The sequence below is a fragment of the Prionailurus viverrinus genome, chromosome D3, assembly GCF_022837055.1.
Source record: "Prionailurus viverrinus isolate Anna chromosome D3, UM_Priviv_1.0, whole genome shotgun sequence".
NCBI classification, from domain to species: domain Eukaryota; kingdom Metazoa; phylum Chordata; class Mammalia; order Carnivora; family Felidae; genus Prionailurus; species Prionailurus viverrinus.
Window position 1 is genome coordinate 76,764,697 of NC_062572.1, and position 72,089 is coordinate 76,836,785.

General features: G+C 38.0%; 2 protein-coding genes across 6 annotated transcripts in view; one reads left to right on the forward strand and one right to left on the reverse strand.

Annotated features, from left to right (window-relative positions):
• Positions 1 to 6,199: 6,199 nt before the first annotated feature.
• Positions 6,200 to 40,152, reverse strand: TXNL1 (thioredoxin like 1). The gene is made up of 8 exons (XM_047828069.1): positions 39,856 to 40,152; positions 28,405 to 28,501; positions 26,097 to 26,270; positions 20,118 to 20,240; positions 17,397 to 17,466; positions 15,836 to 16,008; positions 12,565 to 12,669; positions 6,200 to 6,434 (listed from the first exon to the last, which is right to left on the reverse strand). The coding sequence occupies exons 1-8, from the start codon at positions 39,951 to 39,953 to the stop codon at positions 6,405 to 6,407; spliced, it is 870 nt and encodes a 289-aa protein (XP_047684025.1). The 5' UTR covers positions 39,954 to 40,152; the 3' UTR covers positions 6,200 to 6,404.
• A 12,206-nt stretch (positions 40,153 to 52,358) lies between these two features.
• Positions 52,359 to 72,089, forward strand: part of WDR7 (WD repeat domain 7) — a 363,164-nt gene continuing 343,433 nt past the window's right edge. Inside the window, exons 1-2 of one of the 5 annotated variants that reach the window (XM_047827884.1) lie at positions 52,361 to 52,758; positions 67,488 to 67,567. The gene's annotated coding sequence lies outside the window, so the exon portion shown is untranslated. Of the gene's footprint in view, positions 52,759 to 59,771; positions 59,777 to 67,487; positions 67,568 to 72,089 lie in introns of those variants that run through there. The other 4 variants (XM_047827886.1, XM_047827887.1, XM_047827883.1 and 1 more) reach the window with 4 other exon arrangements.

Consider the following 72,089-nt stretch of genomic DNA (forward strand, 5'->3'; position numbering starts at 1 on the left):
GTCCGTAGAAACAGCTAATTCCTGAAATGCCATACATATATTAGAGTCCCAGTAACAACTGCAGTAGGGTACTCTGAAAAGCAAGTTGTTGGACCAGAATTTTTAGCATTTCCCAAATTCAATGGATTCCATATTTGGTAAGCAACAAAGCAAAAGCTTCCTCTTACATTGTGGATTAAGAATTCTTAAGTTCCAGGAAAAAAAAAAAAAAAACTCTTTTAAGAAAACCAAAATGTGAACATCCAAATACCCTCCCCTTGCAGTTGCTAGCCTCAGTCAAAACTCAGATGAAGTGACACCAATTCACCTTACCTTTTAATGGACACCAATTTAACTTCTGCACAAGCCTATCCCAGTGGTTTGAACTGGCCTATCCACTTACGCCCAGGCTCCCTGCCATTGTCCTTTTTGAGTTAGATACTCACTCATCTTTATTATTTTTTTTAACATTTTTTAATGTTTATTTATTTTTGAAGGAGAGAGACACAGAGCATGAGGGGGGAGAGGTGGAGGGAGAAGGAGACACAGAATCCGAAGCAAGCTCCAAGCTCTGAGCTGTCAGCACAGAGCCCGACAAGGGGCTCGAACCCACAAACTGTGAGATCATGACCTGAGCCAAAATCAGACACTGAACTGCCTGAGCTACCCAGGTGCCCCTAAATACTCGTCTTTAAACTGAAAAAGTTACCTGCAGTTAAAGCTGAACTCATGCAGAAGCATTCTTAATACTGTCAGTGTGCTGACTCCTTTGAGAGAATTATGTGGCCAGGGAAATAAATGAAACAGCAACACTATTTTTACTATCCTTGGTCTATAAGGTCAGTCAGGGAGACTACAAGGATCTAGTGAAGAAATTCTATATTACTCAAAAACTCAGAACAGTCATTTTAACAACGTATGCATTCAATACTACCGTATAAAATTACAAGCCTTAATTACTAAGAAACCTAAATGACCCATCCAGGATTCTGACAGAGGAATTATCTCTGTGAAATAAGGAACTTTTAAGAGAATGAAAGTAGTCATGAAATAACATTCTAGAATGACAGCTGGGACAAAATTTACAATTACAAACAAAACAGGAAAAAAGGCACCTGATTATAAGAACTAAAGCCTTTAATGACAACTTCAAAGCAGTGTTTCATATTCTCTTATGGAATGTTGCCATCAATCACTACGCCTTGCTAATTGTCATGTAAAACTGTGTTCAATGGTAGACTATGAAAGCTTCTAAATTTCTTTGCCAGAAGGCTTTCAGAATCGTCCTGTCTGCTGACTCCCCCTTCAACCATAAGATTATTAATATAATCAACAGTTCTAATAATTAAGCGCTACAAAGATTGTTTCCACAACTTAATCGGTTGACAATTGGATAGGTCTACCAATTTCAATATTTCTACATATAACGATGACTTACTCCCTCTTGAATTCATTTCACACCGTTTTACTGACTCCTCCTGTGATCCCTTCTACATTCCTGATGAATACTTTGCTTTTCAGGCTCCTCTTCTAATTCCTTAAGATTTATTCATATTCCCTAGTATTTGCCACTTTTCTTCTTCCCCTTTACATTCTCTCTAGATACTCCCATTCATATACCTATTTTCATTTTCATCACCTAAATGACTCCTAGTTCCCGATCTCTAGCCCTAGGCTCTAAAACCACATTCCCGCCTGTGAACCTACGAGCCATCTCCACCGGAAAGCCGAAAAAGCATTTCAGATATATTGCTACGGCAAAAGCCATATTCATTTCCCCTCCAAACTTGCTGCTTTTCCTCAGAACCAGTACTTCTGCATCCAGTTGTAAACGTGACCCACCTGTCAGTGTGGGCTCCTCTCTCTACTACCTTCCTCCTCCCATAAACTAAGAACAGTCTGATCTCTTTGACAGGACAATAGGAGCTTCCGGTCATGGTCTCTACTTGGCTCTTCCAGCAAGATGGCACATAAATCGTGTGCATTCTACCAAATATGCATTTTTCCTTTACTCCTGTGAGATTCTCTTCCTTACCTTACTCTGAAGATTCCTAGTCTCTCAGACCTCAAGCATCTCTCTTCTTGGATCCTGAGAATTTGTTCACTGTTGTTTACTGGTGACAGAGATCAAAGTGACTGGTCTGGTAATAGGGAAAAATCCTTGCATGACTGCTTCTAAGTTAGTAGAGCAAATGAGACTACAAATAACTACAATGTTGCTTGCTAAGTACCAGGACGAAATAACCACAGGATGGTATGGCAGCAAAGGAGGCATACAATCATTGTGTTACCACTATCAGTTTTGCTTCGACTGAGCCTCCTAGATAAGCAGAAGTTCATCAGGTGGGCCAGTTAGGTCAGAGAAAGGCATTAGATATCGAGGTACAGTCTCATAACTGCCAGTGCCGTGCAGCAGATGGAAATGAAGGGGTGAGGTAGAAGGCTGAGAGATCACATTATGAAGATCTCAAAAAGGAAAGGTAACTAGCAGCCATATGGAGGACACCTTACAGAAGCCAGCTCAGAGGCCAGGAAACAATTAGGAGGCCTCTGCATTATGCCTCCCAAGAAATGACAGCCTTTACAAAGTAGTGGCAGTGAGACAGGACAGTTGGGTACAGAAGGAACACTCACCCTCGCTGGAGATACAAAGTAACACGCATCTCATCTTCATAACCCGCCTAAGAAGTAATGTTCCCACTTTTACACAGGAGGACCTGAAACTCCTAGTATGTTACATGTTCAAGGTGACACAGCTCACAAGTAGGGGAGGCAGAGATTCAAACTCCAAGGATCCTGTTCCAAAGTAGCATAACGGGCCAGTAGCTCAAATGCATGTCCAAGCATAAATCAACAAATCACATTTTCACAACTAGTTCTCTATTCAACCTACCAGATTTAATTCCTAAATAAACTTCCTCTTCCCACAGAGAAGCATAGCAAGTGTAGAGGAAGGAAATACACTCTAGCAAGCCTAGGGTTACGTATCATAAGATTTTAGTATTATGTATGGTATCTATAATTTTAGTAGTATATCCAAATTCTAAAGTTATTTTATGGATACAATTTAGTTACACATTCTCCCAACTAGTAATTTTGCATGGGTCACAAGGTTTAAAAATAACTTATTCACCTGTAAAATCTCCACTCGGCCCACTTACAGTGCTGAGCATATAGAAAACAAAGTATTGATCTAAAAATAAAGCAAAGCGAAAATATTTAAAATGACATCAATACTCTTCCTTAAGCAATATAGGCTTAAATGGGGAATAAAAGATTCAGTATTTTAAAATTCATTTGCCTAACAAACATGCTATATGTATGTTATAGAACATACATGTAGGAAAACTTTGAGAACTGCAGAAGACCTCTAGTAACGGTATTAAAAGCCAAGTGAAAGGAATGTTCCTTCAAGGTTTCCCTTTACTGTTCAGTGAGTGGATTTCTTATTCTGTTACTTTTCATTCAAAAAAAAATTATCTAAGGTTAGAAAAGACCCAATTCCATATATATAATACACACAAAACCCAATATACCAATTTGAAGCCTATAAATGTTAATACAAGCAACAGGGAAGCCCTAAAGTTCTTTCATTTTCTTAACGCTTACAAAGGAGATGGTTCAAACTGCCTAACTTACTCCAGTGCTTTCTTATTTCAGAATTAAAGATTTATTTTAGACATTAAGAGGAACATGAGAAGATCTGCTGAACCATTTTAGGTAAAAAAGCCTCCTACCCTCCATCTCAGGTGTATTAACAGCAGCCATAGGGGCGCCTGGGTGGCTCAGTCGGTTGAGCGGCCGACTTTGGCTCAGGTCATGATCTCACAGTTCGTGAGTTCAAGCCCCTTGTCAGGCTTTGTGCTGACAGCTCGGAGCCTGAAGCTGCTTCAGATTCTGTGTCTCCCTCTCTCTCTAGTGCCCCCTCCCGTTTGCGTGCTCTTTCAAAAATGAATAAATGTTAAAAAAAAAATTCTTTTTAAATAGCAGCCATAAATAAAGTGCTGAGGCCAAATGTGCAATACTAGCACCCCTGTGAACACTGCCAAAACTATAGTATAGATCGAGTCTTGAGACAAAGATGGAAGACAGGTTTCAATTCACCTGTCAACTCCTACAGATTAAGAAGCTACCTCCAGTACAATGAGACTGGGGGATGCTTTGGCCAAAATAGATCATAAAAGTCCGCCATGGGCACAAGAGTAGGTTACCCTTGATCTCAGCCTTATGCTGCAAGACTCTGTACTCAAAATATTTTTGTTTCTATTATGGATTATTTCATTATTGTTTCAAATCAGATGATGCATCCTGAAGTGCAATATAATATGCAAAATCAAGGGAAAAGTTTTTTGGGGTGTTTTTGTTTTTTCTGCTATGTCTGACAAAACAAATAATAGACCCAATATTAAGGGCGCCTGAGTGGCTCATTTGGTTAAGTGTCTGACTTCAGCTCAGGTCATGATCTCATAGTTCGTGGTTCAAGCCCTGCATCGGACTCTGCTGACAGCGCAGAGTCTCCTTGGGATTCTCTCTCTCTCTGCCCCTCCCCCACTCAGGCATTCTCTCTGAAAACAGGTAAATCTTTAAAAATAATAATAATAATAAACCTAATATTAGTTTTCTAGAAAACACTATCTCAGAGATGGTTTTGGTTAAAATAACTAGCGTTACATTTTTCAAATGCTCCTTTTATTCATCTGCAAAATTCAGTGTATATATATGTAATATATATGTATATACGTGTGTGTATACACACACACACACATACTGTTTTAGGAGAAAATAGCATTTCAGCTTGGTGATTTAAGTAATGTCAACTACGTATGTTTATTTGTAAAACTTCCCATAGTGAAATGTTATAGTCACCTACAAACATTCATTTTTCACGATTTACAATTTGAATAATCATGGAATGTTTGTATAATGCAACCAGTTGTTATAGAAGAATCACACAAACAATGTAAATCTGATCCCAATCCTTTACAAATATGAAATTATTTTCACTGGTTTTCAAACTGTCAAGTATAAACAGGATGATGAGGTCAGCAATACTTAAGATGAGGCACTTTAACAATTACCCAAAAAAGTATACAAAATGTCAAACAAAACTTGTTCTTAATCGTATCTCTAATTTCAGACGTGATTAATCTGAGATGCTCTATATTAAGGAATGTTATAAACTTTTATTTCTTGCACTTTCCCTACTCAGCTCAAGGCAATGTAATAACTATGAATACATAAGATATATAGACATTACCACAGACCAGTTAATGTGCTTACATACAAAGGAACTAAACACTATCTAATGACACTGGGGTTTTAGAAAGTGACTGTTTTAACACAAAACTTCTGCATAATTTTTTCATAAACATGTATACATTGGTCTCCCAAAGGCAAAATGCTATCTCAACCATATTTCTAGACAAAAATGCCCTCAAAGGTATTAACTGAATCAAAATTAATAGTCTATGTACTCTTTTCAAACATTTGAATTTTTAATATTCAGAAGTTAAAATTTTCATTTTAAAAACAGAGAAATTAAAATATTAAATGTACCATACTTTCTAGATTAGTTTTAATACATAAAAAAAGTAGTAACATGTTTTGTTTTGCTAGCCTTTTGTGAAACACCTTTCAAACGTATTATTTGACCAATTCACTTACAACCTTCAATCCCATTCTCTGTATATTAACACACTATCTTTTTTGTAGTTAATAAATACTTAATTAAAAACATTAATTCCTGTTGCTGCATGAACTCACAGTACTGTATTTTCCCCCATGGTCAGATTTCAACATACCTCTACTAGTAAAGAAAATGGCTGACTCAAATTTTTAAAGGTCATCCAGAAGGGATTAAAATCTGTGGTCCCATTAACAGTTTTAGGTGAGAACAGTTAAATCTCTTTAAACTTATTTCTAGTAGGTTACAACTTGAGCAATTTCTATGGCTCAGACACCCAAATGTTTAATAAACATGAGTTAGTACTCATTTTACCATACTTAGCTGTTCTAAGTCCATTTATCAAAATCACTTGCTGTGTGTGTACATGAGCACACATGTACTCCTTAATTCCCTAATAAAACAGTCTTGCTCCCCTTTAGAAAGAAACTAGCTTTGAATCAATATACTAGCAGACACGTAAGTCCTTCTAAAATCAGAAGTGTGCCAATTTTCAAATAAATGAAAAGAGAAAATACTTATTTAAAATGACAAAAATTAAGCTTGGCAAAAGTAGTGACTTTTATTTACAACTCCATGTATCAAGATTACAATAAAAACACTAGTGATACCATCCGAACAAAAGCAATGATTTATTGGTAATGGCAATGAAGGGAATATTGACAGTCTCTGGCGAGAATCAAGCAATTATCCAGGAGCTGTAGATCTGATTGCAATATGCTCTTCCAGTGTCTTTTGTACCTTAGTGGCTTTCTCCTTTTTTGCCAACTACCTAGAAAAACAAAAATAACTTTACATGTACATCTTATTCATTTAGAAGTATGTGTTATTTTCAAAATATTACTAACAGGTAATCATCTTTAAAACCTGGTATTAATTTTTGTCCCCCCATTTTATTTTGGCATGCAGTGTATTTTCATTGTTTGAAGCACACTGTGACCATCCCTTTCCTCCCAGCCTCAAGGAATTAAAAATAAAACACATGCAGGCTATTTTGGTTTCCCATACTGTTTAAAGGAAAAGTAATGCAATTTTTCAAAACAAGGTTGACAGTTTAGAGAAGTTAATAAAAGGATGATGCTTTATGAGTGAACTATATTTGGCAACCTATTTTTAGGCAATTAGAAATCAAATGTCGATCACAAAATACTCTAGAATTAAGAGTATGCTAAACTTATGTCTAAATGCCCAAGATGACAGGTTTCTAGACTTTCTCTCAATATGTAGATTTGCAATGAAAACAGATTAAAAATGGCTAGTTTTGCCTAGTTTCTATTTTTAAAAAAACCCTGGCTGCCACAAATGTACTATAAAAAACATAAAGAATAAATCTTGTTTCTGTCAATTATTAGGAAAATTCTCTACTGGAGGGCCTACTTGCTACAAATGTGGAAGCATAAAAATGTAAGAATAAACTAGGTTTCTACCAACAGTGCTAGCAAACAAAACCTCTGTGGGAAAGTTCTACAACTAAGTTCTAAGCAAATAATTTACTTAAAACCTGAAATTTATCATTAGATAATGTATTCTCATAGCAGAAACGCCACTGAAGAAATGCAATTGCAAGCTATTGAGTATATATTTGTATACAAGATTTCTATGTACATTTATAAGTGTAATTTTCATATTTTAAATTGATTCTGTTCCAAACGGTAATCTGAATCAAGCAAAATTCATAAAGGTCTTCTGTACATGCCTGGTCTAAAATGGAACATGGCTGGGTCAATGTCATTCATGAGAGAAGATTATAAAAACCCACTTCATTCTCAATCATATGATGTTAAACATGCTCTTTTCCTGACCTTGAGGAAAACCACTTTTATTACTTTAAAAGATCTCCTCTCTGATCTACAAAAACCATGTGTTAGCCTAAAAAGCCATAAAAATGCTAAAGAGACAGTCTCGTAAAAGTATGTGGATAAGAGTAAAAAAAATTCAGTGCCAAGGGGAGCCTTCTTAAGAAAGAAGGGGAGCTGGCACTATCTGTATCACAAATGAATTTAAGCATATAAACACTGAAAGCATTATTGATCATCATTACCACTGGGGAACACACAAAACACAGAGCTATTAGATTAAGCAAAAGAAAACAAAAACAACTAATATTAAAAATTAAAATTTTAGCAGATGTGATACAGTGGAAGACACAAATCTGCATACTGTTTCACAGGTTGATAACTCTCAACTTGCCAATGTGTATTCTCTGTAAAAAAGAAGAAATTCAGCATTCCAATATGGATTTTCTCACCCCAAAACATAAAGAAGCTCTTTTATTCATTTTTAAGTGTTTATATTACACCTCAAACAATAGTCTAGGTACATCAAAATTAGGTGTCGAAAATATTTATTCAGTAAAGAGTCCATTGATCTTCTACGTGAATAGTTTAACCCAGCCTAACATTCAGTCCGTCTTTCAACGCCTTGAGCTCACTTGGGTTGGCAAAGCAGAGAACGTGCCCATAATTACCCAGCAAAAAGCCTTTGGGGCTACAGTTCCATTGGGTAAAGACAAGCAACCTATTATACTAATCAATATATTACACTAGTACTAGTATAAAAGAAACATATGAAACTATTCTTATTTGATTTTCAAAATGATTCTACAGTTCCCAAAAAATAAAATTTAAACCTTAGATTGGATTAAAAAAACCAACTACTAGTTAAGTCTGAAAGCATTACTAACAACATTTTATTGCAATATTATTTCTCAAAATGTAGTACAAAAATGAAATATGAGACAGGAGAAAGTAAAAAAAGTAAAAGTCAGGGGAGCAACATGGTATAATAACGAAATTAAAGCACCTAGTTGCAAGCCCAAAATAAAAACCAAAACAGAAGGCCAACAGAGCATGCCTAGAATAAGACTTGAAGAAAGAGATGGTTGAGGAAATCTAGGTAACAAGAAGGCTGATCCAGATGATGGAAGCTGTAGAAATCTTGCACCAACAATGGCGAGAACATGGGAAGGGTGAGAGCAGACAGGTGCTATATGGATGAGCAGAGAAGCAAGGAGGGGAGTAGGGTGAGATAAGGTCAATCTTTATATTACTTCATTTTTAAAAATCTTCTGTTTTTAGTTCATTTGAGTTGCATTAAAAAAGCTGAAAAATAAACAGACAGAAATGTTACAAAAATAGCTGATACGGTGAATGGCCAGTTTAGAAGTCTATTTTTATTACAGTGATAGAAAACCTTCTCTGCTTTTCACATGCACCTCATTCCCTAAGAAGCAGAAGCCCCTTCAATTTTGCTCATTTTGTCCGCTTATATGTTATTACTTTTGTATTAAAATAAAGCAATCCATGTATAGAGCATAGTTTAGTAAAGAAAATATCTACTTCCAATTAAGATGGCAAGCTTCTCATGCTGCAACACAAAAAATCCATTTACAACAACAAATAGCCCAAGTGTATATTATAATGTGTGTACAATGCCTATAACAGCCAAAAACAGACAAGTGGGAGAGGTGTGCTAGTCTACAATATCCTACAAGTATAACCTTTAAAGTTGTAATAACATGCAAGGTGGTCTAAGATTTCTATCCAACATCCAAGATTCATCAGTATTACCTTAGCTTCTGTCATCTTAGGGACATAAGGAGAAGATCAATGACACTCTGAAAACTAAAATTATCTAGAAACAACTCACACAACATAAAAATGTAAACTGAAAATGCAAAACAATTCTATTTTATCATTCTTTAAACCATTTTATGTAGCTCTTTTCACTACACAAAGTATCAAAACGTTCCTCTCTGTGCTGATAAAAATACATGCCAAATCTATTTTGAAATTTTAAATTCTAATTACTATATGTAATCCCTTTGAAATTCAGACTGCCTAAACAAAGTCCTGCACCTTTCCATTTTCATGCCCAAATTCTTATTTTCCATTCTCCCTGGAGTGCCCACTGCTATCTTTTCCTCTATCCATAACTACTCCCAGTTTAGTTCAAGACCCTCTTCCTCCACAAAACATTCTCATTCCTTTCCTAGACATTTCTTGGGAAAGAGGAAGTATCACTGGGCTAGGAAAGTATGAGAATATTCTGTACAGGAAGAGACTTGAACTTAAGCTTTGATTAATTTTGATTAACTTTTCAGGGACTATGATCACACGTGGAGTAGTACTACATGGACCACAAGTACTATACCATGTATCTACCATTTCCTTTTCTAGAAACAAAAGTCACTTGCAATTTTTAGTAAGTGACTCATCAAGACAAAATCTAAAATGGCCAAATTTTATTGCAATTTTCCTACATTGATATTGTCCTAGCATCATGCCAAAAGCACTGAAATATTAGCTTACTTTTGAGGAACAATTCAATGAATGACACAAGTCTCATTCAGAAACTATTAAAAGGAAATGTAATGTAATATTAACATACACAAATAAGAAAATCGTTCAACCAATTCAAATTTATCAAACATTAAAAGCAAGGGACAAACACCAAGAAAGGAGTCCATGACAGTATTAAATTATTCTCGAAGCAGTTCTCAGTGCAATCTAGGCTGATGGTCCCCGAGACCCTTTCAGGGAGTGTTCAAAGTCAAAACTATTTTCAAAATAATGCTGAATTGTTATTTGCCTTCTTAACTCTCATTGTGTTACAAGTGTACAATGGAGTTTTCCAGAGGCTACATGATCTGTCATGGCAAACCTGACTAAATGGAGAAATAAGAGAATGAGAGGGGTCTATGAAGCCAGATGATAAAAAAATTTGTAAAGCAGAAAACAATGCTCTTCTTGCTAAATTGGTTTTTATTTTGGAAAATATGTAACTTAAAAATATTATATGTGTTAACACATAATGAGTTTATTATTTATAAATAAATAATTTTTAAATTTCTCAGTTTCAGTTTCTTAAAGGGTAAATATTAGATAGATATAGCCTACATTAACAAAAGCTCTTTCTGGTCCTCAATAATACTTAATAGTGTAAAAGGGTCCTGCCACCAAAAAGTTTGAGAACTACTGCTCTACAGTAACGTTAAATAAGGCTATAAGGTATTTAGCTAAATGAACACATAGCCAAATTACGTAACAAACACAAATACTCTCAAGCAAGAAAAATCTAACACCTTTGCTATCCTAAAGACAGTCCAAAACATGTAGTCTGGTAAGTCAAAAGAGAGAGAGAGAGGAACCAGGCTAGAAGGCATAGGAGAGGGAGGATATTAGGAAAGGGAGGATGTTAAAACCAAACAAGTGGAGACAGATTCTTAGATGGACAACTATTAATGCACATTAGAAAACTTGACTGAAGGGCAGGCTGGTAAGATGGTCAAGATGGAGCAGTGGTTACTTACAGAAAAAAACAGAAATCAAATAGCATGAGCTGAGGTGAAAAGCAGGGAACCTGAACTGAATTAATGGTATGAGGAAATAATATGGCTTAGAGTAGATCTTACGAAGGAATTAAGCTAAAAACAAACTATGCAAGGCAGTTAAAGCCAAATCCAATGGCATTTAATCCAAACAGGCAAAGTAACAAAGCAGGCAGCCAAAATGTCTTTGGTGCTCACACATTTTCCCAGTACAGCATATCTCATATCATAAAAATGTAGATGTTTAATCTCTGCTTCTTCTGACCTGTCATTACACATATGTCAAACATCTGACATGACAGGTCTAAGTACATAATTGTCCTACAGCTCCCAAAAGTTAATTATGTTAGGAGACAGGAAGATATAGTAGTCGAAAATGACCAGTTAAAAGATCTATGGTCAAGGTTATCAATTTTGTAAAAACAGCATACAATTTTATAAGCTTATCCACAATTACGCAGTTTCATGAATTTTTCTGTAACTGAATTAAAATTAGATCTGTAGATCCCATCAAAAAGAATAAGAGTTTTCAGGGTGCCCCAAGGCTTCAAGTCCCCAAACAGGAGTTGAAATCGTTCAGCAGAATACCTCTTCCTCCAGGCACTGGCAGCCCTGGGGAAACCTCCTGTCATATAATGACCTCCTTACACTCACTTCCCGTTCTAGACGGCTGCCAAGGATCCATCGCAAACACAGTGATACCTCCATGTCCTGTGCTGCTGCACTTAATCTGTGTACTGCTACTGGGTTCTGTTCTGATCAAGCTCTCGGTGGCACTGCCCTGATCTGTGGTTGTAAGATCTTAGGAGTCACCCTAAGGAAGCAAGTAGCAGCAGTTCCACGTATGTACAAAATGTTCTCATTCCTAAGAGTCCCATACATGTTACAAATTCTTTGCAAACCTTAGGACTGCGTTCACAAAATAAAACAAAAACATACACACATACATACATATACAATCTGCCTGTTCACTGAAAATTTATTTGCTTATGCAACGTGGTCTTCAGCACACAGGTTTAAAAGCATCCCAGTGTAGTAAAACTTTTTGATTAAAATTATTCATGTGATTTTAAATGTTTTCATCAGAAACTATATAATCAAAATCTTAATATCAGCAAAATTCTTAAAAATTCACTTATAATAATGATTTTAACTTACTCCTATTTTGACATTTTTCCTAACTACTTTCTATAACCAAACATTTATTTAGTTTGGTTTAGGTTTAAATTAATTTCCTTTTATTTATCTTTTACTTCATTACAGTTAGGGATCTTAATATGAAGTATGGCTGATACATGATGTTATATTAGATTCAACAGTTCTGTACATTATGCTATGTTCAGGAGATATTTTCACCCTCTTATTTGGATACCATTTACTAATACAAACTGTACCAGTAGGACTTAATTTTATTAGAAATATCCTTTAGTTAGATATCAAAAATGTGATTAGGAGAACCTACTGTTCTAGTTTAACCCCAAATATCATGACATGGTATGATTTTGATCTTAATGAAATTATTTCTTTAAAATTATATTTTTACTTTCCCTAAATACCAATTAAATAAACTTACTCGTTTGAAGTCATTCATATTTGTTGCCTGGACTGGTGTACCAATAAAAGTAAAATATGAAATTCTTGTTGTTTCCTCTTCACCTTGATTGGACTGAACAAATATCTACCCCCAACCAAAAAAAAAAAAAAAAAGATTTTTTATATTAATGATTGTAATCCTTTTTTCATATACATGCTTTAAATTTAACTGGTTTTGTTAGATTATTAATAAAAATACCTCCCACTCTTGGAAGAACTAATCCAAACTACACTTAGACTACTACTCCTATGGGACTATGAATTCCACTGTTTGCCCTGCTAGCCTCACCTTCTCCAGGATGTCACAGCAAGACACCTACATATAGAAGTTCCTGATAAGTTAGTGTCATGGTGTGGAAGAGTCACACTTAAACTCTTTAGAGAATGTTGAAAGAGTATGAAATTCATTTCAGAGGACAGACTGCTGTTGAAATTTTATGAAAATTAGTTTCTGACTGAAGAAAGTCTCTGCAGCTATTTTCTGATACTCATCCATTCATTCTATTTCCTAAAATATTAAAAGAAAAAATATTGGAAATCTGCTCCTAGAATTACACTGTATTATAGCCTGCATATTTTATTAAGCTTGACTCTTTACATTTTTTAATTAATTTATTTGAGAGAGAGAGAGAGAGAGCGCACAAGGGAGGGGCAGAGAGAGAGGGAAATCCCAAGCAGGCTCCGTGCTGTCAGCACAGAGCCCGACATGGGGCTCAAACTCACGAATCGTGAGATCATGACATGGGCCAAAATCCAGAGTTGGCTGCTTAACCAACTGAGCCACCAGGCATCCCGACTCTTTATACTTTCTATTTAAAAACTCCCTTCAGCATGATAGTAGACAGCAGCTTTACTCACAGATCCTTTTTCAACTTTTTCACTATATTGGATTTTCTTTGTGTGTGTGTGTGTGTTTGAATGGCTAAGCTGGAGTTTATTTTGTCTTTTTTTTCTAAATATAACTTATTGTCAAGTTATCTAACATACAGTGTACACCGTGTGCTCTTTGTTTCAGGAATAGATTCCCATGATTCATTGCTTACATACAACACCAGTGCTCATCCCAATAAGTGCCCTCCCTCAATGCCCATCACTGCCACTCATTTTCCCCTCTCTCCTCACCACCCCCATCAACCCTCAGTCTGTTCTCCATATTTAAGAGTTTTTTATCATTTGCCTCCCTCTCTGTTTGAAATTATTTTCTCCCCTTCCTTTCCCCATGGTCTTCTGTTAAGTTTCTCAAATTCCACATGAGTGAAAACATGATAACTTTCTCTGACGTATTTCACTTAGCATAATACCCTCCAGTTCCATCCAGGTTGTTGCAAATGAAGACATTGTTGCAAATTTCATTCTTTCTCATTGCCAAGTAGTATTTTTTTAAAAAACACATTACTCTAGATGCTGTCTACTTAAGAATATTGCCTCTCTAGGTGCACCTAGGTGGCTCAGTCAATTTAGCATCTGACTCTTGATTTCGGCTCATCATGACCTCACGGTTCATGGAGACTGAGCCCCGTGTCGGTCTCTGTGCTAACAGCACAGAGCCTGCTTAGGATTCTCTCCCCACCCCCCTTTCTGCCCTTCCCCTGCTCACACACAGGTGTGGGTTCTCTCTCTAAAATAAATAAATAAAACATTAAAAAAAGGAAAAGAATTTTGCCTCTCTTGATTTAGACAACATATTTCTTTCATTCTCTGATGCAATTAATCAGTTTTTGGTATTTATAGGCAAGCAGAGATTCATCTCAAACCAAGCTTATCAATTAAAAATTCCAAGACTATAGGGACGCCTGGGTGGCTCAGTTGGTTGAGCATCTGACTTTGACTCAGGTCATGAGCTCAAGTTAATGAGTTTGAGCCCCACATCGGGCTCTGTGCTGTCTGTGCAGAGCCTGCTTCGAGTCCTCTGTCGCCCTCTCTCTGCCCTTCCCCCACTTGTGTTCTCTCTCAAAAACAAATAAATGTTTAAAAAAAAAATCCCAAGACTATATATAGGTAAACTATTAAACCAGCTCTCCATTTACTTGTAATGCTCTTTGAATCTTATAAGGCACAACAGTTCATATTCACTGCTTTTAAAACTCATCTTACTTTAGCCTTTCCAATCAAAACTGTCATTTTGATTTCAATTTCATCACCAAAAAACTGATAAGCATGTCTGATTGAGATAGGACACAGTACATAAAGACTTGAGCCTATCACAACATAACTATGTATAGCGATTCTCAATGACAGAGATTAGGTCGGGATGTTTGGGTTGAAAGGGCTTTTCCAATAAACAAATGCCTCCCTTCTATCACTAAATAAAGCAACAGGTACTGTATTAATGGTACAAACATAGGTCAGGAAAATATCTGATAACCAATATTCTAGTTTAATATAATCATTTTCTTCGATTTCATTTGGATAAAATATTCCAAATATTGAAATCTCAATGATAATCCTTCCTTCATCTTACTACTAAGAACATTCTGTGAAACTCCAGTGAAAACCTCCTAAAATGAACACATTATAGCATTCTTCTAATTTACAAAAACCAGAATCATTTCATTAAATCAAGAAAATTACATTAATTTGGCCCAACTTGCTCTCAGTGACTCTGTGCTGGTTCCCACTGTTTTTATAGGTATTCATTCCACTATTCTCCTTTAACCCTCCTACTCCCTGCTCTGAAAGACTGGGCTGGAAGGGAGAAGGAGGTGGTTGGGAGAACATATGCTGGGTTTCATTACAATAATTCACAAAAGCAATTAATAACTGCTAAGAAGCAGTTGACTTAATGTAAATTAAGGTAATGTAAAAGTATCTTTTTAAAAAATCATCTGTATTGAGATCATGACCACTACACTATTAAAAACTGTATGTTCTAGAAAAGTAAATTGGATTTTACAACTGAATCATCACTCATTACCAGGTATGAAAGATTATGTACAAATATCTTCAGTTTAAGTCTAAATGGTCTATAACAAACTTTTAACAAGAACTGCCAAATATACAAAGTAACTGACATATTCACAAATTAAAAAAAAAAAAAAATCAACCTGTCCTTCCTTTTCAGAACACACAGATAAATTAAAAGAAGAAAATTTAATTAGCTCATTATATTACTCATTTCAAATTTTTTCACTCATTTTAAATCAAGAGGACAAAAAACTACCTTAAAGGATCATTTAGAATCACCCAGGATAGTGAAGATAGCATGAACTGTCACCCAAACACCCATTAAATATAGTTAAAATACTACTTACAGTTACACTGTTAACGTTCTGAAATTTAACGTAACGAAGTGGGACAATACCATCTTCTTTAATATCATCCTCTGTTAGTTCCAGAGCTTGAGTTGGTTCACTTCTTTCTGCTTCTTCAAAATCCATAGATCGGGGTAGATTGATAAAAATTTTTACATATTTAGGACCCTGACCTATAAAATGGTAGAATAAAATTAAATGTAAAACCAAACTTGCAATACTTTCTTCGTTTCACCATTACGTTCAGTCTATACAACCAGATACACATTCAAATATAGGCACATACCTACATGCATCTTCAGGAATTCTAAGAAATTCTGAGTATTTTCACAGACATTCTTTTTTTTTTTTTTAAATAGACACTTACTAGTGTATTCTTGGCCTGCTAGCCTTATACTAAGAACTGAGAATATTAGATTAAAACACACATGCACATATGCATATACATATACATTCACAGACTTCTTGACCTCAACTATAAAAGACACTCTGTAATAATGCAACACTACTAATGAGGAGACGCAGGGAAGGCGGTAAGAGTCTGACAATGCACGCAGGTTAACAAAAAGTTTCATAAAAGGAATTAACAATTGAGCTGGGTCTTGCAGTTGCCAACAATTGGTACATTTGTTATTTAGGAGAAGAGCATTACCAGTGACAACATTTAGCTAAAAGGAAATTAATTCTACAAATTGCCAAATTTCATCTTAGGGATTAAGATGTGCTAAGTGGTTAGATCACATTTAAATAGGATGTCTTAGTCCCTTTAACCTCAGGGTATAATCCAAAACTCATTACTTCGTGGCTAGTTAAGGAATCTTAACATATTCATATTGCTTACTCATCTCCATAGCAACTGCTTTCACAAATACTGAGTATTTCCAGAAGATGTAATTTTATTAATGAAAAATACTAATACATAATCATTTAAAATAACAAATGAGAAGGGAATGCTATCTGATAAACAGGGTGCCTACTGTTTCTCCCAATTAAAAAGAAAACAGAAAAAAAGTCCTAGTCCCCAAGACTCCCCTCCCAAAAAAATCAATTAAGAACAGGAAAAAGAGGGAGTATAAATAAGGAAAATTCTTCATTTAATAAAAAGAGAAATGCCAAGTCTGTACAATCATGTTTACAGTATCATAATATATAAAGAAGATGAAACTACTAATAGGTCACAAACAGGAAGATACAGAACCTTAGTGTTATCATCTGTAATAGGAGGAATGTGAAATAAATTTCTCCCAGTTGTGATCCCGAAAAATGGCTACTTCGAAACTGGAGTTTCAGAACAAGAATTGGAAGAGTTCCTTTGTTTTCAGATTAAGAGGGGAACTTAAATTCTAAAATAAAAAATTTTAGAAATAAGGTAAAATTTGTCATTTCATCAGTTCCTAATAATCTTACCTTATTTGCACATTCATTTGTCCCCTTGCTTTGTTCCAGAAACAATTTCACTCTTTCCCAACACAAGGAATATCTACCTCTATTATTTCATTAGTTTTAAAAATGCGCTGACAGATCCACAGAGCAGAAAGTTAAAGGGCTACCCACTACTCACCATTATCTGGCCCTTGAAATTTCATTGAATAAAGCTTAACAGGTTGATTAAATGCCACAGTAATGAGAAGCTGTGAAGAAAATAACAAGTTTTATTTTAAAAGGGCTCTTGAACACCTTGAATATACACAACAGCTAAGTAGAGTTAAAATGATTAATTCAAAGGCAGAAAATATTTAACTCATTTCACAAAACCAATGTAATATTAAAAAATCAGTAAATTGAAAGTAATTTAATTAGACTGACATTTGAGAAATACAATCATCTATTATTCACATAAGGGAATGATGACAAAATTTAAAGGAATAAACTAAACTAAAAACATGCGAGATCCTTGCTGGCTCAGCGGATCATGTGATTCTTGATTTATGGGTTGTGAGTTTGAGCCCCACCTTGGGTGTAGAGCCTATAAAAAAGGAGGGGGTGGGTACTGCCTAAGATCCTAAGGTCTTGTAACCTGTAAACTGGCAAGCATTTTGCCTTCCAAAAAAATTAAACAAAATCCCCAAAGTAAAATAAAATTAAACTATATATTTTAGAATATAAGCTGAACATTTTGTAGGATGGTTTTTCAAGCATGTACCCACATCATCTGATAATATGAAGACACTGCACAGATTATGTGAAGAAACTAGCTCTCAAATGCACTGTACATGATCCAAAACTCAGAAGAATAAGACTTTTAATAGCTCTATGGTAACCTCCAAACCTCCATCCTAAACTTAATCTGGCTAACTGAATCTAGAAGGCCACATAAGGGAACCGGGATAGGAAACATTGTCAGGATGCCGGTCTCTAAGAAACCATGAGTCATTTGCTCAGTCTTCTTTCCAGCTAAAATTGTGTATGATGTACGTATCTCTGCTTCTACCCTAGGAGGACGATTTTCCTGGCAGGAAGATTTCAGGGAAGCTGTGGTCAGTTCTGCTGATATGCATCATCACATTATATTCAGGGCACCATTTACAAGGAACACAATAGTGAACAATATTCTTAAAGCTGTTCAGTAAGGCAGCTGTAGTGGGAGGCAAGATTGAATTTGGATTTATGATTTCAGGATCATTGTGGTCTATGTGCCTAAGAAAACACCCAGACCATTTCCTCTGGTTACATAAATACTTCTTATACTTGACCTGTAATAGTGTGTCAAAAAATAATAAACATGACATATTTAGAGACTTGAACCACAGGTGAGGAGGAGATGAGAATGGAAAGCTAGAAACAGATCAAGAATCTTGAATCTCTTCCTGAAAACTGTGAAGAATCATGTAAATCTTTTGAGAAAGAGTGGCATGATCAGATTTCTATTTTAGAAGAATAACTTTTGGGGATTCCTGCATGGCTCAGCCAGTTAAGAGTCTGACTCTAATAATTTTTTTTTTATGTTTGTTTATTTTTGGGAGACAGAGAGACAGAGTCGGGGAGGGGCACAGAGAGGGGGAGACACAGAATCTGAAGCAGGCTCCAGGCTCTGAGCTGTCAGCACAGAGCCCGAAGCTTGACTCAAACCCACAAAGCATGGGATCAGGACCTGGGCCGAAGTCACTCAACTGACTGAGCCACCCACGTGCCCCAAGAGTCTGACTCTTGATTTTTCAGCTCAAGTATTAATCTCAGGGTTGTGAGTTCAAGCCCTGCATTGGGCTCAACACTGGATGTGAAACCTACTTTAAAAAAAAAGAAGAAGAACTTTTGTGAACATGTAGAAGATGAACTGGAATGGGGGACAAAGCAGAGACAACAGATTAGAAAGTAAATTAAGGGAGTGCCTTCGTGAGTCAGCCAGTTAAGCGTCTGATTCTTGATTTTGGCTGAAGTCATGATTTCATGGTTCATGGGATCGAGCCCCGTGTCGGGCTCTGCACTGACAGCATGGAGCCCGCTTGGGATTCTCCCTCCTTTCTCTCCCTTTCTCTCTCTCTCTCTGCCCCTCCCCCACTCGTGCATGAGTGCTTTCTCAAAACAAATGAACATTAAAAAAGGAAAGAAAATTAAGGAAAATAACAGTCAGGATGAAGGTAATGATGGCTTGATCAAGGCAGGACTACACTACTTCCTCTGTGATGACAATGCAGGGAAGTATAGGGAAGTACGATACAGGTTTACAGCTGGGAATGAGGACCGGACATATAGGGAGTACTTATCTAATTATTCTCTATTTCTCAGATACAGACTCATCTGGGTGGGTAAAAAATAGGGAAGACAGGGGGCGCCTGGGTGGCTCAGTCGGTTGGGTGTCCGACTTTGGCTCAGGTCATGATCTTGCGGTCCGTGAGTTCGAGCCCCACGTCGGGCTCTGTGCTGACAGCTCAGAGCCTGGAGCCTGTTTCAGATTCTGTGTCTCCCTCTTTCTCTGACCCTCCCCCATTCATGCTCTCTCTCTGTCTCAAAAATAAATAAATGAAAAGAAAAAAAAATAGGGAAGACAGGTCTAGAATGAACAAAAGGATTTAAGAACGGTCAAAGCTCAGCTCAACTCAACTCAGCAGTCGGGCCAATCCAAGAATTCTAAGATTCTGTATAATGACCTTGGCAGCTTATACAGAACAGAGTAAGGAGGTGGGTCTATATCGCCAAAGAAACTGAAACTTAAAAAAAGGAAAGGAAGTGGTCATCTGGGAAGGAGAAACATAAAACCATGAGATGGAAACATGATAAAGAACCCAGAGCAGGCATAAACACTGATGATCCCTATAAGCTTTAACTGGGAGGTATCAATTACCTGTTCATCACAATCAGATTCCAAGAAGGTCATATCTTTTCGTAAACAGTTGTCAAATCCATGCTCATCACTTTCATTAAGACATTCACAGCCAGCTTTGTTAATAAAAGGCATTAAATCCATCTGAAAAAATTAAATCAAGACTTTAGGCAAAGGATTTCGATTTGGTTTAACAATCTTCATCAGAAACGTAAATACATGATTTTCTCTAGGTTAGACAACTTTTAAAAAACTTCTCTTTTAAGATAGCTACTAAAACTTTTATAATAAGGCTTTCATTTGAATTTCTGACTGAGACCTATCACTATGAAAGCCAAATCTAGGCTTTGTCCATTTGACAAAGTATCAAAAACCAAGTCTTTAACACTAAGATTATAAAATGTTGACATTTCTTGCTAACAGTATTTTGCAGTGGAAAATATACAAATTAAAATATCTGTTAAGATCCAAAGGAAGCCTACCTCCCTCCTCTAGTGGTCATGTGCTCTTTAAACCTACATCCATAAAGAGTTTACATTTGAGATGAATAACAAATAAGGATTAAAACATTTTTTATTATGGAAAATTTCAAACATGTATAAATAGAATACTACAGTGAACCTCAGGTAGTCAGTCTTTAATAATCCCAGCTACAATAATCAGCTCATGGCCACTCTTGTTTCACCTTTCCCCTGCAAGCAGTCCCTACCCTCCTGTTTTCAAATACATCTTAGACATTTCTTCATTTCATTCATGAACATTTCAGTGTGTTCATGAGCATTTCTCAACGTTTATTTATTTTTGGGACAGAGAGAGACAGAGCATGAACGGGGGAGGGGCAGAGAGAGAGGGAGACACAGAATCGGAAACAGGCTCCAGGCTCTGAGCCATCAGCCCAGAGCCCGACGCGGGGCTCGAACTCACGGACCGCGAGATCGTGACCTGGCTGAAGTCGGATGCTTAACCGACTGCGCCACCCAGGCGCCCCGTTCATGAGCATTTCTGAGAGATAAGGGCTCTTTAAAAAAAATTCTCAATATTATTATCACAACTAAAACAATGAGTAATACTTTAGTTATCAGCAAATATCTGTGTCCAAATTTCTTGGTCTTATAAATGTTTTACAGTTGAACTGTTAGACTCAAAACAGGACTCCAAATAAAGTATGCCATATTTGGTTAATGTCTCCCAACTCCTTTAATCTATGGTCATCTAGTGCCTATGGATTTCTAGTATTTTGGATTTTGCTGATCGCTTCCCTGTGGTATTTAACATCTTTCTGTCTCCCGTGTACGTGTTGGTTAATACTTCCAACACACGGCCAGAGCAGTGACTGTGGGCATCCTTGCATGGTCTCTGACTTTAGCAGGAGTGCCTCTAATGCTCTCTCATTTAGATTTTACGGACGGTTTTAAAAATAAATGGGTACCGAATTCTGTCAAATGCCTTTTCTCCGTATTAGGAGATTATAACTTTTCTCCTTTAGATTGCTGGATTTTTTTTTACTAATATTTTAAGAGTTTTACAATTGGTCCTAATTGGAACTGGTCAGTGGTTTTTTTGTTTTTGTTTTGTTTTGATGCACATTTTGTCAGATTCTGGGATCAAGGTCATATTTACTTCAAAAAGAAATTTAGAAAGTTTTCTCTCTTTTTATATGGTCTTAAGTAGTTTGGAATAACACTAGACTATCTGATCTTAAGATCTGGTAGAATATCCCTGTGAAGTCATCTTGCCCTTTATGGTACAGGTCTTTGACTATTTTCTCTACTTCCTCTATGGTGACTGGTCTATTTAGGAGTTCTGCTTATAGTGGAGTTGATTTTGATAAACTATTTTTCTAGAAAAACATCCATTTAATCTACTAAACAAGGACTAGTTTTAAGTTTACCAAGTATTTTAGATTATCAGTTAATTGCATATTCACCTTTCTATCATAAAGAGTATTATATTTTGTATACAGAGGATACTAATACATGTATGTATCATTCTAAAGAAAACTTTTTTACATGTCAAATAATTAGCAACATAATTATCAATAATTATTAGAATAGATCCTTAATTATTCATGGAGGGGCCTAAATGCTTTTAAAGCCAAAATGCTATTTTGAATTATATTAAATGTTATATTGCATTAGATGTTGAACATATTATTCAGGGTATCATACCATAGCCAATTTAAAAACAGTGGGGGTTGGTGTGCTGGCACTATAAAGCAAAGTTCTATTATTACAGAATCACTTTGAACTTTAAGAACATTTCCCTTGAAAGGACAGTTCTAACAAAATCTTTAAACACTTATGTCTTCCATCCTACCAAGATGCCTCTTCAATGCTGTATCTAGGACTATGATCCCAGGCATGAAGACAACACTGAAATCATGCTTGCAATATCTTAATGATGAAAAATAAATAGGTGATTTACCTGAAGTTGTTTTTGTATTTATTTATCGTGGGACACACAAAACAAGTTATCACACTCAAACAGTTGCATTAAAGTGCTTTGCTACACAACACTGTCTAGGACAAATTGGCATTATATCTGACTTAACTGCAAATTGACACATTCCAGAAATACGCAATTGGAAATAAATATCACTACCTATGTAATCAACTTGCCAATGAGGAAAGAATAATGAGAAAACAATCAGACAAATCCAGATTGTGGGACAGTCTATAAGACAGATGGTCTCAACCTACGGTGTACAATAAGATAGCCATTAGCCACATGTGATAATTTAAAATTAAATTAATTAAAAGCAGATAAAACTCAAAATTCAGTCTTTCAGTTGCACTAGTCATATAACAAATACATAACAGCCACAAGCATCTAGTGGCTACTAGACTGGTGCTGGTTTAAACTTTCAAAAAAGGTAGTCATGAAAGGAAAAAAGAGCAGACAGAAGTTTCTAGAACACCAAAGAAAAACAACTTAACTGCAATGTATGATCCTTGACTTGATCCTAGATGGGGGAAAACAGTTATAAAGGATATTTTGGAGATAATTTTAAAAATGTGAATGTAGGCTGTAAATACTAGAGATACTCTAAACCACTGCTAAATTTCTTAGGAGTGCTAATAGTATCATGGTTATGTAAAAGAATGTTCTTGTTCTTAGAAGCTACCTGCTCAAATATTTAGAGATGAACCATCATGATGTCTATACCTTACTTTTTAAATGACTCTGCCAAGAGATAAAAGTATATAAACACCTATCAAGAAAGCAAAACTAGGGGCGCTTGGGTAGCTCAGTTGGTTAAGCATGGGACTCTTGATTTCAGCTCAGGTCATGATCTCACGGTTCGTGGGATCAAGCGCTACATTGGGCCCTGCGCTGACAGCGTGGAGCCTACTTGAGATTCTCTACTTCTCCTCCCTCTACCCCCCCAGCCCGCCACCGCCAAGAAAGCAAAAGTAGCAAAATATTCACAACTGATGAACATAGGTGAATGGTATATATGTTTGTTATACTATTCCATCAATAGTAGAACATTTTTTATGTTCTGTTTTGTTTTGTTTTGTTTTTTTACAGGGGAGAAAATCTAACACAAGACACACAGAAAGTTAGAAAACCCTTTCCATGCTTCCAATTTTGGTTAAAGAAAGATCTGCCTTACTACACAGATGAGGGTCATTTAAGGTTTCATTTCATTTTGTTGAATGATGACAAAATTTGTACACTGAAATCTATAGTTCAGTGGTCAGAATACTGAAATACACTAATAAGCCTCAAGATTCAGAACATTATGCAAATCCAAGTTCAATCCCAGAGTGCCTAGAATTCAAACTTGTGGAGAGGAAGACTTATTGATAGCCCTATGGCTATGAAGCAATACTAGGTATTCTTAACGAATATGAAAGAAAAAAAGATAGAATGATTTAAATTTTCCTAATTTAAATTTAAATTTAAATATCCCAATGCTTCAATAAACATTTTATAAACTAGAAGTCATTATATTTACAAAAACACTGTCTTATTTCTGAATAAGAACTATTACCATTCTTAACCTACATCTATTGCAATATTTCAAACTCCTCTAAAAGAGATACACGTACCTCTCATACTCTGGCTTCAATCAAATTTGGAGTTCCAAAACTAGGATGTGTAAAATCAGTAACTATATTGTCTCTTTGTGTGAAACGATAACTGAAAGTCTTTAAAACCAAAATTTTATTTAAAAACTGGCAACACAACTATATGCTAACTGAGATACAAATTTTTAAAAATTATTTTAAAAATCCAATTAAAACCTTTTTTAGCTTAAAAAAAACTGGCAATACATTTTTGCAATGCTTATACTTAAATCTGCTTAAGACACAGGCTTTCATTCACTGATTCTTCCTCCTGTTAAGTGGCTATTTGTGCTGTGAGAATGATGACATTCTTAGAAACACATTACCGATCTTACATAATAACTTTGTAGACATAATAGTTCAAAACTTTTAATGTCTTGATTGACACCAGATGGAAAAAATGAAAATGTTTTTAATAGCTTTTCACAGTGCATTCATAACATGTGCATGAAAACGGAGTTTTTTTTTAATTTCTTAAAACTTAAGTTTTTCCTGCTTAATTCCTACCTGAGGCCAAAACACTGATATCACGCTTAGCTGATGTGTAAATAAGTAGCCCTCTAGCTAAGCAGCAGGACTGTTCCGCTCTCATTAAGACTTTTTCATGCAAAAACCCTTCACAAATAACGGGGAAAAAAATACAAAGATGTAAACAAATCAGTTTACGGGTCAAATTAATTTCCAAAATTTTCCCAAAGGTGTCACAACCCTGACTTACACAACATGTTCATACTTTCCAACTGGGTATCGCAATTTCAAATGATTACATAACAGTTCTGTTTTAAACAGATACTAATTGCGCCTCCCTAACTTCAAGTAATTAATGCCAGTACCACACGTTAAAGACACTTTTTGAAGATACAACCCCCACCCCGACACTCAAAGAAAAAATCTCTTGTATTTATCTAACTACAGAGTCTCCTTATTCAGTATAAATTTAAGAGACTTACAGAAAGGACTTGTCCGTGATACACATTCTTTCATATATTAGCTTTAACTTGAGGTAACAATTATTTTTTTTTTTAAATTCATTTTTGATCTGCCAATACAATTAACTTTAAAAAAGAAAAATTAGGAAAGATACATACAAATATATATTTTGGTATGCAGGATTAACCAAGCTGCATTAATAAGTCAGCTACTACAAAGTGAATTTCTGAATTTTGGTTCCTTCCTGAATAGCTCTCAAATGATAGATACTGAATTATAAAATTTTATTATGTATGATTTTCAAACACTTTTGTGTTCCTAAGTCTTCAAGTTATTATTTGAATAATAATTCTTAAAACTCAGAAAAACATACCTAATGGTAAAATCACACATGATCCTAAAATAACTAGATTTTTGTAACAGAAAAAAGAGGTGCCAGAAAAGAGGGGATACATTTAAAAAGACAGAGAAAACTATAGGGAATTTTAGGAAAGGGAGTTCAGCATAAAATGGTCACACATTAAAACTGACATGTCATTTTACACAACTGTTGAAAAATGGAAAATTTTTCCAATGCACATTTCTTCACATTTTGGGGAGGGGGAAATATATAAATATGTAAATTTAAAAGTACGCATAAATAAAACATATACATTATATACAATAATAAAATCGAAATTAAATGTATGTATATAAATATACATTAAAAATGAGTGAATGTTTAAAACTGGCTATTAAGACAATTCAGAAAACAGATTAAAAAAAAAAAACAAGTGGCAAAAAAGATTAGCAGAGCAAATTTAGGAAAAATTGTTTTTGATGAGGGCTTAAGGTGATAATGTATACAACAGAGACAAAAACCCAACAGTCAGCTAATGAAGTTACTTTTAAAGTTCTTATCTGAAAGTATTCTTAACCAGCAAAAGATAACAGTCAACTTCACTTTAAGCCAACAGTGACAAAAATACATCATGATTTCACTTTTAAGTCTACCTACATAGCCTTTTGGAATATCTGTGTCCTCATTGCTTCCAGGGTCATTTTCTAAGTGCTGCTTGATTTTTTCTTCTAATCCAACAGCATCTGCTCCTTGATATTGATCAATTCTCACTTTGTTTCGAAAAAACAGAAATGTAGGTGTTGCTGATATATTGTTGGTGGCAGCTGTTCCCTAGAATTGACAAGTTAGATGACGTTAATGAATTAAAATTAATCATTTTTAAACCACTTAGAATATTCATTCTACATCTCTATAGAAGTTAAATACCACAAGCATAAGCAAAAATCACGTAAAATAACGTATTCCCAATTGTTATTTAAGAAAAAGCAGGCCTGTTACTGAGGGCACAACTACATGACCCTTACATTCCCAATGAAGAACCTCCATTTTAAATCAGTTTTAGTATTAAAGACTTCACCCAACCAGCAGAATAGCTTCCAATACAGAAATTATGCTTTACAACACTAGCTAGCTCTCTCATAAGTACATGCTATTTCTTAAGTGGCAAAACCAAAGAGGGTATTGATCAGTCAACACAAAGCAGGGCTACTAGGAAAAAGTACAGATCTGAAAAACAGCAGCCCATCTCTCCATGAATATGAAGTAACAGCCTCACCCAACTCTACTCATAGAAATGACTTCTGGCCTCCCTCACTGCAACATCTACCTTTTAAAGTTCTGCTCCAACTCCACAATATTATAAAACTAAGTAGCAAGCAAATGGGTATCAGCTAATTAATGATGGATCCATGGTCTAAACTCTTCATAAGTACAAAGGAAATAGTAAAGCAAACATGTCATCTTGCATATTCAAATACTATGAAGAGGTACCACTATGTTGCTTAAAGAAAAAAAGTTTACATAGAGATGTCTTCTCTAAACCTCAAAAATTAAACACAAAAACACGACTGACCTTTTAAAACAGTGTTGTCCAAAATGAGACACAAATATAGGCTATATATGTAATTTTAAGGTTCCAATATCCACAACAGAAAAACTGAAATAATTTTAATAGCATATTTTAGTGAATCACTATCCACATTTTCAACATGGTCACTATAAAAAGTTAATGATGTATTTTACATTTTTTTTCATACTAAGCCTTCAAAATCCTATGTGTATATCTATAGCACTTCTCAACTGGGACTGGCCACGTTTCAAGTGTGCAATAACCACATGTAGCTAGTGGCTATCATACTGCACAAACAGCTCCAGAGGAGAACACTTCTAGATTAGAGACAGAGACTAGTACGGCCCAGTGCTACAGTCCACTAGTATGCAACAGAAGTACAAAGCAATAACACAGGGTTTATACCAAACCTCAAATACTAACTACAAACGAGGTAACATTAAAAAATTTTTTTCACTCAGAAATGTATCAAAGACACAACCTCACCAAAAAGAGCAGCTACACAGTTATTCCTTAGTTAGAACTACATTTTTAGTGTTGGAAACAACCTTCAAAACATTTTTCCTTAACTCCTCCTCCATATTCTCATATATGCAAATGTCGAACTGTCACATGGTCATTCCAACTAAGTAATCGGAATCCCCACAACACTGTGTCTCAATCAACAGTAATCAACACTCTAAAGTTTCTGCTGAGTACGCAGCTTTGAGGCTAAGATTACACAATGATCAATTCAAATCAAACTATAAGCAAGAATTCTCTGCCAAGGCTTGTTAATCAACCAATGCCTCAGTAGAAGATAATGTCGATTTGCGAAAGATAAACAAAAAATGTAAAACAAAAAACTTCCAGGTGTCCTATTAAGTTGAACAACTTCTTAGTTTTACATCAGAAAGATATTAATATAAACAAACCCAGAAGCAATTAATATGGGACTACCGTTTTTAACTAATGTAGCCACAATAACATTTGTAATAATTCATGTCAACGTAACATTTCCCTATCTTCAAAGGAGTAAGTACTATGTGCATAAAGAGATAAACGAATGAAGGATGACATCAATGTTGAATTTCAAACCAGTGTAATTTTTTCTGTTAAAAAGGACTCCTTTCCAGGGTGCCTGGGTGGCTCAGTCGTTCAAGCATCCAACTCTTGATTTTGGCTCAGGTCATGATCCCACAGTTGTTAAGTTTAAGCTCCCCATTAGGCTCTGTGCTGACAGAGGAGCCTGCTTGGGATTCTCTCTCTCTCTCTCTCTCTCTCTCTCTCTCTCTCTCTCACTCTCACTCTCACTCTCTCTCTCTCTTTACCCCTCCCCTGCTTGGGCTCTTTCTCTCTCAAAATAAACAAACAAACATTTAAAAAAAAAAAAAAAAAAGGATTCCTTTCCCTTACCTGACACTGATGTACATCTACTTCCAAGAAAACTGCCTGTGGATACTTATTACTCATAGAACTGAATGCTGGGGCAATCCTTAAACATGGTCCACACCTGTGAGAAAGTAAAACACATGCTTGGTAAAAACACACAAAAGACTGTATTAAATTATACTCTAAAGAACCTGTTAATTAAAATATGAAATCAAACAAACTCTGATGATCCTGGCTTTAGTTGTTCTAATCTTTTCCACTAGATTAATTTAGATACACTTGCATCAATATCACATTGTCCTAATGACTACAGATTTATATTAAGTTTTAAATATAATAATGTTAAGTCTCCCAGCTTTGTTCTCACTGAAATTAAAGATCTAAATAAAAGGAGGAATACGCTATGCTTATAAACTGGAAAACTCAACAGCATCAAAATGTCAATTCTCCTAAATTTGATTTTTTGAAGTCAATGTAAAATCCCAGTAGGTTTTCTTGCAGAAGTTAACAAGTTTAAATTCTAAAACTTACAGGGAAATACCAAAGATAGCCCAAGCCATCTTGAGGTTCAAAGCTGAGAAAATTACATTACTGAATATTAAGAATGATCACACAGCTTTATAAATTAAGAGTGTTCAGTGCTGGTACAATGATAAAAAAAAAACAAAACAAAAAACTGACCAATGTAAAAGAACAGGTCCAGAAACAAACCCATCCATCCTATCTGCAGCAACCTGATTTATCAAACATGTGACACAGCAGTGCAGTGGGGAAAGGATGGTCTTTGCAATAAGCAGTGCTACGTCAACTAGATAGTCACATGAGAAAATAAATGAATCGTGACCCCTATACCTCACACCATACAAAAACCCAATTCCAGATGGATTACAGGGCTAAGTGTGAGAGGTAAAACAATAAGGGTTTTAGGAAAAAATACAAAGGATACTTTCAAATCTTAGGAACAAGCAAAGATTTCTTAAAACACAAAAAGCACTGAAGAAAAAAGGAAATAATTGATATATTGTAATATACTTGATAAATTAGAAAATATTAAGACCTTTTCTTCATTAAGATACCAAGTCCCCACAGAGTGGTAAAAAATATCTGTGAAACATATCAAAGGACTTAGACTGCTAATATGTAAAGAATTCCTACAAATCAGTAAGAACAAGACTGACACTCAAAAGAAAAACGGGTAAACTCTTAAACTGGTACTTGACAAATGAGGTTATCTTCATAACAGTCCGTAAATATGAAAAGATACCTCACTTCATTAGTCACCAGGGAAACCAGGGAAAGGAAAATTAAAACTACTTCCATCAAAATAGCTAAAACAAAAAAGAATAAACTATAGTCAAGAATGTGGATCAACTGAACTGTTAGTGACCATGCAAAATGGTATCACCTCTTTAGGGGAAAAGAAAAGAACCTGGCAGTATCTACTAAACCAAAATTTGTGCCTACCTGTCAGCATTTCTGAGTTACATAACCAACAGAAGTGTCTACATATGTTTGCTTTAGGGCATTTGAAAAAAATACTGATAGTAGTAACACTTCTAATACCCAAAAGAGGAGACTATTCAAAGTCCTATCAACACAGAATGAGTATATTAACTGCAGTTGCTCATACAGTGGAATACTATACAACAATGAAAATGACTGGTGTAAAACTTCATGCAAAACATGGGTTAACCTCACAAATAAAACTGAGAAAAGTAATACGTTATATGATTCCATTTATGTATGGTTCAAATACAGGCAAAACAAGTCAATGGTAGTACAAATCAGGACATAGGTTACCTTGAGAGTTAATGACAGGATGGGGATATGCAAGAGATTTCAAAAGGCTAGTTATATTATTCTATTTGTCTGGAACCTGATTATATGAGCGTGTGTGTTCAGTTTGTGAAAATTCAACAGGCTACACATTTATAATTACACACTGTTACATCTCAATAGAAGTTCAGACAAAAACCATAGCAATAGCAGATAAGAACACAAGGAAAAGCAAATTCTGAAGCACAAATGTTCATGCCCAAGCTGTGACTGTCTCTCCATTGTTAACATTTTAATCAGTATTTTCATCCTGTGCCATCTATAAACCTGACACCGAAAAGCTAATAACGAATTAACTTCTTAAATATTAAACTTGGTGCTTCTGAAAGTAGGTTTTTGTATCTAACAATCCTCAAATAGGCCCGGAGACCAAATTATAAAGAAACAAACATTTATAGTCACTAAGCCTATGTTTGGTTTAGCAAAATACTTCTAGTTATCAATAAGTCTTAAACATTATGGATAGGAGTACAAATTGTTAAATCCTTTTTGAAGAGCCATTAATCACTCTGTCAATTTTAAATGAACACAACCCAAGATTCAACAATCTTACTTCTATACATCAATCCTACCTTAAGACTTAACTCAGTTTCACAATATGTATACAAAGTTCAATGCAATGTTATTAATAGTAAAAAATTAGAAATAATCTAAGTGGCAATCAACAAAAATAGTTTCAAATGTTATGACACATTCATACCAGACGATAAGGATAATTTGTAAATTTATACTGTTTAAAATAAAACTAAGTCTCATGATAAAATTCTCTATTACCACATGAAAAAAAAGTGTATACACACATTAGGTGCGTCACACAATAATCAGTTAATTACTTATGCAAAGTGGGACTGGAAAAGGAAGAGAGAAAATTTGGAGGAAACTTTTTAAAATTATTCATACTTCTGCACTTCTGTTTTTTTAGGATGAACAGGTACTTTGATCTTAAAATATTAAATAACTTGAGATTACAGAATTTAACATTAATTGCATTTAAACAGGTTTCCCAAATGAAGCACAGTGATTTATGCTATAGCACAATATATTCATTCTTAAAAGAAATCTCCCTTCTGCACAAGCATGCATTCAAAATAAGACGACTTATGGGAAAAATAAGATCGAGGCAAGCCATGTAAACCCATGCAACTTTGTAAACATATCCCCAAGAAAAAAAAAACAATAACGTTCTGAGGAAATACTTGGACAGCCAGGCAGGTGGCTCAGACCTAGAGGATACCTCAAGGAATATTTAAAATGAATAAAACCGATGGACTGTAAGTGCCATGACGATCCAGGTGGAAGTGAAGCTCTGAAGCAGTGAGGCTGCACAGAGGAAGCGTAGCCCTGAGAATGAACCCTCAGGGAACAAGTGCTGGGTGCAAGTGCGAGTGTTTTATTAACTTTAACGTCATTAAAATAAACTTGCAAGGGAGCTTGCCTGCATAGCTGAGGGCTTTTCTCTTTCCTGCTAAAGATTGTATTTCTATTTCTGCTCTTCACTACCTAGGAAAAACAGAATGCGAACCAACAGGACTTGCTCATTATACTGACATCATCACGCTATTCACCAGTCACGTAGGAGTTAACCGGTCAGTGTTAAAAAAACAGAAACAGGGGCGCCTGGGTGGCTCAGTCGGTTAAGCGGCCGACTTCAGCTCAGGTCGTGATCTCGCGGTCCGTGAGTTCGAGCCCCACGTCAGGCTCTGTGCTGACAGCTCAGAGCCTGGAGCCTGTTTCAGATTCTGTGTCTCCCTCTCTCTGACCCTCCCCCGTTCATGCTCTGTCTCACAAATAACTAAAATTCTTAAAAAAAAAAAAAAAAAAAAAAAAAAAAAAAAAAACAGAAACAAAAACAAAAACAAAAAACACTTCTGGCTAAAATGACTGTACTAAGATTAAGTGTTCCCTTTCAAAATTTAACCTTATCTAGATCCCTGTTTTAGTTAGCCATCACAGGTTGTAACTTTAGTCAAAAATGAAAATAAGTCACAGAACACAGAAGCACAAATAAATACAATGGCATACTTTTACAATATAATCATCCAAATGAATTGATCAGTTATTTTGAGTAAGATGTTTGCCTGCTTAATATCAGCACTTAAGAGTATAAATTTCTAGGGGCGCCTGGGTGGCGCAGTCGGTTAAGCGTCCGACTTCAGCCAGGTCACGATCTCGCGGTCCGTGAGTTCGAGCCCCGCGTCAGGCTCTGGGCTGATGGCTCAGAGCCTGGAGCCTGTTTCCGATTCTGTGTCTCCCTCTCTCTCTGCCCCTCCCCCGTTCATGCTCTGTCTCTCTCTGTCCCAAAAATAAATAAACGTTGGAAAAAAAAAAATTTAAAAAAAAAAGAGTATAAATTTCTATTATTAGCTGAGCTCAGAACAAGTCACCTGATTTCCCTGTATAAAATGGGAAGGGACTAGATTTTCCAGGACCTTTGTCATATCCAAAATATTATGCCCCACATATGCCTGAATTTCAGGATCTTCCTTTTTTCCTCCTGTGCAGTCTTGTTTCACAGCCCTTAAATAGTATATAACCACAGAGCCTCTGAACTTGTAAAAGAGACCAGAGATCATCTAGTCCACACATTTAAAAAAAAAAAAAAAGCGTTCTTTTGCTACTTCTCTTTGACAGGAAGCTTATCTGTTAAACATGTAAAATGGATATGTAAGGATTCTGACTTATGCTTTTTGAGAAAAAACAAAGCAGACAACTCTCCAGCTTTTTGCAATACATAAAGAACCAAACCCAGAAAACTCAAACTTTAAAACTCACCTAACACAATTATTTGGTAAGTGAGCAATGAAGACCAGAAAAGTTAAATCACTTGCCCAAGATCAGACACTCTAGTAAACGAAAGGGCCACAACAGAACAGTTAACTCCTAACCAATCCAAGATCAGCTTTCTTTGAAAGCACCAAGCTAGGTTCTAAGTATGATTTTTGTTTACAGTCATTATATAAACAAATTCTACTTCATGAACTTGCTGTCCTTCCCTGTTTGCTAGTCAGTGCTCTACCTTGAGCAGTAACATGTGTAAACACATTGCTGACATAATGGTAAGAAAATGTATGTGCTTTCTGTAGAGATATTTTAAAAGTCTATTTTTTCTGTAGGGCACAACCTTAAAGTAGGTAATGTCTAGATTAATTATATTTTAATTAGGGCAGACATAATCATAACTGGTCCTATTAATAACACAAAATGCGGGGCGCCTGGGTGGCGCAGTCGGTTAAGCGTCCGACTTCAGCCAGGTCACAATCTCGCGGTCCATGAGTTCGAGCCCCGCGTCAGGCTCTGAGCTGATGGCTCAGAGCCTGGAGCCTGTTTCCGATTCTGTGTCTCCCTCTCTCTCTGCCCCTCCCCCGTTCATGCTCTGTCTCTCTCTATCCCCCCGCCAAAAATGGCTAGCATTCACTGAGCATTTACTATATGTTATACAATTTACAAAACCCTTAAACTCATTTAAACCCTACATTTCTCATTTGAAAGTCAAGAACAATGCAGTACAGTGCTAGAATTTGATTACCAATCCCAACTCTTAACTGCTGTTCCAAATACCCCAAAACAGTGGCTTAAACACTGCTTTCTGTTATTTCTCAATTAACTGCCACGATTAAAATGAATATGCTCTTTTTAAAAAAAATCCAGACACATACCATTTTATAAAGTTCAAATCCAGGCAAAACTAATTTACAGTGTTAGAACTCAAGAACGAGGAGGGGAGCCTGGGTGGCTCGGTTGGTTAAGCAGCTGACTTTGACTCAGGTCATGATCTCACAGCTCATGAGTTCAAGCCAAGCATCGGGTTCTCCACTCAGCACAAAGCCTGCTTTGGATCCTCGGTCTCCCTCTCTCTCTCAAGAAAAAAAAAAAGGGAATTCAAGAACCAGAAGAAAGCAGGCATGGGGCAGGGGTAGTCTACCGTGCTGGCATTCTTGATCTACATGTTAGTTACAAGCGTAACCACTCTGAAAATTTATCAAAGTATACACAAATGATTTGTGTACATTTTGCATGCATGTTATACTTGAAATAAAAAGTTTGCTTTTAAGAAAAATTCTCTGTTCTTTGAGACCTCACCATGTCCTAGTTATCTCTCGTTATCTGCCTGGTCCCTATGGACTGCTGGGCCTGCTATCTTTGTAATTCAGTCTGTAGCAATTTTGAACCATATAATTAATGTTATCTATATCTATAATGTATTAGTTGGACAAGCTACCATAACCATTAGAATTCAACATTCTAACCAACGCTAACACTATTCTTGGATGGTAATAGTAACACCTAACCAACAACAAAGTAGGACTTGCTTTAACAAAACTGAACAGACAGTAAACACATCTGTAAAAGTGATACATTCATGAATTCAAGATAAAAATCATTCATACTCCATATAATTTCACTTACATGTGGAATCTAAAAAACACACACACAACACAGCAATTGCACTACTTGGTATTTATCCAAAGGATACAAAAATACTGATTTAAAGGGGAACATGCACCCCAATGTTTACAGCAGCACTATCACCAATAGCCAAATTGTGGAAAGAGCCCAAATGTCCATCAACTGATGGGTAAAAAAGGTGTGTTGTACACACATAAACACACACAAAATGGAACATTACACAGCCATCAAAAATAGTGAAAGTTTGCCATTTGTAACGACCTGGATGGAACTAGAGTGTACTACGTTAAGCAAAGTCAGTCAGTGAAAGACAAATATGTGGAAGAAACAAAACAGATGAACATAGTAGAAGGGAAGGAAAAGTAGAATAAGATAAAAACAGAGAGTGAGGCAAACCATAACAGACTCTTCACTACAGAGAATAAACAGGAAGGCTGGAGTGGAGGTATGTGGGGAGATGGGCTAATTGGGTGATGGGCATTAAGGAGGGCACTTGTTGTGATGAGTACTGGCTGTTATATGTAACTGATGAATCACTAAATTCTCCTGAAACCAACACTACGCTGTATGTTAACTAACTTGAGTTTAAATAAAAAGTTGGAACAGAAACAAACACACAAACGAAAAAACCAGAAAGACTCATAAATACTGAAAACAAACGGTGGTGGTGGGGAGGGGATAGGTAAACAGATCAAGAAGTACAAACTTCCAGTTACAAAAAAGTCATGGGGATATAAAGTATGGCATACGGATAACACCGTAGTAACTTTGTATGGTGGAAGATGGTGACTATATTTACCGTGGTAAGCATTTTGTAAAGCGTATAACCATCAAATCATTATGCTGTACACCTGAAACTAATATAATATTGTATGCCAAGTATACTTCAATTTAAAATAAAAATCATTCACACTGAGTTTTATGGGAAAGAGAATGCATATTCTTTTAGCGTTGGGACTTACCTACTAGTGATAACAACAAAACTGGCACTGTTTATAACCATTAAATGTATATTTAAAGAGTAACAGTATGGAAATAACAGTTACAAAAACACATCACCACAGTATATAATTCATATATATAATTTTATACTCTAAACAATGCTGTTAGGTTACGTGTTAACATCCCCATGTTACAGGTGGGGAAAGAGTATCACAGAATGAACTGAAATGTCCTAGGTCATAAGATTAGTTTGCAAGCAGTGCTGTGGCTAAATAATTCAAGGCAATATTTAAAAAAAAAAAAGGTCAGATTGTGTGCAATACAGGGATGAACCTGCATTTCCTTTCTATTTAGGCTGGGAAAAACAAGGACAACACTGTACACTTCCTGCAGTGCATTCAGCAATGGGACCTTAAATTATTCAACCTGTGACTCAACATCCTCATGTGTAAAATGGGGATAATTTCAAAGATTATTTTGAGGACTGAATAAGTCAATATAAATTCTTAAATAAGTCTCTTACAAAAGAAATAATATGTAAATGTTGGCTATTTTAATTATTTAAAACAACAACAACAACAACAACACTGGAGAAAGGTGCCAAGACTATTCACTGGGGAAAAAACAGTGTTTTCAACAAACGGTGCTGGGAAAACTGGAGAGCGACATAGAAAAGAATGAAAGTGGACTTTTACACCATATACAAAAATTAACTCAAAATGGGTAAAAGAATTTAAAAACTAAAATTACAAAATTCCTGGATGAAAACATAGGGGCAAATCTTCATGACACTGGATTTGCCAATGATGTGTGGGATATGACATCAAAAGCACAAGCAACAATAGAAAATATATATAAACTGGATTCCATTAAGACGTAAAAACTTCTGTGCATCAAAGGACACTATCAAGAAAGTGAAAGGCAACCAATGGGAGAAAATATTTATAAACCATTTATCAGATAAGGAATTGATACCCCAAGTATATAAAGAACTCCTATAGGGGCATCTGGCTGGCTCAGTTGGTAGAGTGTGCAACTTCTGAGGTCAGTGTTGTGAGTTCAAGTCCTACGATGGGTGTAAAAATTACTTAAAAATAAAATCTTACCAAAAAAAAAGAAAGGAAGAAAGAAAGAAAGAAAGAAAGAACTGTAATTCAAGAACAAAAACCCAAAGAGTCTAATTCAAAATCAGTAAAGGGCTGGAATCAGCATTTCTCTAAAGAAAATAAATGACCAATAAGCACATGAAAAAATGTTCAACATCATTAGCCATTAAGGAATTACAAACCAAAACCACCAGACCACTTCACACCCATTTAGGATGGCTATTTGATGCAACTGAATTCCACTCCCAGGTATATACCCAAAAGACTTTTCAAAGCAGGGACTCAAAGATATCCTTGCACACCAATGTCGGTAAGCGGTATTACTCACAATAACCAAAAAGTGGAAACAACCCAAGTGTCCATCAACAGATGAATAAACAATATATAGTATATGCATACGATGAAATTTTTAACTTTAAAAAGGAAATTCTTATACATGCTACAACATGGATGAACCCTGAAAACATTATGCTAAGGGAAATAAGCCGGAAACCAAAGGATAAATGTTATATGACTCCACTTACGTGAGATAGCAAAAACAGGCAAATTCATAGAAACAGACAGATGTTACCAAGGTGGGGGACTGGGGGTATTGGGAGTTACTGCTTCATGGGTAAAGTTATTGGTTAATGTTTCTACCTGAGATAATGAAAAGATTCTAGGAAATAGTGGTGATGGTGGTACAACATTGTGAATGTACTTAATGTCACTGAACTGTACATTTAAAAATGGCTAAAATGGTCAATTTTATGTTACATATATTTTATTGCAATTAAAAACACTGAAATACTGGAGAGCCACTGAAGATTTTAAAGCAAAACAGTGACAATCTATATAACATTTTAGTAAAATTGATGTTAGATATAACATGGAAGTGAAGAAAACGGAATAAGGCTTAAAAGTAGGGTTGGAAAAGAAATAAAGAAATAGGTGATACAGAAAACTATGTTCTTGGCCTAACATGGGACATTAACTTTGATCTAAGAGGTTTCCTACATGATCTATTGGATACAGTTATTTTGAGGGTCTAATACCGATGCTGAGTTATGAAAGTCTGAGGTCACAATCACACAGTTTGTGGAGGAACACATTAACAGCCAAAATATTACAGAACTTTAAGGCAAATACAATCTTAACAGATTTATAAATTACCTAAATATGCTTTGGAACTTAAAAGCTTTCTAAATTCAAACTTTTGTTCTCAGTTTTTACCATAAAAAATTAAATTCTCATTGCATCAAAATACCTTTTTAAAAATTAACACAGAGCTTTGCCAATCGATGTCTGCAGTTGTTTATGGTTATATGAAACCTCATTGTTAACGGAAGTGTTTCCTTAATAGCAATGTTTCCCCACTTTTCTCACTTCAACTAATAAATTATTTATTTATCACTGTCTGTCATCTCTTCTGCTATGGTGAGGGGAAAAGAGAGTATTTCATTGAGGGACAAAAGTCTATACGTTCCTACAGACTAGAATTAGGAAAGTGAACTAAAAATGAGATTCATTGTTAAAATCATCTCTTCCCTTTTCCAACTCTGGCCTAGGCACTTAGTAAATGTACTTAGTATGTAGTATGTATTCCCCATATTAAGAATATAGACATTGCAGGGGCGCCTGGGTGGCTCAGTCAGTTGAGCACCCAACTTCGGCTCAGGTCATGATCTCACGTTTCGGTTAGTGGGTTCGAGCCCCGTGTCGGGCTCTGTGCTGACAGCTCAGAGCCTGGAGCCTGCTTCGGTCTCTGTATCTCCCTCTCTCTCTCTGTGCTTCCCCCACTCATGCGCGCTCTCTCTCAAAAATAAACATTAAAAAAAAAATACAGACATTGCAAAATTGCTAAAGCTGAGAAGATATATTTATAGAATTCTGACATTCCTTTTACACATGTCTTTATAACGAAATCTTTATCTTCTCCAATTTAATAAACGTGAAAGTCTACATGTCAAATTGGTACTCTCGGCCACCCTATAAAATCCAATATACTCTGCCTTTTCAATTCTGTATGAGACAGATTGATCCAGGAATAAGTCTTTAATTGTTATCATCTCTATCTGCATCCACCCAAGCCCTAGAACTATCTAATCCTAATGCCACCACTTATATACTCAACATTTACTGAATCATGTTCAATAACCACGAATCACTTTTTACCCTCAAAATACTGCCTTATGTTTATATAGTTACCTGGACAATTCAATGGGTTACATAAACAGTAATACCTGCAAGTAAATTTCTCCAGCTCAGGGTAAATGTAAATAACTCGGAGGCTAGGGGGTCAAGGTAAGTCAAATGGAGACCACTAATTCTTAGAAGGCACTAACATACACAAAGGGAGGCCAGTAAATACACACCCTGGCTGAAATCTTGGTTCCAAAGGCCTACTTCCAACATGTCACTCTCACACAGGTATACTGCACACTCAAAATGGAAAATCCACCAGCTCTGCGACCAATAAATCATGTTGAGATTTACCAAAGTCGACATCTCTGTCCTGTTAAACCATCAAGTCAAAAATGGAGTCTATATGGCCAAACCCAGATGTCTGGATACCTGCATTGCATATATACCCACTGTAATTTCTGTGATCAGATGCAGCCGCATACATAAGGGAGGCTAAGTTACAAAGTTACTAACCAAACGAGTAACAAGGCCATTAAGTAAAAAGCACCGGACTCAACATTAATTTAAAACGCATTAAATGAGCGCTACGTGGATTAGTTGGACAGCCCCAACTGAAGTTTCTAAAGGTTTTACAGAAATGCAAGCAGTGAAGAAAGCCAAAGTGTTCGGAAAACTAAGATTTTAGGTTTTCTAAAGTGCAAGTGACAGCTGGCTCCCCGGAAGGAATGGAACAGGCAAAAGCAGGAGAGGCTGCAGGAAGACTCCCACAGACTAGAAGGAACAGAGGTGGGCCACCCCAAGTGGCCTGGTCCGAGGATTCAGAAGGGACGGGTGTAGATCTCCCGGGCTGGAATTCGCGGTTGGCCAGGCCTCCGTGCCCTCCAGAGACTCCCTTGCGCACAAACAGAGGAGCTGAGGCCTAACTGGGCAGCGGCCTGGGGCTGCGGCCAGCGCGGGACATTCCGGAGCAGCAGACGGCAAGGAGTCGGGACCCGGAAAAAAAGTGAAGGGAAAGCAGGCACGCACACGCGGGGCCCACAGGGCTCGCGCCCGGCCTCACCCTCGCATGGTGAACTTGACCACGGCGAGTCTGGAGCCCGCGCCGCTCAGCTCCGGCTGGAAATCCGGGTCGCTCCCGACCGGCTTCACTCCCACCATTCTCAGCCCGGCAGGGCGGCCGCGACGCCACCGGCTTCAAAACTGAAGAAGGCGACCCGGGAGAGGAAGAGCGGGAGGCTCAGGAAGGCCGAGGCCTGATCACAGGAGGTGGCGACCGCGGCGTCTTCCCCGGGACTCTCAGTGCCGAGTCACGCCAGGGAGGAGAGCGGCCGGGGTGGGGGGGTGGGGACGGGAAGGGGGGAGGGGAGAGGCGAGGGAAGGAAAGGCGTACGGCACCCAGCAGCCACCGCGCGGCAGGGCCGCCGGCGCTTGCGCACGTAGGCGTCATTTCCGCGCCGTCCGTTTTGGCTCCCAGCGCCCAATCCTAAAACGCGACCCCTGGCCCCGCCCTCGGCTGAGGAGCCAGACCCAGGCTGTCAGGAGCCGCGCAGGCGCGGAGGTGCAGCAGTCACAAGCTGAGACGTACGGTGCATTTTAAGTTCGCGTCATCCCTCCGCGATTCCGAGACCCAGGCTTCTACCGAGTTTCTCGGGGTGAGAAAAGTAGGTTCAGTGGCTAAGGTTTTAAGCCTCCTCTCCCCAGAAGTGCTTGAGGAAATACTTTGTCTCACATTCCAGGCAAATCGCCACACTAGACAAAATAGGCTTTAGGTACATTGATTTACGGCTCTCGTGACACAAGGGTGCTCTCTGTTTAGTCATCCACAAACTGTCATGCACCTGTCTTTAAGCTGCGCCTAAAAAAATGAAAGCACCATCCATCCTTCTAGAAACACAGTCTTGTGATAGACACCAGCAATAGTTAACAATAACAAGTTTGCAAAGGAAACGTTGGGACAAATGGGACAAGAGGATGGGACGGGGTAAACTTGCTGGAAGTTGTGGCCCCTGAACTGAATCTTGATGGAAGATAGCCAGGTGGTGAGAGGTGACGGTGTATTACCGGCAGAAGAACCAGCAGTGCAGATTTGTGGTTTAGGGGGGCTGATAATAATAGCTAATAGCTGGCAAATTACTCGCTAGACAAGATACGTGCTCTTTGTGTATGTTAGCTCATTTAATCCTCCCAACAACCTGTGAAGTAGGTTCTATTATTTCATGGGTAGACTAATTTCCCCTAGTTCACACACCTCATAGAAAGTCAAATCAGCATTTAAGGTAGGCTAACATCAGCGTGTTCTTTTAAATGTCAGAGTAGGTGACAAATGATTTGCTTTTGAATTTAGCTGGATGATGAAATTGAAGAGCAAAGTGGAGGTCTGATCATGCCTAGCTAAGGAATTTGTATTTTAACATGAATGCAATGAAGTAATCACTGGAGGGCATTTTATTATTATTATTATTACCCAAAAAAGGTGTCTTTAGAAAAAGTCCCGAGGGGGGCGCCTGGGTGGCGCAGTCGGTTAAGCGTCCGACTTCAGCCAGGTCACGATCTCGCGGTCCGTGAGTTCGAGCCCCGCGTCAGGCTCTGGGCTGATGGCTCAGAGCCTGGAGCCAGTTTCCGATTCTGTGTCTCCCTCTCTCTCTGCCCCTCCCCCGTTCATGCTCTGTCTCTCTCTGTCCCAAAAATGAATAAACGTTGAAAAAAAAAATTAAAAAAAAAAAAAAAAAAAGAAAAAGTCCCGAGGTAGCAGTGAGGAGGATGGAAGGCAGTGAGACAATTTAGGAGGTTACTATGGTAACCCAGGAAGTGAGTTGTGAGAGCACCCTAAGTGGAAATGAAGAAGACTTGATATATTTGAGGAACAATTAGCAGACAAAAATCATAAGATTTTGTGACCAATTGGACCAATTTAGTGAGATGACAGAGGAAGTAGTCTAGGATAGCGCAAATATTTCAGTCTTGTGGCATTTTGTACTGGGTTAGGATGCCTGTATGACATCTAGGTAAGGGGCATAGTAGACGGTAGGAAGCTTGCGTCTGGAACTAAAGGAAAACAAGTGGGCTAAAGTTGTAGACTTGAGAGTCATTGGTTTGGGTGGAAATTGAAGCCAGGAACAAAATTGTCTCTGTTCTACTGATGACAAGGCTAACATTCAGAGAAGTGTGTAACTCGTTCAGTTATACAGTTGTGAGGCTGCTTAGCCCGCAAACATTACACCCAACATTCTATAGAAACAGACTATATGTGTACATAGAAACTTTCATCAGATGTTATTGCAAGATGATGCTCTATTGAGTGACTTTTTTTCTCTATATTTTCTAAATCTCTTCAATAATTATAAACAGTATACACAATAAGAAAGAAAGCACAGCTGGGAGAAAAAAAAAGTGCTACACAACAATGCTACAAAAAAGGCCAAAGTTTCTTCCCTGCCCTAAAAACAAGAATAATATTCACAGTTAAGTGGTCTCCTGTGAAATTTAGGTAATGGTTAATATCATTGAGAAAAAAAAAGCTCTTGGTAGAAGAAATTTCCCCCCAAAATGTTTCTTTTTTCTAAATTTGTATGTACTACCCTGAAAACCCCATTTTCTTGAATGTCCATGAAAATTTTAGAAAAAACTTATTACCATTAAACCTCTGCAAGGATGACTTGTGATTATTCTTTTTTCTAAAAGTTCATTTATTTGAGAGAAAAAGGAAAAGAACATGAGTGGGGGAGGGGCAGAGAGACAGAATCCTAAGCAGCCTCTAATGTTAGCACAGAACCCTACGTGGGGCTCGAACTCATGCACTGTGAGACCATGACCTGAGCCAAAATCAACAGTTGGACACAACCGACTGTTGGGCACGCCGATAGGCGCCCCAACTTGTGATTATTCTTTTTAAAAAAATTTTTTAAGGTTTATTCATTTTTCAGAGACAGAGCGTGAGTGGGAGAGGGGCAGAGAGAGAGGAAGACGCAGAATCCAAAGCAAGTTCCAGGCTCTGAGCTGTCAGCACAGAGCCTGACACGGGGCCTGAACTCACAGACGGCGAGATCATGACCTGAGCTGAAGTCGGCCGCTTAACCGACTGAGCCACCCAGGCCCCCCAAATTGTGATTATTCTTAAGAGGATGATATGCTTTCTCCATTCCTGAGGTTAACATATTCAGAAACGCCAAATATGCTGCACGTAAGCTCCTCCCACCCCATCCCTTACTTGGTGGGCATCACTATTAGATGACACCGTTTCCCGGGGTCTATCCAGCCTCAGCCTCAGAATTCCATTCAGTAGCACCCACTACCAGAGTCAGGATGAAACCTATTATTTGCCATCTCACATCTTGCTGTAATTGTTACATCCGGAAATCCATGGTTCTCAAATGGTAGCGAACCCATTAAAATGTGAGTTTCCAGTTTCACACCCAGAGATTCTGACTCAGTAGTGCTGGTGCGTGGCCCAGGAATCTGAATTTCAACAGGCATTCAGGGCAACTGAGGCAAGGAGTCCATATTTTGAGAAACATTATTTGATGCTACCTGTCGTGTACCATTTACTATGCATTTGGTATGCACAAGGTACTGTGATAATGCTTTGAAACACCTTTCTTCCAGGGACATCAAAAGGGAGATAAGGCACTTCTACAAAAGCTAAAAATAAACAAGGTAAAGTGTGGTAAGTGCTATAGTAGAAGTATAGATAACATACCATAGTGGTTGAGAAAAGGAAGAGAACATTTCCAGCTGGAATGAGCAGAGGATGCTTTATAAAGGGATATGTTCTAATACTCAGACCTAGATAAACCTAAGAAGGAAATGCATAAACATCTTCATTCACAGAAATGACTCCCGGCTTTTCTCTCAACTCATCAATATAGTTTGCTTTAGACTCACCCATTTTTTATCAGTCTCAGTCTATCACTGGAGGAAGGCTTTCTATCATGACTTGTAGCTGCCATGGGCTCGCTTTGCTGAATTTAAAAATAGATGTGATAGAGGGCACCTGGGTGACTCAGTCGGTTAAGCGTCCACCTTTGGCTCAGGCCATGATCTCAGTTTGTGAGTTTGAGCCCCACCTTAGGCTCTGTGCTGACAGCTCAGAGCCTGGAGCCTGCTTTGGATTCTGTGTCTCCCTCTCTATCTGTGCCTCCTCCAATCTCTCTCTCTCTCTCTCTCTCTCTCTCTCTCTCTCAAAAATAAATAAACATTAAAAAAATTTTTTTTCAACGTTTATTTATTTTTGGGACAGAGAGAGACAGAGCATGAACGGGGGAGGGGCAGAGAGAGAGGGAGACACAGAATCGGAAACAGGCTCCAGGCTCTGAGCCATCAGCCCAGAGCCTGACGCGGGGCTCGAACTCACGGACCGCGAGATCGTGACCTGGCTGAAGTTGGACGCTTAACCGACTGCACCACCCAGGCGCCCCTAAAAAAAATTTTAATAGATATGATGGAGATATGTCATCCATGACTTTCTCTCTCCCATAGCCCTTTTCACGTGGTAGATACAAAATAAGTATTGATCGAATAAATGAATGGCTAGGAAGCAAAATGCATATGAGTGTGACTTAGTCCACAAAATGCAGCAGTAAAAGAAATGTTCTTTTGTGTTATATAACTCAAGTTCATTTTGACTCTGAATCCTCACCCTCCTGCTGTGTCCAACTAGAACAAAAACAACCCCATCTCCTCCTCTGCCTGATTTAGAAATTGTACCACATATCTGGGTTTAGAGTGGGAGTGGGGCTTTGGAGTGTAGACGTCTAGGAGCCCTGTCTCTTTCTACATACCCTCTTGAAGTCTAGCCCTTTCTGTTTCATGTGACTACCTCAGGGATTGGGACCTTTGTTTGAAGCTGCCTCTGGACCCATCTGCCTAGGTGCACCAGTGTGACATTTCTCCCTGGGTTTTTACTTCTTCCCTTCTCCCTTCCATAAAGACTTTCCCTTATGTTTTTATTAAGAGTTTTATAGTTTAACTTCTAGATTTATTTGATCCACCATCCACCTTTTTGAGCCAATTTGATCCTAATCACTTAAAAGTATTCTCATGATAGAAAAGAAAGACACAGTTTTCCAGTTTCATATGTATTTGAGTGTTTGTTGGCAAGGCACTATGCAATAACCATACGATCTCTGATGTCAGTTGTTCTTTAAATGTAGTCCTCTTGTAAAAAGGTGGGGAAATACCACTTTCTGATTTTTTTTGAAAAGCAATAGCAAGAATATAATGAAGAAATAACTTGTATTCTACAAAAGAAGTCCTCATAAATTCCTCTGAGATATAATATACCTCTTTAAATAACTGAATTTGTATTTGCAAAAGCCCAAGGATACAGATTTATTGAATTCCATAAACCATATGAAATTCCCCCATTAACTTATCAAAGTTACAACTACCCAAAAATTCTGCATAAAAATAACATCTGCGTAATAGTTTATTGGTAACTAATTCCTGAAAAAACAGAAAACTTGTAATATTTTATATCAGCTTAATTCTTTAATCAACTGGGAAATTTATTTTAAAAATGATTTTAGGTAAGTTTTGTTTTATTCCTAAAGTCTTGAGGGAAAAGTATGTAATGTATGTAATATAAATGTTAAATAGAAAGAACGTTCTTCTTCATCGTTTCCAAACTCTAGTTTGCAGCCTATTGAATCTGAAAATTGAATACCATTTCCCATGGCTGTCCCTAGGTGGCGCAGTGTCTTTCAGTCAAAGGAGTATGATTTCCCCCTGGATATCAAATGCTTCTTTCAGTAATGCTGTTAAGTCCCCAGACGTTTGTCCCACCAATACTATATTCCTTAGTTTTGGACACTAGGCAGTGTCTTGCAGGAGTGAGTTTTCTAGGAAGTCACAAAGTGACCTATCACTGTCATAAATCTCCTCCTGGAACATACTGAAGAAAGTTGCTAGCAATTCTGAGAGTCAGTTATGGGTATTTCCCAGAAATGTAAAATAGTTTTTTTTATTCTGAAATTTATATCTGAGGTTCAGAATTCATTAAACTGCACAGAGTTGCTATTAAGAAGGCCAGACAAATATTTCTATCACTTAAGCCTCTGAATAAAAATCCATATTTTAATTGTTTTAAATAGTGAGTTGGAGGTTAGAATTAACTCTTTGAAACTACAAAACTACACATGGCTACACATAACTATGTGTTCACTTAGTCACTCATAAAGAGAGTTCTTTTTTTGGCTTGTGGTAGTATAGTAGATATTGTCTGGCTAGAATGTACAAGTCAGGAAGAAATGTCCCCCAATAAAGACTTTTGCTGTATTCAAAGGCCTTTCTCAGTTATGCCCTTGAGCAAACACATACACCAAACATACACATCCTCATCAATCAGTCCATGCTTGAGTGGCAATATGTGCATACTCTCAGTACCTCCGAGGGCCACGCACTGAAGACAGTCAATGAAAATAAAACGTAAGGAAGTGGCTATTTACACAATATTTCCCACCAAAATTCAGCATACTAGAATCAGAAGAAGGTAGGAGGATCAGATCCAACTGGTAGAAAGTACCAAAGCATAGCACTTCTCACATTGCATGGCACTCATGGTGGATGTAAGCTGTCTCCCTGCCAGACTGTGAGCAATCTGACCACAGAACCCAGTCTTTGTGCTATCTGCATGGCCAGCTCAGCACAGTGCCTAGTGCCACTGGATGTTGAGTAAATGACGCTTTCCACCGTGGCAAATTATATTTAAGATATTTAAGACACGCAAAAGAAATTACTATTTTATGAAAATAGAAATTTAGTTAAAGTGCTCATAGCCACTGCCCCCTCCACCCACATTATTGTGGAGCAAATGCCAGGTATCATATAATTTCATCTGTATTATGTTAGCCTACCTCTCTAGAAGATAAGGATTCCTTTAAAAAATCACAAGCGGGGCATCTAGGTGTCTCAGTAGGTTAAGCATCCGATTTCACCTCAGGTCATGGTCTCACAGTTTGTGAGTTCAAGCCCCGCATCATGCTGTCTGCTGTCAGTGCAGAGCCCGCTTTGGATCCTCTGTCTCCCTCTCTTTCTGCCCCTCCCTCGCTCTCATGTGTGCTCTCTCTCTCTCTCTGTCTCTCAAAAATAAACATTTTTTTAAAAATAAAAATCATAACCAAAATACCATTATCACACTTAAATGTTAACAGTGCTTCCTTAATATCATCAAATATCTACTCAATGTTAAAATTCCCCATTTTCTCTTAATTTATGGCTCACTTGAATCAATATCAAGAAAAGGTACATACATTGCGTTAGTTGATATCTGTCTCTTAACTTTTTTTTATTACAACTTTATTTCTTTTTTTGTGAATTTTTATTTGAAACAATTCAAATGGACAGAAAATTTCAACAGCAGCAGCAGGAGTCAAAGAGAAGTAGCAGTAGTCAAAGTAGAGGAAGAGGGAGAAGATGGTAGAGTGAGATGAGAAGGAGGGTCCACTTTCTTGCTAATCGTTGACTGGGGAGTCCCCACCCAGGAAGAGTGTGCTCTTGGCTAACTTTGCCGTGCTCAGATATTTGCCAACGCGGCCCCAAGAATAGGTACCCCCATTGAAAAGCTGAGGGGACCTTGAAGAAGCTAACAGAAGTAGCAGGAAGCAAACCTTCTCCATGCAGCTGGGAAGTGGATTTTCCCAGAAGGAGAGTCTGAACAGTGCATCTTGGTGTCTGCCACGGTCCACTCTTTGTGACACATGGATCCTCTTTTTCCCACAGGTTTGGGGAACAACCCTTCCAGGGCTCTTGTGGTCCTCTCATCCTGACAGGGAAAAGAAGAGAGAAGTTAGTAGAACAGACTACAGCCCTTGTTGCTGCAGGACGTGACAAAGCTACAAGTCAGTCATCACCTCCTTCTTTACTATCCTGATTTCCCCTTGCTGATCCTGCTGGGTTCGTGAGGGGTCCCCAAGCCCTTATTTGTGAGGAGCTCAAGCACCCCCAACCTTAACACCTTCACTCCTTCCTAGAAGGTGTAAGTATGGAGCAAATGGAGATATTTCTAGAAAAAGACATCCTGTGACTTAGAAGAAATTGATTTAGCAGAAGTCATGAGATAGGAGAAAAAGAGAAGTCTCACCAATTGACTTTTGTGTCATGTAAGAAAGTGCAAAGGGGAGCTGTAAAAGAGGATCACGCAAAACCATGCAAAGAACACTTCCTCACTCACTTGGGGCACCTGGGTGGCTCACTCAGTTAAGCATATGACTTCAGATCAGGTCATGATCTCATGGTTCGTGAGTTAGAGCCCTGCATTGGGCTCTGTGCTGACAGTGCAGAGCCTCCTTTAGATTCTCTGTCTCCCTCTCTCTGCCCTTCCTGCACTCCCTCAAAAATAAATAAATAAAACTTTTAAAAAAAAAGAACACTTACTAAATTATTCTGCTGCAACATGATAAAGTGGGAGGGCCCCCAGTAGTAACATGAAGCCCCCAACCATGACATGACTTTTAGCCAAATGGGTCCACTAAGGAAAGGACAGAATTAGCAAAGTATTAGGCCCTACGGGGAACACCAAACCACAGATTTATAATCTAGAGGAGAAAAAATAATAGCACCCATGAAACAACCTGGAAATGACAACAATAATGAAGCCACTGTTAGACCACTGGGCAAAAATTCATAAAGTGGAGGAACAAATTTCCTTGCCTTTTGAAGAACTAACTTGGAACTTAGGAAGTCCAGGAAGTGTTGGTATGTTATAGGGTAATTGCTACTAAGCTCTAAAGACAGAGTAATACTTCAGTTTTTGTTTTTGTTTTTAAAGCCCATACCTTTAAAACATGGCATGTGGAAATTTTTGACCCTTACCCTGTGGTTTCCACTTACGGTTCATTTCTGGTAACAACTGTACATTTTTGGTTAAAACAACAGTGATGACAACTTCTTATTTGTCTTTGCAGCTGTCTGTCTTTCCCACTCAGTGTCCATGATGCATTGCTGTAGGCTGATTTTTGTGGCCAACACATCGTACAGTAACTGCCCAGTGAGCCACACTCTGTACAATCCTCTCTCCCTGAGCATACGTGACATCTGTGACTTGCTTCTAATCAGGAGAATATGGCAACAGTGAAGGACTGTCACTCCCTTCATTAGGTTACTATCTACAGATTTATCTATATCTATCCATATCTATAGCTATGTAACTCCAACTTTCTTGCACACACACTAGAGAGATCCTTTTTGCTGGCTTTGAAGAAGTGAGCTGCCATGCAGTGCAAGGCCTTTGGTAAGGCTCAGGTATCAAGGAGCTGTAGGTGGTCTGTAGGACCTGAGTGTCCTTAGTCATTTATCCACGAGGACATGAATCAGATTTAAATTCTTCCCAAGCGGGGCTTCCAGATGAGATTGCAGTGTGGCTGACCTCTCAACTGTAGCCTTGTGTGATCACAAGCAGAAGACCCAGTTAAGCTGTGCCTGAACACCTTTCCCATGGAAACTGTGAGACAATAAATGTGCATTGTTTGAAGCCACTAATTTCGTGGAAATTTGTTTTTACAGCAATAAACACAAATGTAATGTTGTTAGGAAAAACACCACTCTACGTATCCATCAAAAACCTTCAGTACCTTTTCATTTCCTTTGGAATAAAGTCCCAAGAGCCCATAAGGGCATTTGAGGCCTCTCCTTATCTGACCTTATTCTATTTTTCCCATGTCATTTTTTATTACTGAATTTAGGCTGAATCTGAGAAAGACTATATCAACCTCTGAGAGCGTTCCAGGGCAAATATCACCCATTGAAGGAGTCCTTCACAGGGCAGAAATAGCAAAGTCTTAATACCACAGTTCCCCTTCGCATCCCCTTGCTGTCCCCTGTACTTCACTTCCAATTTCACTTTCTGTTTATTCTACCTGTTTCTATACATTCATGGTTTACATTTCATATATGTTATACACACACACTCACACTCATATTTTACTTTTCATATATGTTACATGCATACACACAGTTGTTTTTCATTTCAAAACTAGCAACAAAATTGTTTTCCTTTCCCAATTCTTCCTATTTTGTAGACCTCTGTGGAATCTGATGTGATTATCCTTCCTCACCTCAACCTAGAAGCAACTCGTCTTTTTTCCACGACTCCTTATTTCTCATACTGTGCTATATTATAGGCTTATATCTTGGGTGGGGGAGGATTTTCCATTCTTTCCAGCTGCCCAAACGCTTTCCAATTTTGAGAGAATTCCTTATTTTCTGAGCCTTGGTGGGAAGCACAGCCTACTTTCCTCTATAGAACTGAACTTGCCAAATTCTTGCTTTCTCGGCTCTGCTTTCAGTTAAGGTTCAATAAATATATGTTGAACCGAATGTTTTGGTTGTGCAAATCTTTTCAGATTTTTATATAATTCCTCCAGGTGACAGGAATGAATAAATTATTTATTAAAAAAATATACTCAGGGGGCGCCTAGGTGGCACAGTCAGTTAAGCGTCTGACTTCAGCCAGGTCATGATCTCGCGGTCCGTGAGTTCGAGCCCTGCGTCGGGCTCTGGGCTGATGGCTCAGAGCCTGGAGCCTGTTTCCGATTCTGTGTCTCCCTCTCTCTCTCTGCCCCTCCCCCGTTCATGCTCTGTCTCTCTCTGTCCCAAAAATAAATAAACGTTGAAAAAAAATATATACTCAGGATCAGCTTACTGAAGGTACAAATCTTAACTTTCAAGAAGGTTACACATGGAAAACATATATACGTGCATATAAAAATGTGTGAATTTTTCTGAACCAGAAGAATTTTATTCCTTTTGAATCTTTATTTTAGTTTTGCAGCTCAGGAGATTACATGCATTTATTTATATATAGACTTTGGCAATTTTGTAAACTTGGCAGAGAGGGGCCAGAGTGTTAGTAGTCAGAAAGCTTCTCACTAATCTTCCTATTGACCTTTTATTCCTAGGAAGGTAGTTGAAACACAGTAATTTTGTAAAGTTTAATTAATATTTGTTGAATAAAAGTCAGCTTTATCTAGGAGAGATGTTTTATAGATTTCCTTTACAAACCAAACAAGCTTTAATGAAGTCTAAGCTCGTCCCGTGGTAACCACTCTGTGCTTCCTATATTTCCAAATAGTTCTTGTAATTTGTAAAGGAGATCATGAACTTAACAGTTTAAATGTATTCATCATCACAACAGAGGAAGTGAGTATATGGAACCAGCTGTCCAAGGAATTAATTTCTTCTATTTAACACAATTTCCCTGCTCTTCCCTTGCCCCCATGTGTTTGGAAGGCAGATAAAGTTGAGGAAAATTGTAGAATCCCAATTTGCAGTATAAGACAATTTCAGAATTGCTGATTTTCAAGGGTTCTATTGACTTCCCTGGTCAACACTATGATTTAGTTTTTCTCCTAGTGGCAGCAAAGCTGGTCTGTACAAATAAACAGCATATAGGAAACAACACCCAAGACTTAAAGAATGCTAAAAGGCCTAGTGAAGGAAGAGGGGGAATGCCCCCCAGAACACTGATGGGTCTGCGATGTGTTGCAGGGAGGAGGATTGTCTAAACTGGAAAGACGGGAAGGGGGAAGGTTGTCATTTGCAAGAATTATAAACTGACAGAAAGCCTTTTGACCAAACCAATTCCTAGCTCTCTTTTGATATATTAGCAAGGAAATGCTCCTGTCTCAGGGAGTTGTTTCTGCCCTGTTCTAATCCCCTAATCCCCTGCTTCAGACCCATCCCAATAGGATTTCGCTGTTCAAGGTTCAGTCCAAGGACCAGCGGCAAAGGACGCTCGTTACCTGGGAGTTCGTTAGAAATGGGGGATCTCAGCAACCCACTTCAGACCTACGGAATCAGAAACTTCATTTTGACAAACTCCCCAGCTGATTCCTACATACATTTTACTTCTGAGGATTGTAATAGAATTCTTGTCCTATAAATCCATTAGTGAGATTATGAAGAAAACACAAAGCTATGGAATGAAAATCTTTTCTGTCCTTTTAACATAACTGACCATTGGCCACCAGCATTGCACCAGTTTTTCCCTTGGCTGCCGTTCATTCATTCAACAAATATTTGGGAGGAAGATAGGCAAACATAATACATAACTAACATTTATTGAGCTCGCTTAACCTCCTAGACACCCATGAGATTATTATGCCCACTTTTTTATGTGGGGACATAGAGGAGAATAAAGAGAAGCAGCATCATGCCCCAGATGACATCAAGAGTGTGCAGTGGAGCACCCGGGATCCCAATACAAGCCTCTGTGAATGCAGATCTCACGCTCCACTAGGCTCAACCGCCCACACGGTGTACATTCATTCCCTCTCCTCTACAGGAATGTTGCACAAGGTCAGACTTCCGTAGCCGAGCAGCAGAGTTCCTCCTCTGGCCCTCTGCGTCGTGGGCAACAGCTGAGTTCGAGGTCAGAAGGAAACAGTAACCAAATTCCAGAGCTAACACTTTCTAAGTGTCTGGACCGAGTCTCGGGGGCGGAAGAGTAAACTTGCGACAGCCTGGGAACACCTAGACTTGCTATTTCATTCTTCCCTCCATCTTGGTCCTCCCAGCATGGGAATTGGAGGCGAGATGAGAGCCTAGACCAGACTTCCCACGACCAAAATGGCGGCCGCGCACTCTTTGCCCAGAGTCGACAACCCTAGCCTCCGTTCGGTCTCCATGGTGACGCGGTCAGCTTCACCGGCTCCAGCCTAGGCCAGGCAAGTATGGAATTGATGATCATTTCCCTCCCCCTCATTTTTGCGACAGTTGCAGCGAAAGTCACGGCAGTTGGGTGTCAGCTGATTTACTGCAGCGGCGGCGGTGGCGGCGGCGGCAACGGCGCCTTGCAGCCTCGGTGGGGACACGCCGGCTGGGCTCGGGTTGCGGTCCCCAAAGGTTTGCCTACGCTGATTTGAGCACCCCACATCCTCCCCACAGAACGTTCTCGCCTTGTCCGCCTTTGCTGGGGCACCCGCGGGCGGTGGGACAGACAACATCGGGGCATGAGATGAAGCTGTGACAGGTAAGGGGGCTTTCCAGCCACCCCAGGGGGAACGTTCCCCCGGCGTGGGATGTGCCCGCGACGTGGAGGTCGGCGGCCGGGGGTCAAGGGTCACAGCCCGTTCTGAACGTGGGCGGCGCCAGCTGTTCGAGCGCTGCTGATGGAAGTTCTGTTCTTTGCCGAGCTTGCAGGTTCAGGCCCATAGCTAGGCGCGTTTGCCTGGAGCGGGGGTTTTGCCTGGGGTCTTTGGGGCTCCTTGGCCTGGTGTATGACATTTGCTTTTGGTGACACTGCCTTTGGTCATGAGATGGGACCTCCCTGCCCGCACTGGCAATGTAAACGGAGTGAGGTGGTTTGTGATGATGGGTGGGTGGCTACTGACGGTGCTTTTGGGTAATGTGCTTGCTTTGGGGGTAAGCACGGTCTCTCCTGACCTATCGGTACTCCTCTCTAGTTTGTTCTTGCCTAAGGTACTGACGTCTGTTACAGTTTCATTTTTGAGGTGCCACCTGCTCGCCCTCATCCCTTTGCCATCGGACTTGGTCTAAGGATACCTGCTACTCCCACTTACTTTTGGGTCCCAGCGTTCTGTATGTTTGGAGTCAACGCTGCCTTTGATTCAAAACTTTACTTTTATGTTTTGACTCACTTGCTTTGGCAGTTTCTGAGGTTCTAGGCAGAATTTGCTTGTTCTTATAGTTTGAAATTATGGCAGGTACGGTTGCGTCTTGACCGCGGTGGCAATTTTGGGATGCTGCTGATTTTAGGATTCATTGAGAGCTACAGCTTGCTTTCACAGTAACATTTGCCGTAAGCCAAAAAAAAGCAGGGTATGACTCTTTCAGATGATATTGCTTAGGACTTTATGGATAAGATGGCAAGAATCACATGTTGTCTAAGAGAAATTGATTGACTTGAAATTTTGGTGTAACATACAAATTTTCTTGCTTTATAAGCTGCTTGTGGCAGTGGATGTGGAAGCCGGTTTAAAGGGAAAAATAATGTATTGAAATACCTTAATTTACAAAGAATCAAAAACTTCCTTGATTTCAGTGAAAATAACAGGTCGTAATTATTTCAAATTGGGAAAACAGAACGTACATAGATGGTAAATCCCTCATTAATTTCAACAAGAGATTATTACGGAGACATTCATTTGATTAAATGTCTGTATTTTAAAAACAGTCCAGAGCTCTACCTAACAAAACTAGACTATACACTTTATTTTTTCTTATTGCCACCTATACGTAGCTAAATATTAAAAGATCTTGGTGATTAAGTAAATCTAAAGGACTGGGCTTTGCTTTATTTGAGTATCATCGAAGGAACTTGAATTTTGAGTAGTGAGCCTTGTATCTTACAATTTCCTTTTATTTCTATCCTGGATATAAGTTCTGTTTTGAAGCAATGTAAGTGGAGTGGTTTATCCATGTAACGGGCTTAACGTTGAAAACTTGAAAGTAGTGAGCTAGTTTTAATGCCTTTGTCATGAGAGCATTGAGCCTTAGTAGGGTGCTCTGTTAGGTATGAGCCCTTAAAGTTTGTTTTGGACCTCAGGTGCAGAGGATTGAATGAATCATTCTCAATTCACTGATCATCATTGGCTGTTCAAGGTGTGTCTCCTGGTTTGTTTTTTTCCCAATCATTGTCCTTTATTTCCAGTTCCCACCCCATTCCCTTGTTCATCAACCCGTCGGAAGCCATTTTAGCATGTGTGATACGTATCCTTCTGTTTGTAGGTGTTATTAAGTATATATTGTCTTGGGTGCCCACATTTTTAATTTTTAGGGATATCATGTTATATATTAAATATTATATATCATATGCTGTATAATCGTAAATTGAAACTTTTTCTCCTTACCACATTAAAAAAATTTTTTTTTAATGTTTATTTTTTTTTTTTGAGAGACACAGAGACAGAATGCGAGTGGGTTGGGGAGGAGAGAGGGAGGCACAGAATCCGAAGCAGGCTCCAGGCTCTGGGCGGTCAGCACAGAGCCTGACGCAGGGCTCGAACTCGTGAGCTGTGAGATCATGACCTGAGCCAAAGTCAGCCGCTCAACGGACTGAGCCACCCAGGCGCCCCTCCTTCTTACCACATTTTAAAGAGCTATTCGTGTCACTGTCCCTTGCATCTGACTGTTGCAGAGTGTTTCAGAGAGTGTATCTGCTACAGGTTATCAATCTGCTCTCCCATTTGTGGATACCCATTTTACCTTTATTTTCCCTCTTCTACAGACAATGCTGTGTAATAAACATACATCTGAGACCTCTATGATGCTTTCTTTTTTATTATTTATTATTTCATTTTTATTTTTTAGCGAGAGAGATTGAGAACAGGGAAGAGGAGCAGAGAGAGAGAATCTTAAGTAGGCTCCATGCTTAGCATGGAACCTGATGCGGGCTCAATCTCACGACCCTAGGTTCGTGACCTGAGTCAAAACCAAGAGTCAGATGCTCAACTGACTGAGCCACCCAAGCGCCCTTATGATGCTTTCTTTGAGATCTGTATCCAGGAATGTGATTTCTGGATCATAGTGCATTCTGCATTCCTATGTTTTATCAAAGGACTGCTGGATTGTGTTCCAGAACAAACTGCAATGGTCTGTACTCGTGCAGAAAGTTCTTGAGCGTTTCTGTGTCCTTGGATCTCCCTGGATGCTTAGTGTTATCCAGTGTCCTAGTTTTTCCTGGCACTAATTGATACAAAGTAAAATCTCATTTTAAGTTACATTTCACTGTTACTATGGAGTTTGAGCATTTCTTCATGTGTATTTTCCCTCTTGTAAAATTGTTCATCTCTTTCTCATTTTTACTTTGAGGTTTCATTCCTTGTTAATCTGCAGAAATTCCTTGTATTTCCTAGATACTGGTCTTTAAAATATTTTGAGTGTTCTTGTTTCTATTCTATCATTTGTCTGTAACATTTTTCCTGATGGGTTTCATTGAACAGAAATCTTCAATTTTGATGTAATCAGATTGGAAAAAAATTGCCTTCTGGTTTGTGCTTCGGGGGTTTTGAGAAGTGTTTCCCTAAGTTTTAATGTCATAAAGTTACTCTTATGTTCTACTAACTTTATAGTTTTCTTTAAAATGTATAGGTCTTTAGTGCATCCAGTCTTTTTTTTTTTTTTAATGTCACAAGGAAGAGATCCAGTTTATTTTCCATGTAGTGTGCCAGTTTTCCTAGAAGCATTCTCTCTTTTCCCCTTACACAAGGGATGCTACCCTTATTGTAGAACGAGTTCTCTTACATACTCTGAACACTCTATTCTGATCCTTTGGTTTATTTCTTTGCTCTTGCTGTAATATATGGCTTTCACACAATGCTTTGTATTATTTTTCTTTCTCTACATGAATAATTCTTCCCATTTTCTCTTAGTCTTGTTTTGAAATAATTGTAGATCACAGGCAGTTGCAAAAATAGTGCAGAGAGGTCTGATTTCCCCCAATGGTTACATTTTATGTAACTTCAGGCAATTCCCCCCAGTGGTTACATTTTATCCAACTACAGTACAATAGCAAAACCCAGAAATTGACATTGGTGCAATGCCTGAACATGGTTCTATGTCATTTGATCACCCGTGTACATACCTGTAACTGGCACTATGATCAAGGTAGAGAACTATGTCTTCATCATGAAGATCTCCTTCCTGCTATACCTTTTTAGTCAAATCCATCTCCCTTCAATCCCTAACCTCTGGTCACTAATCAATTTTCCATCGCTATAATTTTATCGGTACAGGAGTGCCATATAAATGGAATTACACAACAGAAAGCTTTTTGAGATTGAGATTCGTCCAAATTGTTGCATGAGGTAATTTTTGAGATTCATCCAAATTGTTGCATAATTTGAGTAGTATTCCATGGTATATATGTACCTCAATTTGTTTAACCATTCCCTGGGACGTTGGGGCTGTTCCCAGTTTTGGGCTATTACAAATACAGCTGCTATGAACATTTTTGTACAGTTTTTTTTGGTGTGTGTTTGGATGTAAAGTTTCATGTTTTCTGGGATAAATGCCTTGGAATGTGATAGCTGGGTGGTATGATAAGTGTAAGTTTAGTTTGTGAAGAAACCGCCAAACTGTTTTCCAGGGTGGCTACACCATTTAACATTTCCACCAGCCGTGTATGAGGGATTGAGTTTCTTTGCAGCCGTGCCAGCATTTGGTATTATCACTATATTTTTATTTTAGCTGTTTAGATGTGTAGGGATAACTCTAGGGCGCCTGGGTGGCTCAGTTGGTTAAGTATCCGACTTCGGTTCAGGTCATGATCTCACAGTCTGTGGGTTCGAGCCCCATGTTGGTCTCTGTGCTGACAGCTCAGAGCCTGGAGCCTGCTTCAGATTCTGTGTGTCCCTCTCTCTCTGCCCCTCCCCTGTTCATGCTCTGTCTCTCTCTGTCTTAAAAAGAAAAAACAAAAAACAACGTTAAAAAAAAAAAAGTATGGGGTTAGTGAAGTTTGTAGGTTCGTTCCCATTTTGTCCCCTTCATTGTTGCACTTTATAAAGAGTTCATGGTCTTAGCTATGTGCATGCCATTGATCACAGGCAGAACCAACTGAGAGTTTTCCTACGGCCAGTGAAATCCTGTTATCAGTGAGGATACCTTATGTCCCTACTTACAGATAATATGATTATGATGTCAACTTCGAATTTGAACCCTGTGCTTGTGGTTCATTTGCCTTGATCTGTATCTGATTACTTAAAGCTACTTTGCTGAGAAGACCACAAAAATTTTTGTTGGAAGAAGTCCTACATCATGACTATATTCAGAAAGTCCTTGGCCAAGTGGAGTTTTTATTTCTTTTCTATTAACATATATATTGTATTCATGAAATATCAAACACTTGAAATAAAATTAGGCATCTTTTCCAAAATGTGTTGGTGATGTTTAATGAACATGTAGGTTTTGTTTTGTTTTGTTTTGTTTTGTTTTGTTTTGGCTGATAGTTGCTTGGGTTAATGGAAGTCAGAAAATGATGGAATAATAAAAAGTTAGGGCACTGGTCAGTTTAGGGCAGAGAAAATTGCTCAAGTGCCAATGGTTATTCTGCAGGCTCTTTTAGAATAGAAAATTACTGGAAATACATGACTTTTTAACTACTGTCTCCCATTCAGCTTAGCACTTGTAATTTATGACCTTTCAAGCTCACTGAAGGTATTTTACTAGCGTTTTGCACATACATATTTCTTTCTGAATGTTGGTGGTTAATATATGTCAGTGATAACAGACTGATAGAGTGTGCCAGTTACCTTCTGTTCTCACATTCAAGTTATTTATTTGGCTGTCTTCCTTAAGGGCTCTTCTTTTTTCTAAACATTTCAAATATAAACAAACAGTAAAAACCACCATTAGGGGGAGTGAAAAGTTCACACTAATAAAAGATCACTTTACTTAGTTTAAGAAACAGTTTTCTGACTCATTAACAGGCCTTCATGAGTGTAGTAGTGATTAAACCATGTCAGCTAATTAGCTGCATGGGTCCTACGACATGTCTGGTTGTGTATGTGTCACAGATAGAATAGAAGAGGAACAGCCTGCAGCTGAGGAAAAACAGTATGTTAGCAGGGATTTGACTAGGGGGACTTGTATTAATTGTTGCAATTATTATAGAAAATTAATTGATTAGCAACTCTTCAGTGAAATCCAGAGCATGTAAAATCAAGACGTATTTTCATTTGCTGATGGATACAACTCTTTTTTAAGCCAAAGCAAATATACTTTATTCACTTCTTTGTTCGTGTATTCAACAAGTATTTGGGTGCATGCTATGTGGCAGAAACTCTGGGCACTGGAAATACAGTGTGGAACAAAACAAACATCAATCATCACTTTCAAGTTTACATTATAGTGGGAGAGCCAGAAGAGAAATAAGCAAAACGTCTGGTATGTTAAAGGATTGTAAGTGCTCTGGAGAGACGGGATAAAATACTGTTAGGATGGTAGATTTTGTCATTTCTGTTAGTTGGGAAAGGGCTCGCTGAGAAGAGACCTGAAGGGGGTCAGGGAGTGTGCCCTGAAGACCTGCCTGGGGGACACTGTTCTGAGATAAGACCCTGCCTGATGAGTTGAAGAAAACCAAGAAAGAGTCAAGAGCGGATGAAGAGAAAGCATGGGAGACAACAGCAGCCTCATTCATGTAGGATGGGCAGTTGTATAATTTGGCTTTTACTCTGAGCGAGACAGGAAGTCATGGGAAGAATTCCGAGCAGATTCGTGATGCGATGTGATTAAAAAAAAAAATAGCGTCATTCTGCATGCTCTGTTGAGATTGCAACAGGAAAACAGGGGGACCAGTTGAGAGGCTATTGTGTTATTCATGGTGGGAGATGCCAGTGATTTGGAGTGGGGTGGTGGTAGTGAAGGTGTAGAGGAGTCTTATGGCTCCGGATAGAGTACTTTGAAGGTATTACCGGTAGTGGTTTTTTTCTGATGGTGTGGGGTGTGGAATGTATGTGAGGGGAGACTCAAAGATGATTCCAGGATTTTGGCCCGTGGAACTGTAAAAATGGAGTTGCTGTCAACGGAGATGGTGAGGATTGTGGGAGGCGCAGGTTTGGGCAAGAAGACCAGGGACTCACTTTTGAACAGGTTAAGTTTGAGAAGCTAATTGGCTATCCAGAGGGAAATGTTGAGTAGGAAGTTGGATATGTGAGTGTGGAGTCAGAAGACAGCCTCAAGCTGTAAGTTAGGAATTGCCAATGGGTAGTTGGTATTTAGGCCATGAGGCTTGGTGAGATCATTGAAGGAGGGAGGAAGGAAGGGAAGGAGGGTTGCCAGAAAAGTGCGAGGACTAAGCTCTTGGAATGCCAACATTTAAAGGTCAAACATGAGGGAAAATGAGAGACTGAAGCTCGAGAGGTGTCAGGAAGGAACGAAGACCTGGAGGCAAAGAGAAGTGTTTTAAGGGTGAGGAAGTATGAACTATGCCAAATGCTGCTAGTAGGTCAAGAAAGATGAAGATTCGGACTTGACATTGGATTTAATAATGGAGAGGTCATTCGTGACCTTGTCAAGAGCAGTTGTGACAGGTAGAACACTTTTCTGTGGTCTCTAAGGAAAAGGGTAATGTTACGAATGAGGGCATTCTGACTTGGAGAGAGGTTACATATTTCCTTAAGGTTTGTAGTTAGTAAATGCAGGAGCTGGGACCGTCCCTTGCCAGAATGACTGTCAAATCATCGTATTTACTCAGCATACTTCACCAGTCCCCAGAATAACGTGGCAATTCAACTTCCAGTTTGGGGCAGCATGTTTGTTTCTACTTCTGGGTCGTTTAATTTATGAACAGTGAAAAACTTCAGTGCTCAATTTAGTTTTGATGGCAACATGAGGGAAAAAAGTAGGAATAACCGAGAGGCAGGTGAGATTAGAGGAGAGATTGGGTTCTACCAAATGGGGTCCCTGTTGCCTAAAATTTAGGGGCTCGATGGGCATCGTTTGCTTTAGCTTAATCGTAGCTCTTGAAACCGAGGCGGGTTGGTGATAGAGCAGAAGTTGAATTCAGACATCCTGATGGCAGCTGTAGAAATTTAGAAAATGACTCATGCCTCAACGTCTATGAATCATTTAAAAAATTGTGATGTATTTTTGACCAGATAGCTCTACAGTTCTTCAAAACCTGATTCTCATGTGCTCAGGGCTGTTTTGCAATGAGAAAGAAGACTGTGTTGTCTTCCATTGCCATCTGCTCATTGCACATGTCCTTTTGAACAGAATATTGGAACTCCTTTAAAACAGCAGTCCTTAAGTTTCAAGTTCATTGGGAGTAGGTTTCTTGCCACTCAAATAATAAAGTATAATGTTGTCAGTTTAGAGACAAGCTGAGTGTTCTGAGTAAGCAGCTAAGTTATTTCTAGGTACATTTTATGGCCTAGCTGTCTTATTGCTTTATAGTCAAGAGTATGATCTGATTCAGTTTTTTCCAAGTCTTTAATCAATTGGTATCAAAAGCACAGCACAAAGAAAACTCATAGTCTTAATAATCACTTCCTTCATGACATCATATTGTGAATTTGACTTGAACACACTCTTCTAACAAGTGAAGTAGGAATATTCTATGAGAATCTGAATAAACCTTTACAGACTTTCCTTTTTTCTTCCCTTGCAGCTGTGGCAAGTAAGGTTGAGCTGCTTACGGTCCTTGTTTCTTGTGTTCCCCGTCAGAAGGTGGGTAGTGTAGGCTGTTCATGTGTGCCCATTCTCATGAGAGAGAATTTGAGTTTGTTGTTCTGTAAGTCTCAGGGGGCCTGCCTGGCACACAGGAAGTACACAGACTGAGATGATATTGGCTCTCCTCTGAAAATGCCCGTGTTCCCGGGATAGAAATACACCTTGCTTTTGCATTTCAGAGTTAAAATTTATTTGTAATGTTTGTTTATTTTTGAGGGGGGGGAGGGACAGAGAGAGAGGGAGACACAGAATCCAAAGCAGGCTCCAGGCTCTGAGCTGTCAGCACAGAGCCTGACATTGGGCTCGAACTCACAAACTGCGAGATCATGACCTGAGCCGAAGTCGGACACTTAACTGACTGAGCCACCCAGGCGCTCCCGAGAGTTTAAAAAGCAATGTAGAGAAATTAACATTGATCTCATACTCGATTTTTCACATGTTGTCCTGTTTTATAGCTTTAGAAATCACATGAGATATCAGTGTTATATGTGATATCGCAGAACAGCATGGTCTTATCACAACATCACTCCATAGGTTATTGATGGTTTTAAAGGAGGAAAAAATAGTTACAGTGGGGATATCTGGTAGTCAGTACCTTAATCAAATGGTGTAGGACAATGTGATGTTACATGCCTCCTGTGGTGATGTACCATGAAGTGTATACGATGTCATCTATGAAGTATTCTTGCCCAAAATGTTTTACTTGAGCCTAGTGATGTCTTTGGGTTCAAATTCCAGTTTATGGAAAAATAGGAGATAGAGACACAAGCTAAATGACATGAGAAAAAAAAAATCACACAAATCTAAAATGTGTAACATTTTATGAGCAATTCATTTGTTTGTTTTTTTTTTTAAATTAATATGAAAAAAACAAAGTTGGGACTGTTTTAGAACTAAAGACCAAAGAGACATAACAACCAAATGCAATGCATACAACTTGAATATTTACTGGTTTAAAAGAAGTTACAAAAAACATTTTTTAGACAGCTGAAGTAATTTGAATATAGGCTGGATTATAGATGCTATTAGAGAATTATTATGGTGTTGATAATGGTGATTGTGATAATGGGATTGTGTTTATGAAGGACAATCGTCTTTATTTTTAAGCTGTATATTTTAAATTATTTAGTGGTGAATTGTCATAATGTGTGTAGGTTATTTTCAAAAGGTTTAGCAAAAAAGAATATGTATGTAGGTACATACATACACAAATGTTGACAAGGGAAATATGGTACAATTTTATTCGTTGAGTGAGTTTTATACTCTTTTTTGAACCTTTTGTACCTTTGAAATTTTTCATAGTAAAAAGTTGGATCATAAGGGGAAAAGTAAATTTCATCCTAAGGTTTTTATTAAAAGAAAAATCAAATTAAATAGTCCAAATCCAATGAAAAACAGATATGAGATCTTCCCTTGTCCTTTGAATTCTTCCTAGGGCTTTCTATGCCTTCATATATCTAGGCAGAAGAAAGCTGACAAGATAGAGGATAATTGTGGGAGAACTGAAGCAGACACTGAAGAGAGACGGTTGAAGATTAGCAAGTGATCGGCCATGTCAAACCAGCAGCTTTATAAGACTGTAAGAACTGAATAAAATTGGTTGGATTTAGAAAGAATGGAAAGAATAGGTGTCAACAGTACATTATTGTCAAAGCAGCCTCTCTTTCCTCACGTCTGTCCAGGGCATTGCTTCTCTCTGTTAGTACTGGAGAGTTCTGCCCTGGAGTGTCCGAGAAATCGTTGATCTCTTCATGTAGAAGGAGCTCTTGAGTCCTTAGATCCTGTTTGTGGATAGAAACTCGAATACCTGAGACCTTTTGTAGTGAGGAAAGGGAAACAGGGAGTCAAAGACCACAGGTTTCAAAATGTTGATTGTAATTAGAATGACAGAGAGAACTAGATTTACAACCAGGCGTCAGTAACAAGGGAAGGTGTGTTGGATAAAGATGACATGTGAACATGTTAGAAGGACAAAGGCTAATTTAGTGGACATTAAAATGGTAGACAGGTAGAGGATGACTAAGGGAGTAAGATTCTTGAAAGAGTCCAGAAGGAGTTCAGTTTACCAAAAAAAGGGTCTTCTCTTGCTTGGCAAACAGAGCTTAGTAAATGCTAGGTATCGTTATTCTGTTTATTCATTCAATAAGTACATATTGACCAGTAGTAGATGTCAGGAGCTCTTCTTAGTGTTGGTGAGCCACTGCAGATCCCAGTAGAATGAAGTTTGCTTGGTGATGATTAAATAGCAAAGGTGGCGGGCTTACCCTTGAGGAACACAGATTACAACTTTCTTTTTTTTTTTTAATATTTTTTTTAATGTTTATTTATTTTTGAGACAGAGAGAGACAGAGCATAAATGGGGGAGGGTCAGAGAGAGAGGGAGACACAGAATCTGAAGCAGGCTCCAGGCTCTGAGCTGTCAGCACAGAGCCCGACGCGGGGCTTGAACTCACGGACCGTGAGATCATGACCTGAGCCAAAGTCGGACGCTTAACCGACTGAGCCACCCAGGTGCCCCAGATTACAACTTTCTAAACAAATTACACATAAAGCCGTAAGTATTATGTGCCCGTATATAGAACATGTACTGAAAATATGTTTGCAGAAGTAGTGATTCATGGGTTTGGGGACAGAGCGCTCACAGCAGAGAAGAACTAGGATTTGAAAGATTGTATGCTACAGATAGATTCTTGTTAAACATTTTTTGGGAACTCCATGTATGCACACGTGCATCATTAAAACAAAAGAAACTGGTGAGTCAGGGCCATTTTATTTCGTTATTTATTAAGCTATATTTTGGAATACAGTGAAGTAGCCAAAGGAAAACTTTAAGACCAATGAATTTATCTTGAGAATTAGGATTCCCACTCAATGTAGCCTCTTCTTAATTTCCTTCTTCATAGATAGTTGTCATTGTGTTTTTTGTTTGTTTTTGGTTTGGTATCATTACAGAATTATTCTAAATGTTGTATGCATATGTATGCATGTATACATGTATATAGATACACATACATATATCTTCCTTTTAAAGCCCAGAATGGGAGTGTGTTTTAAACACTACACTGTGTCTTTATCTCCCGCTATATATTTTGGAGATTATTTCATATCTCACACTGCAGTGTTCCATTGTAAGGCTCTATCATAATTTAATCTCTTGATTGGTGGACATTAAATTTTTTTCTATGTACCCTTTAAAAATGAGAGAAAATTTGGGGCACCTGGGTGGCTTAGTTGGGTATGCGTCTGACTTCATTTGGCTCAGGCCATGATCTCACAGTTTGTGAGTTTGATCCCTGCTTCGGGCTCTGTGCTGACAGCTCAGAGCCTGGAGCCTGTTTTGGATTCCATGTCTCCTTCTCTCTCTGCCCCTTCCCTGCATGACCTCTGTCTCTCTCTCCCTGTCTCAAGAATAAATAGACATTAGAAACAATTTTTAAAAATTAGAGACAATTTTAAACACAAACAAATCAAGTAATGTCATGAACCCTCTTGTACTAAAAAGAACTTCAACACTCATTTTTATAGGCTGGGTTCCCTGGTGAGCAAACCCTGAGATGGAGATTCGCCCTCAGGTTTATTAGGGAGTGCTCTCGGTATCAACATCCAGGGAAAGGAAGGACAGGAAGTGGGTTCTGCCAAAGGGAGAAGTTGAGTTATGATGAGTCTTAGTGGAATCTCAGTTGACCCCGTGGGGGGGTGGGAGGGGGGTGAGGGGAATTCTGAAGATGGAATGACCCTTTAGGGCTATTCTGAATGGATACGAGGGGACCTGGTTTTTATATCCCTGAATCGATCAGTCATTGGATATGGGCTGTCCCAGGGGAAGGGGGTAAGAGCTTGGGTAAAACATGTCCTTTTTGGCTAGGGCATTTCCTTCCTCCCTCTATATGCTGCTGAGCCCCGACATCGTATCATTTTGTTCATAAATATTACAGTTCTACTTACTTCTGATTAACGTGATTTAGTAAAACACATTGATTAACCAAGTTGAGTGAAGAATGACGTTTTCTGGTATATGGAAGTCTGTGGCAAGTGAAGACAGTATAGAATAGTGAAGAGTATTTCATTAGGAATCGGGAGGTCTGTGTATGCCTGTGAGCTCAGTTTGCCATGCGATTTTGAGAAAGTGGCCAATGTATCTGAATATCCACCAAAATAAAAACTGTTAGATGGCAGATGAGCTATATTCTCTCCATTTCTAAATCAGGAAGCCAGTTTACTTATTTATTTATTTTTGGTCAACTATAAAAGTCTTTCTTTTATAACTGCTTAAATGTAAAAAAACAAGCAAAGCAGCAGGAAGTAGACCCATTTTCCTCAACTTTTGCAAAGGTTTGGTTTACTGATATAGGCAAAGGGTGCTTGCACTTTTGTTGTTCCTGTGGAACACTTTCTGTTGAATTCTCTGGTGCCATTTTATGAAAATATTCTCTGACTTACAATTTCTTGAGACCAGATGAGGTGTCTGTTCCCCTTCTGCCTCATTTATCACTTCCCTTCCTCCCTCCTGTCACGCTCGCTTCCTCCCTCTTTCCTCATCACTCTGCCTAGAAAATAGGTCTTTTTCTTGCCTCTAGCCTTACATATTGCATCAAACCCCATGATTTATTGTTCTTCTGTATCGTCTTGTATTTTCTTTTTCTTTCAAAACTCATAATTTTAGCTAAGCTTCTTCTTTGTGTGCACCCAGCCTAATTGTCATAGCATCATATTTATTTTCCCTCTCTGTAGTTTTTTCACTGCGTTAATCCAAACTTTATACTATGTCACAGAGTTTTAGCGTGTCGCTTCTCTGTCTACTTAATGGGACCACTAAGTCACATTAGTCTGATCCTGCCCAAGACTAATGTGAAATCTGGTAGTATCTTCTCCCTTCTCAAAATCTATTTTGGTTAAGTGTAGACTCATTTGTCCCATATATTAGAATCTGAATTTGTTAATGACTTCACTGGGCATCTGTAGTGTAATAATAGTGCTTATCCTTTACGTAGAAGGCTTTTAATATTTCAAAATGCTTTTTCTTTTCTCTTGTCCTTGTAGTACCTTTCTGTGAAGCCTGTTTCATAGTTCATGCTCGTCGCTATCAACTTGGTGTGAGCACCAAGTCCTATCTGTTGTGTCTTCAAAATAGCTCTCATATTCCTCTTGTTATTGCCATTCTCACTATTACTGTCCTTCATCGTATATTCATTGGAGACAGCCTATGTGGCAGAAACCATGCTAAGCATTATGTGGTGAATACACACACGCGGTTCTGATCTTAGGGAACACGAGCATAAAGAGTAGTAGCGGAGAGTAGAAGACGTTTGTTGGTTAAACAAAAAAGCCCAGAAATAAGTAATGAGAGATTGTGATAAATGTCAGTACCATCATTTCTTACCAGCAGTACTGCAGCGGCCCCACTGTCTTCAAACCCACAGTGTTATCCCTATTCATTGTATTGCGGCTAGAGTGATCTTCCTGAAAAGCAAATTCGGAGGTCAAACTCTTGACCTGTTTCCTGTTGCTGTCAGGTAAAACTCTACACTCCTTCAGATGGCTTATCAGCTCCTTTATCATTTGGTGCATATTGACCTGTTGTTTCTTGTGTCATCATTTGGCCTTTGTGTTCTGAATGCCACCTCTCCTATTTTCACTGCCAAGAAAGAATTGAGCTTTCTTATCTATGGGTTTTAGAACACGCAATTCCCCCAGCCTCTTCCTGGGTTAATTCTCACCATTATTTCTCCAGAAATCCTTCCTGGACCCATTAAAGTGTAGGTTAGGATGTCCACCTTTTGTGTCTCCATGGGTCTCGAGATTTCTCCTGTATCACACTCTATGGTAATTGTTTGCTTGCTCATGCATATGCTCTACTGGATAGTTGAATTGTGTCTATATTATCAACTGTTGTAATGCCGTGATACAGGCACAAAATTAAAACTTGGGAAATGCTTCTCTGAAATATATACTAATTATTATTATTATGAGACAGAATTTAATTTAAAAGCTGTTTTAGTATCACATAGGAGGTTGCAGTATTACTGCTAATGAAGTCATGCAGAACCAAATTGTCATATTTGCAGATAATAGAATTGTGTCTGACAAACCTATACAGTGGTACTTTTAGGTTATAGCAGGAAGTCATTGAAAGATCATAACCTTATTAAAAATCCAACTTTATTAAATATGAAATGGCACTGCTGGAAGAAACCAGTAGATGTGGAGGCAGAATGTGAAAAAGTCGGGGCGCCTGGGTTGAGCTTACGACTTCAGCTCGGGTCATGACCTCACAATTTGTGAGTTTGAGCCCCACATCAGGCTTACTGCTGTCAGCACAGAGCCTGCTTCAGATCCTCTGTCCTTCTCTCTCTGCCTCTCCCCACTTGCATTCTCTTAAAAATAAAATAAAAATATTAAAAAAATAATAAGAATGTGAAGAAGTAGGAAAATCTGTGTTTTTTAAAAATTAGTATTTACTGAGCATCTGCCATGTGCTAGGCATTTCACTAGTTGCGTTATGTGCATTTTTTTCTCTTAATCATTAGTATGGCTTTCCTAAAAGACGGTATTATTGTCCATCTTTTACAGATGGGGAAGCTGAGACCCAGAGGGGTAACTTTTTCAAAATTCCATAAAAGAGCCAGGATTTGAATACAGTTCTTCTAATTGTGAGTTCAGAGTTCTTTCAATTATGATTATTTTTGTTCTTCTTGTTGACTGAAGTACAATTGTATTTCTTTTTTTTTTTTTTTTTTTTAATTTTTTTTTAACGTTTATTTTTGAGACAGAGAGAGACAGAGCATGAACAGGGGAGGGGCAGAGAGAGAGGGAGACACAGAATCGGAAGCAGGCTCCAGGCTCTGAGCCATCAGCCCAGAGCCCGACGCGGGGCTCGAACTCACCGACCGCGAGATCGTGACCTGAGTTGAAGTCGGACGCTTAACCGACTGAGCCACCCAGGCGCCCCAGTACAATTGTATTTCTATACAGAACTAAGAAATAGGGGAAATTCAGTGAAATAGACAAATACATGAAATTAAAGTAACCAAAAGAAATGACTTAATTTTTACCTCTAAGATCCTTGCTCTTTACGATTTGAGGTTTTTGACTTCAAAGTGATGCAAAATTAATTTTATAAATAACTGTTGGGGAGAAAACTAAACCTCAGAAATGATATGACCAAAGACTGCGTGTTTAGTGGTAGAATGAGGTGTAGACTCTGGAACTTCTGATATTTGGCTGTGAAACTTTATCACTATAAAATTTTTATTTGATATACAATCTCTAAATGTAATTTTAACACTGATTTTGATAGAAACATGAATGAAAATGGAATGTTCCTAATATTCTTCTTTTTCTAGAAGTATCTAGTCTTAGGACATACCTGTTTGTGATTTGAAAGCCAGCATTTTCCCTTGATATATTAGTGACAAAATATGAATATGTTGTACACAATATTTTGGAGAGTTGGATAATTTTATTCAGAATTTCTATTAAAGTTAATACTATGTCAGATTAATAATTTGTTCAGTCACTTTTGTTTTGGGCCTTTTCCATGAAAATACGAATTTTAAAATCTCAATCCTGTTCTAGGACTTTCATTCCCATTTAATATAAAGCTTTTTTGGAATGTATTTAATTCCCTTCAGACAACAGATGATAATGTTGCAAACAAAGACTGGATTATTAGCTAATCAATAGAGTGGTTGAGTGATGATGGTTGAAAAACTGCATACTCTTTTTTTTTTTTTTAATTTTTTTTTCAATGTTTATTTATTTTGGGGACAGAGAGAGACAGAGCATGAACGGGGGAGGGGCAGAGAGAGAGGGAGACACAGAATCGGAAACAGGCTCCAGGCTCCGAGCCATCAGCCCAGAGCCTGACGCGGGGCTCGAACTCCCGGACCGCGAGATCGTGACCTGGCTGAAGTCGGACGCTCAACCGACTGCGCCACCCAGGCACCCCGAAAAACTGCATACTCTTGATTTATATTGCCTTTTATTGCTCTTAGGTCATGTGTGGTGCCAATTTAGAGTGTCTTGGCTTATCCGTTACTCATTTTATTTTATTTTTTTTTTACATATACATATATAGTTTATTTTTAATTTTATTTTTAATTTTTTAAAATTTACATCCAAGTTAGTTAGCGTATAGTGCAACAATGATTTCAGGAGTAGATTCCTTAATTCCCCTTACCCATTTAGCCCATCCTCCCTCCCACAAGCCCTCCAGCAACCCTCAGTTTATTCTCCATATTTATGAGTCTCTTCTGTTTTGTCCCCCTCCCTGTTTTTATATTATTTTTGTTTCCCTTCCCTTATGTTTATCTGTTTTGTCTCTTTAAGTCCTCATATGAGTGAAGTCATATGATATTTGTCTTTCTCTGACTGACTAATTTCACTTAGCATCATACCTTCCAGTTCCATCCATGTAGTTGCAAACGGCAAGATTTCATTCTTTTTGATTGCTGAGTAATACTCCATTGTATATATATACCACATCTTCTTTATCCATTGATGGACATTTGGGCTCTTTCCATACTTTGGCTGTTGTTGATAGTGCTTCTATAAACATGGGGGTGCATGTGTCCCTTCGAAACAGCATACCTGTATCCCCTGGATAAATGCCTAGTAGTGCAATTGCTGGGTTGTAGGGTAGTTCTATTTTTAGTTTTTTTGAGGAACCTCCATAATGTTTTCCAGAGTAGCTGCACCAGCTTGCGTTCCCAGTCTGTTACTCATTTTAAAGAAATTCAAACTTAGATTCCTGTGTCCTACCTAATTACATGGCTAGGTCATGGCTGATTGCCCATTTTTTGTTTTAATCAGTTGCTTAGAACTAGGTTACCACTTGTTACCAAGTGGTACTCTCAGTTAATCCTTCTTAGAAATACTTGTCTGTGATATAAGCCTTGTTATCCTTTATTTCACATTATTTCATTAGTGCTTTTAGTGGCTTTTCTAAAGTTTCACTTTTATTAGATTTTTAAGATAGTAGACAAAATGTTTTGAAGCATTTATATTTTTGATGGAACGAGATTGTAATTTTTTTCTTATATATATTTCTTTTTTTAAATATAATTTATTGTCAAGTTGGCTATTGTATATATTTATTTGTATTAAGAATGTTCACACAGTTTGCTCATATAATGAACTGAAGATTCCTCATCCTGTTCCTTGGTTCGCTTTCTTTCTTCTTCTTTTCTTTCATTTAAGTTATATACTCACACAGTATAGGGTCAAGTAGATCTAGAAGACTTTATTACACCAAAAAGCATGAGAGAAAAAAAAAATGTTGAAAGCCCAGAGGTCTATGGTGTAATGATTGAGGATTATGTGAAAGTTTAGGTAATTCACAGGACATCCATCGGTTTGGTTGCAAGTGGCAAGTACCATGGAAGGCAAAGACTGTCTGTCTTAGTTTAAGGTAAGTCTCTAAAATGGCCCAGGTTATTAAATAAATACCAGTGACTTAATTATTGAAAGCATCTGCTAGATCAGTAGATGTTCAAGAAATTCTTGTTGCTTAATTATTACACCATAGCCAGATTTCTAGGTTTTAAGGACTTGAATATGTCTTTTCTTTGATTCAGAAATTCAAGTTAGGGGAGTTGCCCCTGGGTGGCTCAGTTGGTTAAGCAACTGACTCTTCATTTCGGCTCAGGTCATGATGTCACAGTTTGTGGGATCGAGTCCTGTGTCAGGCTCTGCGTGGAGGGCAGGGAGCCTGCTAGGGATTCTCTCTCTCTCCTCTCTTTGCCCCCTCCCCCCCGTCCTCTCTCTCTCTCTCTCTCTCTCTCTCAAAATGAATAAACATTAAAAAAAAATTCAAGTTAAGATCTTGTAGTCTCTTAAGTTGTCATAAATAGAATGTGTTTGTTGTGTATGCTAATGGAAATTGTAAGCTCTTAGGAAAAATTACCTATGATTCAAGAATAATTTGTTTCAGTGGAGAGTATGTTACTATACCCTAAAAAAGTAAGAATACTTGTTGTTTTTCAAAATTAAATTAAAAGTGTATTCATACATTATTAGGTACATGTCCAGCTTAGCATGTATGGCATTTAATTTTATATATATATTTATATATATATATGTATATATATATATATATATATATATATATATATATATATATATTACACATACCTCACAGTGTTTTTGTCTTCTCATAGGTGAGTAGATACATTAGTATTTTTAAGGAGAAAATAGACTTTTTTTTGTTCTTCCATGTAATTTATTTTTAAATTTTTGTTTAAATTCCGGTTAGCATAGTGTGTAATATTATTTTCAGGTGTATAATATGGTGATTCAACACTTACATATAACGCCTGGTGCTCATCACAAGGGCACTCCTTAATCCCTGTCACCTGTTTAACTCACCTCCCTCCCCTCCTCCCCTCTGGTAACCATCAGTTTGATCTTTATGAAACTTTTCGTTTTCTAGAAGAAAAGTGTTATTCTCTCAGAAAAGTGATAGGAAGAATTCAGAACCTTTTAGGAGAGAGACACACAAATTATTTGATTTCTACTTGATTTTCTCTTTTGTTAAGAATTAATTTTGTCTGGTTAACCTTGTTGGACCAACAAGGTCCAAATTAATTGGATCTAATTTATATTGAAAAATAAGAGTGATGGAATCTCATTAAAAAGCCACATGTGCTGCTTTGACAGTATCTCCCTTTAAGAAGTAAGATTGCTTTTAGAATACAGCTTTGCATTAGTAGTATTTCGTTGCAACTAGAGGAGTCAGTGCTCCCCAAATTGATACATGAATTTGATGCAGCTCTAGTCATAATCTCACCAGGCTTTTCTGCAGACATTTACAAGCTGATTTTTAAATTTGTGTGGAAGTTAAGAGGACCCAAAGGAATATCCAAAGGAATCTTGAAAGTAAGAACTAGCAAATTTCAGTGCTGAAAGGAAATATTTATGTGTTCTTTTGGTGTGGAGATTTCTTGAATTCTCTTAGAAATTAAGCAGGATTAGCTTTTACATATTGGACTTATATGAAACCGAAACATATATACATTTTACAGTGACGTATCTAAACCATCCAAGTTCATCTTTCACGTGTTGGTCAACTGATGATGAATTTTAATTGTCTTCTACTAGTGTATGAAGGGGCCTGGCCACAGGATGATGGTTGTATTTGTCTCCCTGTCCCCTTCTCGCCCCCAACAAACCCTC

Coding starts and splice junctions, on each gene's coding strand:
- TXNL1 (XM_047828069.1), bottom strand. CDS start 39,953: ATGGTGGGAGTGAAGCCGGTCGGGAGCGACCCGGATTTCCAGCCGGAG. Junction 16,009..17,396: donor ATTTCAAGGGCCAGATAATG/GTGAGTAGTGGG, acceptor ACCATTTTATAG/GTCAGGGTCCTAAATATGTA. Junction 6,435..12,564: donor ATATGAATGACTTCAAACGA/GTAAGTTTATTT, acceptor TTGTTTTTCTAG/GTAGTTGGCAAAAAAGGAGA.